Here is a 72,089-nt window from a genome sequence, read left to right as displayed (position 1 = left end):
ACATCTCTCTTTCTGTGGCCTTATTAATGTTTGAAGCATTACAAGCTCACAATATTGAGATGATGTTTAAACAGAGAGTGTGGGAAGTAATGTTTACCCGTGCACAGGGATGGTGAGGATAGTCTCGATGTTGCCCATCATGGTTTTGAAGTGCTCTGGATCCTTCTTAAAGCCCATCTCTGTCAGGACCAAGGACTTGGTGATGTCTACACAGAGAGTGGCATGAGTTATGACTACTCATTGAATCCTTACACAACAAACTAGCATAACGCTAACCAAGCTAATTCTCATACAATAAAATGAGATACAATTAATCTGTATATCTTCCTTGTATTATCATGAACAATTGATTCCTAATAGCTGTTATGACAGACCATTTTGAAGGCACAACGCTCAAATTAAGAGAAATTATGATGTAGGATCAGTTTAACTGACCTTTTAGATCATAATGACGAAGATTACATGGACGGGGGGACCAGACCCTAGATCAGCACTCCTACTCTAGAATGCTTTATGAATACCAGCCCTGATGTTTGGTACTTGGTGAATGACTCTACCTAGTTGATATTATCTCAATTGGCTCAGCCAGACAGACAAGGTTGTACACATACCTTCTTGCCCAGACACTTTGATGGGTTCTCCATTACAGAATGACCCTTTCCCCTTCCGTGCTGTGTACATCTTGCCCTCTTGGCAGCTGTAGACAATGCCAAACTCTATCTGAGTCAAAGACATAGCATAGAGAAGGTTGACTTAAAATGCAAAGTCAAAACCTGCTGAGTTCCTGCTACTCAGTTATTACTGTCTTATAAATCTCATGACATTGCCAAACACAGAAAACCTTTACCTCTTTCTTCACAGCAAAACCAATCGACATAGAGACAAAGGGGAATCTGAGGTAAAAGAAAAGAGAAAATGTGTTAAGGTATTAAATAAGTGAACTCCTAGAGGAACTAAGCACATAAAAATCAATTTATATTAAAATCCTTGAGGTCACTCCAGGAAAAATCTGGTTAAAAATAGCCATTTTAATATGAAGCTACCTATGCCAAAAAAAAAACATGATTGATGTAGGAGGCTATAGCTTCTTTGGTTATGAGGACATTAGATCATATGTTAGGCTATATAAGGGGGCATGTTTGCAATACAGAACTGTAACATTGTGCAGCACCTGTGGACAAAGTTGGTGGTCCCATCAATGGGGTCGATGATCCAGGTGGGATTATCAGTTAGGTTGCTGGTTGCTCCCGCCGCTACAGACTCTTCACCTATAAAACTGGTGAAAGAAGAATTCAAGAGAAGATGGTGGATAATGAATATCAGCGACAGAATCACAGTACCACACCTTTCAGGCACGTAGGAACCAGACCTGGATCAAATGCAAATAATTGAGGTGTGCTTGATTTATCTTGACCTGCATGCAAAGCTGGCAAAATGTGCACTTTTGGGACTAATGAATTGGGTTCCATTATACCACGCAAGCTAAATAAATTTCAAGCATTTTAGTTATGCATTTGACCCAAGTCTGCTGGGAACAATGTAAAGAAATAGACTCTCGAACGCAGCAAATGATGAGTGGTGGTTCAGGCTTTAAAGATCTGCAATGAGCTACTGTACCTGTGTGTGGGGAACTTCTCCTTGATGGAGGAGATGATGAGCTGCTCCACCTTCTGGTCGGTCTCAGTGACCAGGTCCACAGGAGAGCTCTTCTGCATGATGGAGATGTCCTTCTGCAACGCTTCTTGGATCATCTGACAGAGAGAGATGAGAAAGAGAGAGTGTCAGCCAGCTAGTCACATGAGGGATTAAATAGGGATGATAATAATAACAATAATTGTTTGAATCAAATTTTATTGGTTAGTAGATGTTATTGCGAGTGTAGTGAAATGCTTGTGCTTCTAGTTCTGACAGTGCAACAATTAATCTAACAATTCCACAACAACTACCTAATATGCACAAATCTAAGTAAAGGAATGGAATAAAAATATGTAAATATATGGATGAGTAATGACAGAGCGGCATAGGCAAGATGCAATAGATGTTGTAAAATACAGTATATACATACGAAATGAGTAATGCAAGATATGTAAACATTATTAAAGTGACTAGTGTTCCATTTATTAAAGTGGCCAATGATTTCAAATCTGTATGTAGGCAGCAGCCTCTCTGTCTTAATGATGGCTGTTTAACAGTCCGATGGCTTTGAGATAGAAGCCGTCTTTCTGTCCCAGGTTTGATGCACCTGTACGGACCTCGCCTTCTGGATGGTAGCGAGGTGAACAGGCAGTGGCTCGGGTGGTTGTTGTCCTTGATGATCTTTTTGGCCTAACTGTGACATCAGGTGCTGTAGGTGTCCTGGAGGGCAGGTAGTTTGCCCCCGGTGATGCGTTGTGCAGACCGCACCACCCTCTGGAGAGCCCTGCCATTGTGGGCGGTGCAGTTGCCGTACCAGGCGGTGATACAGCCCGACAGGATGCTCTCAATTGTGCACCTGCAAAGGTTTGTGATGGTTTTAGGTGACAAGCCACATTTCTTCAGCCTCCTGAGGTTGAAGAGGCGCTGTTGCGCCTTCTTCCTCACACTGTCTGTGTATGTGGACCATTTCATTTTGTCTGTGATGTGTACGCCGAGGATTTTTTTTTACTTTCCACCTTCTCCACTACTGTCCCTTTGTGGATAGGGGGGTGCTCTCTCTGCTGTTTCCTGAAGTCCACGATCATCTCCTTTGTTTTGTTGATGTTGAGTGAGATTGTTTTCCTGACAACACGTTTAAATGTCTTACGTCGGCCACGGCAGAGAGCGCATAGTCCTTGGGAGTGGGCCGTGTCGGTGGCACTGGATTATCCTTAAAGCGGGCAAAGAAGGTGTTTAGTTTGTCTGGAAGCAGGTGGTTGTTGTCCTTATTGTCCTTATGTGGATATCTTGACGCAACATCTCAAGACATCAGTCAGGAAGTTAACGCTTGGTCGCAAATGGGTCTTCCAAATAGACAAAGTGCAAGACATTGGTACAATGTCTTGCACGTTCATCTGCACAAACAATAGTACGCAAGTATAAACACAATGGGATCACGCAGCCATCATACTGCTCAAGAGGAGACACGTTCGTTCTGTCTCCTAGAGATGAATGTACTTTGGTACAACAACAAAAAAGTACAAATCAATCCCAGAACTTGTGAAGATGCTGGAGGAAACAGGTATAAAGGTATCTATATCCAAAGTAAAACGAGTCCTATATCGACAGGCCACTCAGCAAGGAAGGAAGAAGCCACTGCTCCAAAACTCTAAAAAGTCCAGACTACGGTTTGCAACTGCACATTTTTATTTTATTTTTTATTTTACCTTTATTTAACTAGGCAAGTCAGTTAAGAACAAATTCTTATTTTCAATGACGGCCTAGGAACGGTGGGTTAACTGCCTGTTCAGGGCAGAACGACAGATTTGTACCTTGTCAGCTCGGGGATTTGAACTTGCCTCAAACATAGTCCAACGCTCCCACCACTAAGGCTACCCTGCCGCCCCACATGGGGACAAAGATCGTACTTTTTGGAGAAAGGTCCTCTGGTCTGATGAAACAAAAATAGAACTGTTTGGCCATAATGAACATCGTTATGTTTGAAGGAAAAAGGGGGAGGCTTGCAAGCCGAAGAACACCATCCCAGCATGAAGCACGGGTGTGGCAGCATCATGTTGTGGGGGTGCTTTGCTGCAGGAGGGACTGGTGCACTTCACAAAATAGATGGCATCATGAGGCAGGAAAATGTATGTGGATATCTTGACGCAACATCTCAAGACATCAGTCAGGAAGTTAACGCTTGGGTCTTCCAAATGGACAATGACCCCAAGCATACTTCCAAAGTTGTGGCAAAATGGCTTAAAGACAACAAAGTCAAGGTATTGGAGTGGCCATCACAAAGCCCTGACCTCAATCCCATAGAAATTTGTGGGCAGAACTGAAAAAGCGTGTGCGAGCAAGGAGGCCTACAAACCTGACTGTTACACCAGCTCTGTCAGAAGGAATAGGCCAAAATTCACCCAACTTATTGTGGGAAGCTTGTGGAAGGCTCCCTGAAACATTTGACCCAAGTTTAACCATTTAAAGGCAATGCTACCAAATACTAATTGTGTATGTAAACGTCTGACCCACTGGGAATGCGATGAAAGAAATAAAAGCTGAAATAAGTCACTCTCTACTATTATTCTGACATTTCACCTTCTTAAAATAAAGTGGTGATCCTAACTGACCTAAGACAGGGAATTTTTTGTAAGATTAAATGTCAGGAATTGTGATAAACTGAATTTAAATGTATTTGGCTAAGGTGTATGTAAACTTCCGACTTCAACTATACATACAGTAGAGAAGGTGCTCAAAGCGCTTTACATAGTAAGGCGGGAAACTCACCTCTTCCACCACCAATTTGTAGCACCCACTTGGGCGATGACAGATCACTGTTTCATTACTGAAACATTTTCATTATAATGGTTTATATAAGCACAGCACCATGATGAGTGTAAGATAGCCCACTGTGATAGACTACAAGGCATTGATAGACCATAAGGCAGGTTTCCCACGGGCTGAATTTGGTCCGCGGGTGATTTTATTTGGCCCCCCCAAGTTTTCTAGGCCAAAAAATAAATAATGGAAATTCTTGTACAATTCTTGTAAAAACAAGCAAATCAGCTCCAAGTGATTTTAATTTAGGACATCTGTTCCAAAGTATTCCCATGCATAATAGAGTTAAAGTATTCACACCCCTTGACTTTTTCACATTTTGTTGTGTTACAGCCTGAATTTAAAATGGATTAAATATAGATTTTCTTTGGTCACTGGCCTTCACATAATACCCCATTAATGACATAGTGAAATTATATTTTTTGAAATATTTACAAATTAATTAAAAATTAAAAGCTGAAAAGTCGAGTCAATAATTTTTCAACCGCTTTATGGCAAGACTAAATGAGTTCAGGAGTTAAGATGTGTATGGAGTCACTGTGTGCAATAATAGTGTATAACATGATTTTTGAATGACTACCTCGTCTCTTTACCCGACACATACAATTATCTGCACGGTCCCTCAGTCGACAAGTGAATTTCAAACACAGATTCAACCACAAAGACCAGGGAGATTTTCCATTGCCTTGCAAAGTAGGGCACCTACTGGTAGAATACAGAATACAAATATTCCAAAACATGCATCGTGTTTGCGACAAGGCCCACAAGTAATACTGTACAAAGTGTTATGTTTGAGGCAAATCAAACAAAAACACATAACTAAAAAAACACATTAAAACTACTTGAAAATCTATGGGAAGACCTGCAAATGGTTGTGTAGCATTGATCAACAACCGATTTTACAGAGCTTGAAGAATTTTGAAAAAAACTAAATGGGTAAATATTGCACAATCCAGGTGTGGAAAACTTAGAGATTTACCCATAAAGACTCAGTTGTAATCACTGCCAAAGGTGCTTCTACAAAGTATTGACTCAGTGGTCTGAATACGTATGTAAATGAGTTATTTCTGTATTTCATATTCAATACATTTGCGAACATTTCTAAAAAAAAACATGTTTTCACTTTGTCATTATGGGGTATTGTGTGTAGATGGGTGATTAAAAATTTATATTTTGAATTCAGGCTGTAACACAACAACATGTGGAATAAATCAAGGGGTATGAATACTTTCTGAAAGCACTTTATGTGATCGTGGACAAATGTAAGCGAGGTTTGAAATTATTATTATTTAGTATAATATTCTATCTGTTTGGGCTTCTTGCGGTCGATTTGCAGTCTACAAATTATTTGTAATTATGTTATGGCCCCCTGACTATCCGGTCAAGAAAAAAATCGGAATCTAGTTGATGATCCCTGACATAACGTAATATTATTCACTGTAACCTAGCTAGTAGGGTATAATGCTGTTTTCTCACCTTCCCAGCCTCTTTGGTCACCTCAAGGCAGTGGTCCATGCACTCTTTCCAAGGGTCTGCCATGATGACGACAACCTAAACAAACAAGTAACAACACCCAATAGGAGAATTATATTCAAACCGGAGCTGGATTTCCCAAAAGCATTGTAGCACTAAAATCGTATTAATTCAATTGAAACTAAAATGGACAAAATATTATATTAGTACTACGATGCTTTTCAGGAAACCCAGCCCTGGAGAATAATTTGCAAGAGGTTAACAAATTATTCTAGCTAAATAGAAAAATACATAATCAACGTCGAAAATGTTACACATAACCAAGCTAACGTTAGCTAGCCAGCTGACAGGCTATTATGTCTTCCCGGGATTGATCACTAGCTAAATCATGCAAGGATACACAACAGCTAGCTAGTGACCAGATAACCGCCCTATAAATTGTAACAACAATCGATTTGCCAGCAAAAACCGTTTGAAAACCGAAACTTACTGTATTGTTTCCCTTTTCTAACCTCTGCACTACTATTCTGCCAGCAGCACAAATTATGACATAATTTTCCTATAGCAATGACAAAACCTTCAAAATAAAAGCCAGCACTTGAATACCGTTGTAATATCATTAGCTGATTAAAATGATATTGCAATTTAATTATTGGACATTTTTATTTTGGCATCAAGAAAGGCAATTAGGAATTTCTGAAAACGGATTTAAACATATGTTTTAAAAAAATACAATGTTGACACTGGTATGTTGAGAATATTGGGATGTAGAGAAAAAAACTTTACTACCTGTATCAGCTAAGTGGGATGGGAAATACTCAGTAGGGTCTCTACTAACCAAATAGGGGGCAGAGAAAAGCCAGCAGTAGGCAATGCAGCACGGTCCCCCTCAAAAACAAAACATATCTGGTTAGTAAAGACCCTACTGAGTATTTCCCAAACCCACTTAGCGGAGACAGTTAGAAAAAAAAGTATATCAACAACCCAATATGTATTACAGTGTATTGCATTGGGGGCTATGGAGGGCTGTAAAAAGTAGTAGGTTTCAGTCTTAGTCCTGTATTGACACTTTGGCCGTTTGATGGTTTGTCTGAGGGCATAGCAGGATTTCATATAAGTGTCCAGATTAGTGTCCTTATCCTTGAAAGCAGCAGCTCTAGCCTTTAGCTCAGTGCAGATGTTGCCTGTAATCCATGGCTTCTGGTTGGCATATGTACGTATGGTCACTGTGGGGACGACGTCCTCAATACACTTATTGATGAAGCCGGTGACTGAGGTGGTAAACTCCTCAATGCCATTGGATGAATCAAGGAACATATTCCAGTCTGTGCTAGAAAAACAGTCTTGTATAGCTTTCCATCCGCCACATCGGACCACTTCCATATTGAGCGAGTAACTGGTACTTCCTGCTTTAGATTTAGCTTGTAAGCAGGAATCAGGAGGATAATCAAATCAATCAAATCAAATCAAATTTTATTTGTCACATACACATGGTTAGCAGATGTTAATGCGAGTGTAGCGAAATGCTTGTGCTTCTAGTTCCGACAATGCAGTAATACCAAGTAATCTAACTAACAATTCCAAAACTACTGTCTTGTACACAGTGTAAGGGGATAAAGAATATGTACATAAGGATATATGAATGAGTGATGGTACAGAGCAGCATAGGCAAGATACAGTAGATGGTATCGGGTACAGTATGTACAAATGAGATGAGTATGTAAACAAAGTGGCATAGTATAGTATAAAGTGGCTAGTGATACATGTATTACATAAGGATACCGTCGATGATATAGAGTACAGTATATACGTATGCATATGAGATGAATAATGTAGGGTAAGTAACATTTATATAAGGTAGCATTGTTTAAAGTGGCTAGTGATATATTTACATCATTTCCCATCAATTCCCATTATTAAAGTGGCTGGAGTTGAGTCAGTGTCAGTGTGTTGGCAGCAGCCACTCAGTGTTAGTGGTGGCTGTTTAACAGTCTGATGGCCTTGAGATAGAAGCTGTTTTTCAGTCTCTCGGTCCCAGCTTTGATGCACCTGTACTGACCTCGCCTTCTGGATGATAGCGGGGTGAACAGGCAGTGGCTCGGGTGGTTGATGTCCTTGATGATCTTTATGGCCTTCCTGTGACATCGGGTGGTGTAGGTGTCCTGGAGGGCAGGTAGTTTGCCCCCGGTGATGCGTTGTGCAGACCTCACTACCCTCTGGAGAGCCTTACGGTTGAGGGCGGTGCAGTTGCCATACCAGGCGGTGATACAGCCCGCCAGGATGCTCTCGATTGTGCATCTGTAGAAGTTTGTGAGTGCTTTTGGTGACAAGCCGAATTTCTTCAGCCTCCTGAGGTTGAAGAGGCGCTGCTGCGCCTTCTTCACGATGCTGTCTGTGTGAGTGGACCAATTCAGTTTGTCTGTGATGTGTATGCCGAGGAACTTAAAACTTGCTACCCTCTCCACTACTGTTCCATCGATGTGGATAGGGGGGTGTTCCCTCTGCTGTTTCCTGAAGTCCACAATCATCTCCTTAGTTTTGTTGACGTTGAGTGTGAGGTTGTTTTCCTGACACCACACTCCGAGGGCCCTCACCTCCTCCCTGTAGGCCGTCTCATCGTTGTTGGTAATCAAGCCTACCACTGTTGTGTCGTCCGCAAACTTGATGATTGAGTTGGAGGCGTGCGTGGCCACGCAGTCGTGGGTGAACAGGGAGTACAGGAGAGGGCTCAGAACGCAACCTTGTGGGGCCCCAGTGTTGAGGATCAGCGGGGAGGAGATGTTGTTGCCTACCCTCACCACCTGGGGGCGGCCCGTCAGGAAGTCCAGTACCCAGTTGCACAGGGCGGGGTCGAGACCCAGGGTCTCGAGCTTGATGACGAGCTTGGAGGGTACTATGGTGTTGAATGCCGAGCTGTAGTCGATGAACAGCATTCTCACATAGGTATTCCTCTTGTCCAGATGGGTTAGGGCAGTGTGCAGTGTGGTTGAGATTGCATCGTCTGTGGACCTATTTGGGCGGTAAGCAAATTGGAGTGGGTCTAGGGTGTCAGGTAGGGTGGAGGTGATATGGTCCTTGACTAGTCTCTCAAAGCACTTCATGATGACGGATGTGAGTGCTACGGGGCGGTAGTCATTTAGCTCAGTTACCTTAGCTTTCTTGGGAACAGGAACAATGGTGGCCCTCTTGAAGCATGTGGGAACAGCAGACTGGTATAGGGATTGATTGAATATGTCCGTAAACACACCGGCCAGCTGGTCTGCGCATGCTCTGAGGGCGCGGCTGGGGATGCCATCTGGGCCTGCAGCCTTGCGAGGGTTAACACGTTTAAATGTCTTACTCACCTCGGCTGCAGTGAAGGAGAGACCGCATGTTTTCGTTGCAGGCCGTGTCAGTGGCACTGTATTGTCCTCAAAGCGGGCAAAAAAGTTATTTAGTCTGCCTGGGAGCAAGACATCCTGGTCCGTGACTGGGCTGGGTTTCTTCCTGTAGTCCGTGATTGACTGTAGACCCTGCCACATGCCTCTTGTGTCTGAGCCGTTGAATTGAGATTCTACTTTGTCTCTGTACTGGCGCTTAGCTTGTTTGATAGCCTTGCGGAGGGAATAGCTGCACTGTTTGTATTCGGTCATGTTACCAGACACCTTGCCCTGATTAAAAGCAGTGGTTCGCGCTTTCAGTTTCACACGAATGCTGCCATCAATCCACGGTTTCTGGTTAGGGAATGTTTTAATCGTTGCTATGGGAACGACATCTTCAACGCACGTTCTAATGAACTCGCACACCGAATCAGCGTATTCGTCAATGTTGTTATCTGACGCAATACGAAACATCTCCCAGTCCACGTGATGGAAGCAGTCTTGGAGTGTGGAGTCAGCTTGGTCGGACCAGCGTTGGACAGACCTCAGCGTGGGAGCCTCTTGTTTTAGTTTCTGTCTGTAGGCAGGGATCAACAAAATGGAGTCGTGGTCAGCTTTTCCGAAAGGGGGGCGGGGCAGGGCCTTATATGCGTCGCGGAAGTTAGAGTAACATTGGTCCAAGGTCTTTCCTCCCCTGGTTGCGCAATCGATATGCTGATAAAATTTGGGGAGTCTTGTTTTCAGATTAGCCTTGTTAAAATCCCCAGCTACAATGAATGCAGCCTCCGGATAAATTGTTTCCAGTTTGCAGAGAGTTAAATAAAGTTCGTTCAGAGCCATCGATGTGTCTGCTTGGGGGGGGATATATACGGCTGTGATTATAATCGAAGAGAATTCTCTTGGTAGATAATGCGGTCTATATTTGATTGTGAGGAATTCTAAATCAGGTGAACAGAAGGATTTGAGTTCCTGTATGTTTCTTTCATCGCACCATGTCACGTTAGTCATAAGGCATACGCCCCCGCCCCTCTTTTTACCAGAAAGATGTTTTTTCCTGTCTGCGCGATGCGTGGAGAAACCTGTTGGCTGCACCGCTTCGGATAGCGTCTCTCCAGTAAGCCACGTTTCCGTGAAGCAAAGAACGTTACAGTCTCTGATGTCCCTCTGGAATGCTACCCTTGCTCGGATTTCATCAACCTTGTTGTCAAGAGACTGGACATTGGCAAGAAGAATGCTAGGGAGTGGTGCGCGCTGTGCCCGTCTCCGGAGTCTGACCAGAAGACCGCCTCGTTTCCCTCTCTTTCGGAGTCGTTTTTTTGGGTCGCTGCATAGGATCCACTCCGTTGTCCTGTTTGTAAGGCAGAACACAGGATCCGCGTCGCGAAAAACATATTCTTGGTCGTACTGATGGTGAGTTGATGCTGATCTTATATTCAGTAGTTCTTCTCGACTGTATGTAATGAAACCTAAGATGACCTGGGGTACTAATGTAAGAAATAACACGTAAAAAAACAAAAAACTGCATAGTTTCCTAGGAACGCGAAGCGAGGCGGCCATCTCTGTCGGCGCCGGAAGTAGAAGGGATATGGTCAGATTTGCCAAATGGAGGGAGAGGGATAGCTTTGTATCCATCTCTGTGTGTGGAGTAAAGGTTGTCTAGAAAAAATGTTTTTTCTTGTTGCACATGTGACATGCTGGTAGAAACTAGGTGGAATAGATGAAGTTTGCCTGCATTAATAAATCCTCACGGTGATAGGCGTCCCGCTAGGGGGACAATTTTAGGTGAAACAGGAGGGCATGCAATTCAAATAAATAATCATACAAATTATGGATATTAAATATTTATGTACATACAAGTGTCTTATACCGGTTGAAAGCTTAAATTCTTGTTAGTCTAACTGCACTGTCCGATTTACAGTAGTTAATACAGCGAAAGCATGCTATGCGATTGTTTGAGGATGGCGATCAAATATTTTTCCACTGGCAGAGGTTTCATAAATTCACAAATAGCGACAAAATATTCACTTACTTGTTGAAAATCTTGCTCTGATTTGTCATCCAAAGGGTCCCAGCTATAGTAGTGTAGTGTCGTTTTGTTAGATAAAATCCTTCTTTATATCCCAAAAAGTCAGTTGAGATGGCACCATCAATTTGAGTAATCCACTCGTTCAACATGCAGAGAAAAAAAATCAGAAAATCTACCTCTAAACTTTGTTTACTTCCGGCGCCGACAGAGATGGCCGCCTCGCTTCACGTTCCTAGGAAACTATGCAGTTTTTTGTTTTTTTACGTGTTATTTCTTACATTAGTACCCCAGGTCATCTTAGGTTTCATTTTATACAGTCGAGAAGAACTACTGAATATAAGATCAGCGTCAACTCACCATCAGTACGACCAAGAATATGTTTTTCGCGACGCGGATCCTGTGTTCTGCCTTACAAACAGGACAACGGAGCGGATCCCATGCAGCGACCCAAAAAAACGACTCCGAAAAAGAGGGAAACGAGGCGGTCTTCTGGTCAGACTCCGGAGACGGGCACACCGTGCACCAATCCCTAGCATTCTTCTTGCCAATGTCCAGTCTCTTGACAACAAGGTTGATGAAATCCGAGCAAGGGTAGCATTCCAGAGGGACATCAGAGACTGTAACGTTCTTTGCTTCACGGAAACGTGGCTCACTGGAGAGACGCTATCCGAGGCGGTGCAGCCAACGGGTTTCTCCACGCATCGTGCAGACAGAAACAAACATCTTTCTGGTAAGAAGAGGGGCGGGGGCGTATGCCTTATGGCTAACGTGACATGGTGTGATGAAAGAAACATACAGGAACTCAAATCATTCTGTTCACCTGATTTAGAATTCCTCACAATCAAATGTAGACCGCATTATCTACCAAGATAATTATTTTCGATTATAATCACAGCCGTATATATCCCCCCCCCCAAGCAGACACATCGATGGCTCTGAATGAACTTTATTTGACTCTTTGCAAACTGGAAACCATTTATCCGGAGGCTGCATTCATTGTAGCTGGGGATTTTAACAAAGCTAATCTGAAAACAAGACTCCCTAAATTTTATCAGCATATCGATTGCGCAACCAGGGGTGGAAAGACCTTGGATCATTGTTACTCTAACTTCCGCGACGCATATAAGGCCCTGCCCCGCCCCCCTTTCGGAAAAGCTGACCACGACTCCATTTTGTTTTAGTTTCTGTCTGTAGGCAGGGATCAACAAGAGGCTCCCACGCTGAGGTCTGTCCAACGCTGGTCCGACCAAGCTGACTCCACACTCCAAGACTGCTTCCATCACGTGGACTGGGACATGTTTCGTATTGCGTCAGACAACAACATTGACGAATACGCTGATTCGGTGTGCGAGTTCATTAGAACGTGCGTTGAAGATGTCGTTCCCATAGCAACGATTAAAACATTCCCTAACCAGAAACCATGGATTAATGGCAGCATTCGCGTGAAACTGAAAGCGCGAACCACTGCTTTTAATCAGGGCAAGGTGTCTGGTAACATGACCGAATACAAACAGTGCAGCTATTCCCTCCGCAAGGCTATCAAACAAGCTATGTGTCAGTACAGAGACAAAGTAGAATCTCAATTCAACGGCTCAGACACAAGAGGCATGTGGCAGGGTCTACAGTCAATCACGGACTACAGGAAGAAATCCAGCCCAGTCACGGACCAGGATGTCCTGCTCCCAGGCAGACTAAATAACTTTTTTGCCCGCTTTGAGGACAATACAGTGCCACTGACACGGCCTGCAACGAAAACATGCGGTCTCTCCTTCACTGCAGCCGAGGTGAGTAAGACATTTAAAGGCTGCAGGCCCAGACGGCATCCCCAGCCGCGCCCTCAGAGCATGCGCAGACCAGCTGGCCGGTGTGTTTACAGACATATTCAATCAATCCCTATACCAGTCTGCTGTTCCCACATGCTTCAAGAGGGCCACCATTGTTCCTGTTCCCAAGAAAGCTAAGGTAACTGAGCTAAACAACTACCGCCCCGTAGCACTCACTTCCGTCATCATGAAGTGCTTTGAGAGACTAGTCAAGGACCATATCACCTCCACCCTACCTGACACCCTAGACCCACTCCAATTTGCTTACCGCCCAAATAGGTCCACAGACGATGCAATCTCAACCACACTGCACACTGCCCTAACCCATCTGGACAAGAGGAATACCTATGTGAGAATGCTGTTCATCGACTACAGCTCGGCATTCAACACCATAGTACCCTCCAAGCTCGTCATCAAGCTCGAGACCCTGGGTCACGACCCCGCCCTGTGCAACTGGGTACTGGACTTCCTGACGGGCCGCCCCCAGGTGGTGAGGGTAGGCAACAACATCTCCTCCCCGCTGATCCTCAACACTGGGGCCCCACAAGGGTGCATTCTGAGCCCTCTCCTGTACTCCCTGTTCACCTACGACTGCGTGGCCACGCACGCCTCCAACTCAATCATCAAGTTTGCGGACGACACAACAGTGGTAGGCTTGATTACCAACAACGACGAGACAGCCTACAGGGAGGAGGTGAGGGCCCTCAGAGTGTGGTGTCAGGAAAATAACCTCACACTCAACGTCAACAAAACTAAGGAGATGATTGTGGACTTCAGGAAACAGCAGAGGGAACACCCCCCTATCCACATCGATGGAACAGTAGTGGAGAGGGTAGCAAGTTTTAAGTTCCTCGGCATACACATCACAGACAAACTGAATTGGTCCACTCACACAGACAGCAGGAGGCTGAAGAAATTTGGCTTGTCACCAAAAGCACTCACAAACTTCTACAGATGCACAATCGAGAGCATCCTGTCGGGCTGTATCACCGCCTGGTACGGCAACTGCTCCGCCCTCAACCGTAAGGCTCTCCAGAGGGTAGTGAGGTCTGCACAACGCATCACCGGGGGCAAACTACCTGCCCTCCAGGACACCTACACCACCCGATGTCACAGGAAGGCCATAAAGATCATCAAGGACATCAACCACCCGAGCCACTGCCTGTTCACCCCGCTATCATCCAGAAGGCGAGGTCAGTACAGGTGCATCAAAGCTGGGACCGAGAGACTGAAAAACAGCTTCTATCTCAAGGCCATCAGACTGTTAAACAGCCACCACTAACATTGAGTGGCTGCTGCCAACACACTGACACTGACTCAACTCCAGCCACTTTAATAATGGGAATTGATGTGAAATTATGTAAATATATCACTAGCCACTTTAAACAATGCTACCTTATATAATGTTACTTACCCTACATTATTCATCTCATATGCTCATATACTGTACTCTATATCATCGACTGTATTCTTATGTAATACATGTATCACTAGCCACTTTAACTATGCCACTTTGTTTACATACTCATCTCATATGTATATACTGTACTCGATACCATCTACTGAATCTTGCCTATGCTGCTCTGTACCATCACTCATTCATATATCCTTATGTACATATTCTTTATCCCCGTACAAGACAGTAGTTTTGGAATTGTTAGTTAGATTACTTGTTATTACTGCATTGTCGGAACTAGAAGCACAAGCATTTCGCTACACTCGCATTAACATCTGCTAACCATGTCTATGTGACAAATAACATTTGATTAGATTTGATTTGATTTGTTTCAAAAAGTCCAAATGCATTTCCATTTACTACTCAGATACCCTAAAATGTAATCTATAATATTTCTTATGGAAAGAAGTATGTTCAATAGGAAACCGATTTTAGCAGGTGCATCTTGTCTTCATGGTGCACCCAAACACGAATTTCCAAGACTGTGTCCCTGTACTAAAACTAATATTTCTTATTCATTTTGGAAGTTACAAGCCTAAAACCTTGGAAATGGACTGCTGACACCCTGTGGACACCATAGGAATTGCATCATGGGAACTGGAATTCAGTATGCCCCTATACTTTCCATTGTAAGAGCATGGCTTCTCAACAACAACAAAACACTCAGGTTGGTTATTCTTTGGATTTTCTCCTACCATAGCTATTATGTTATAGTCTCCTACATTATTTTAACATTTCTACAAACTTCAAAGTGTTTTCTTTCCAATGGTACCAATAGGAAAAAGGCCTGAGGAACAGGCAGTTTACTTTGGGCACGTTAGTCAGGCGGAAATTGAGAAAAAAGGGCCTAGCCCTAAGTTAAAGTTCCCAGCTACTCGGAGCGCCGCTTCTGGATGAGCATTTTCTTGTTTGCTTATGGCCTTATAAAGCTTGTTGAGTGCGGTCTTAGTGCCAGCATCGATGTGTGGTGCTATATAGACGGCTATGAATAACATAGATGAGAACTATCTTGGTAGATAGCTTATGATATTAAAGGGAAATTCCTTAAATATACATAATTGGTTTAAAAATACCAGTATTTATGTAAACTTTAAAAAATAATGCTGGTATTAATAATAATTGTATCTGTATTTGTTTCCTATGTGGCTGCAATGCTGTGCAACAACAAAAATCGATATTCCCAGGCTAAGCGTTTTTGCAGGGTGACTCTTATTTTGAAGAAAATAAATCCGTGTTTGCACTGCCAGCATAATGATCTGCTGCCAGCAGAGTGGGTAATTCCAGACTAGAAAAGGCAAAACGAGAGGGTTTACCTCACGGAATCTGTCCATGAAAAGAATACCAAGAAGTCAATGAGAGTGTCAAATTTGGTCAATAAAAATGTAATTGCTAATTTGCTGTGTGAGGCTTATTTGATCGAATAGAAGTTGTGTAGTGGTTAGGTTGTAAGGAATGCACTGGTATAAGTGGACGCACGTGGCATTTCGGCAAAAATATTACAAACATGAATTCAGAGTGTCTGCCGTCTCATTGGCTAGAGAATGATCCCATCTGATCCCGCCTGCTTTCCATGTATTTCCATTGTTAAAAATACAATATGTTACCAACAGATTTTGTCCTTTGCCAAAGTTTTTTTTAAATGGTGTTTTTTGGAAGGGGTACACGAGCGAATTGAGTTATTGCACACGCAATAAGATCAGAGTAGGCGTTTCCTAATTGAAATATGATAATATATTCTAGAACGAGCCAATACGAGAGATCACCATGATGTCACAATAGCAAACAAATTTAGTTCCAGATGGAAAAAATTGTGTTCTGTGCATGGTTTTATTAGGGTTCTCTGCATGGTTGTGCTCTGTGTTTGCAAATCAGTAATCGCATAATGACATTACAGTAAGGAACTGGTGTAATAGACTTTCCAACTAACATGATCATTGCAAATGTCGTAGTGCTATTTCATGGTGTAATCTCGAAATTACCTCGCAGATGGCGGTTGTGAGCCAATAGAACCATTCATTACCTAGCTATGTGAGGTTAGTGAGCCACGTCCAAAACTGTTAGTTCGCAATCAACGAGCAATACGATAGACCGTGCTTGTTTATTCATAGATAAATTATATCAGTCAAGCAATAATGTCGTCTGTTAAACAGAGGTTAATTTTGTGTAAAACATTAACTTCCAATAATCAAGCTAGTTCAAATCTGGTAGCTAGATGAGGAAAACAATTCTCACATAAAAAGTGTAATTATTACATGTCGACTATGGCGCACTGTATGTATGCCAGACATACAGTACGCCATAGTCAACATGTAATAGTTGACTGACATCTGCATTCATCCATACCTGCTGACAAGATAGCCAATGCAATGGCTGAGGCAGGAATATCCACCTAGCTACCACGCAGGCTGGCACCTTGTGGTCATGTTGTTCAAACAAAATACAGTGGGGCAAAAAAACGTATTTAGTCATCCACCAATTGTGCAAGTTCTCCCCCTTAAAAAGATGAGAGAGGCCTCTCATTTTCATCATAGGTACACTTCAACTATGACAGACAAAATGAGAAAAAAAAATCCAGAAAATCACATTGTAGGATTTTAAATTTATTTATTTGCAAATGATGGTGGAAAATAAGTATTTGGTCACCTACAAACAAACAATATTTCTGGCTCTCACAGACCTGTAACTTCTTTAAGTGGATCCTCTGTCCTCCACTCGTTACCTGTATTAATGGCACCTGTTTGAACTTATTATCAGTATAAAAGACACCTGTCCACAACCTCAAACAGTCACACTCCAAACTCCACTATGGCCAAGACCAAAGAGCTGTCAAAGGACACCAGAAACAAAATTGTAGACCTGCACCAGGCTGGGAAGACTGAATCTGCAATAGATAAGCAGCTTGGTTTGAAGAAATCAACTGTGGAAGCAATTATTAGGAAATGGAAGACATACAAGACCACTGATAATCTCCCTCGATCTGGGGCTCCACGCAAGATCTCACCCCGTGGGGTCAAATGATCACAAGAACTGTGAGTAAAAATCCCAGAACCACAAGGGGGGACCTAGTGAATGACCTGCAGAGAGCTGGGTCCAAAGTAACAAAGCCTACCATCAGTAACACACTATGCCGCCAGGGACTCAAATCCTGCAGTGCCAGACGTGTCCCCCTGCTTAAGGCAGTACATGTCCAGGCCCATCTGAAGTTTGCTAGAGAGCATTTGGATGATCCAGAAGAAGATTGGGAGAATGTCATATGGTCAGATGAAACCAAAATATAACTTTTTGGTAAAAACTCAACTCGTCGTGTTTGGAGGACAAAGAATGCTGAGTTGCATCCAAACAACACCATACCTATTGTGAAGCATGGGGGTGGAAACATCATGCTTTGGGGCTGTTTTTCTGCAAAGGGACCAGGACGACTGATCCGTGTAAAGGAAAGAATGAATGGGGCCATGTATCGTGAGATTTTGAGTGAAAACCTCCTTCCATCAGCAAGGGCATTGAAGATGAAATGTGGCTGGGTCTTTCAGCATGACAATGATCCCAAACACACCGCCCGGGCAACGAAGGAGTGGCTTCGTAAGAAGCATTTCAAGGTCCTGGAGTGGCCTAGCTAGTCTCCAGATCTCAACCCCATAGAAAATCTTTGGAGGGAGTTGAAAGTCCGTGTTGCCCAGCAACAGCCCCAAAACATCACAGCTCTAGATGAGATCTGCATGGAGGAATGGACCAAAATACCAGCAACAGTGTGTGAAAACCTTGTGAAGACTTACAGAAAATGTTTGACCTCTGTCATTGCCAACAAAGGGTATATAACAAAGTATTGAGATAAACTTTTGTTATTGACCAAATACTTATTTTCCACCATAATTTGCAAATAAATTCATTAAAAATCCTACAATGTGATTTTCCTGATTTAAAAAAAATGTATTTTATTTATTTTTTCTCATTTTTTCTGTCATAGTTGAAGTGTACCTATGATAAATTACAGGCCTCTCATCTTTTTAAGTGGGAGAACTTGCACAATTGGTGGCTGACTAAATACTTTTTTGCCCCACTGTAGCTGAAAAATAACGAAACAATAATTGGGACAGATTAGCTATTTATCCAAAATATGTATTATTATTTTTTACACATACATGGCTCTGGTTAGCATTCAGGTTAGCTGCAAACAAGGAAATGTAGTCATTGTTTTCATGTATTTTTTTCAAGCAAAGTATAAGAGAGTTGTACTCTACCACCATCTAACACTACACTCACAAAATAATTCAAAAAATAAATTTTTACTTATCTATTTTTTACTTAACACTTATTTTTCTTAAAACTGCATCGTTAGTAAATAAGCATTTCACTGTAAGGTCTACACCTGCTGTATTCGGTGCATGTGACAAATACAATTTTATTTGATTAGAATTCTAAACAAATCACTGACAATGTCACCAGCAAAGCACCCCCACACCATCATACCTCCATGCTTCACGGTGGGAACCACACATGCAGAGATCTCACAAAGACACAGAGGTTGGAACCAAAAATCTCAAATTTGGACTCATCAGACCAAAGGACAGATTTCCACCGGTCTAATGTCCATTGCGCATGTTTTTTGGCCCAAGCAAGTCTCGTCTTATTATTGGTTTCCTTTAGTAGTGGTTTCTTTGCATAAATTGGACCATGAAGGCCTGTCTCCTCTGAAAAGTTGATGTTGAGATGTGTCTGTTACTTGAACTGTGTGAAGCATTTATTTGGGCTGCAATTTGAGGCTGGTAACTCTAACTTATCCTCTGCAGCAGAGGTAACTCTGGTTCTTCCTTTCCTTGCAACTACACTTGAAGAAACTTGAAAAGTTCTTGACATTTTCAGGATTGACTGACCTTCATGTCTTAAAGTAATGATGGACTGTTTCTCTTTCCTTATTTTTGGCTCCCAAGTGGCGCAGCGGTCTAAGATACTGCATCTCAGGGCAGGAGGCGTCGCTGCAGTCTCTGGTTTGAATCCAGGCTGCATCACATCCGGGTGTGATTGGGAGTCCCATTAGGGCGGTGCGCAATTGACAAAGCGCCGGCCGTGGTGGGCCATCATTGTAAATAAGAATTTGTTCTTAAATGACTTGCCTAGTTAAAAACAATTCAAAGCTGTTCTTGCCATAATATGGACTTGGTCTTTTACAAAATAGGGCTATCTTCTGTATACCACCCCTACCTTGTCACAACAACTGATTGACTCAAACACATTAAGAAGGAATTAAATTCCACAAACTAACTTTTAACAAGACAAAACACATTCCAGGTACCACCTACCTCTTGAAGCTGGTTGTGAGAATACCAAGGGCGTGCATAGCGGTCAAGGCAAAGAGTGGCTACTTTGAAGAATTTCTTTAACACTATTTTGGTTTCTACATGATTCTTCTATATGTGTTATTTCATAGTGTTGATGTCTTCACTATTATTCTACGATGTAAAACGAAAGAAAACCCCTTGAATGATTAGGTGTGTCCAAACTTTTGACTGGTAATAGTATGCGCTCTAGTGCGCCCAACGTCGTTTTCTAGTGCTTTGTCTCCCTTATTTCTTGATGTGCATCAGTTCCAGAGTATTAATATATTTTATGGAAATCTGGTTTGGAAATAGCTGTCACCATAATGACAATCTAAATAGCCTACCTACAAATGGTACAAAGTTGCCGCCACAACTTGCGCGTGTGCTGCTCTCTCCTCTTGATCACGTGCCTCACGTTACTTGTAAGTGCTCTCTCAACACACTCCGCCCTCACTCAACAACAGCCTGTATCACTGCTTGACAGTCAAGAGCAGGTCACATTGAAATGTATGTATTTTAAGATAAATGCCATGGCGGCCGCGGTGCAACTTAGAAATAGCCCTAAACCCTAAAACATCGTTTTCAAAGTAGCCCAATTTACAGAAAAACTACGTACATGGCAACACTGCAGCTCACCCCCCTCTTCCTGACATATGAAAGCCACTCCCCTCACGATTCCAGAGAATTGAAACCAACAGCTGAGCTGAGACAGTAAGTAGTAGATTACACCGAGTCTTGGTAGTAATAGCAAAGATCTAACACTCTGGTATGTATCGAATTCGCTGTAGTAGGGTGGCTGAAACTATAGATATTTTGAATAAAAAAAAGTTAAATTGTCTAATCTGTGTAGGTTTACTGGATCCGCTGAGTATTCCCTGTGGACAGAGTTACTGTAAAGTCTGTATTGGTAACTGGGTTCAGGATCACCAAAATGATCCCTACCACATCTGCCTTAAGTGCAGACAGACCTACACCCCAAGACCTGCGCTATATACAAACCCCAATCTTGATGAAGTGGTGGAAAAAATAGAAAAGACTGGACTGCAAGCTGATGACACTGGATCTGGAAACATAGTCATATACTCCAAGTCATATACTGAGGAAATACTGAGGAAACATACTGAGGAGATACTCTGCAAACATATGCTGAGAAATCAGCACCTGGTCAGCATGAACAAGGTATGGATAATAACTATTTCCTGTCTACAGTGACTCAACTACATAGAGGAGATGTAGAAAGAAATGTGACTTATTATGAAATAATAGCTGTAGCCTACTTTGTACAATGTACTTTGGAGGTCATGTGAAGATTACACAGACCCCATCCATCTACCAGAACAGGCAGAGACACTGTTCAAGAACAATCCAAGATTCAGGAAGAGTGTATATCACACAGAGAATAATGTTCTAATACCACAGTATTATTGCCTCAATACCACTGCGTGTTTGCCAACAGAAAAAGATGAGTGGGAGCAAGACACGCAAACAAGAAGCCCAGTCACCAGCTCCCTCTTCCAGCGGACAGGACTTGGTAAGCTCTGGCAAGTTAGTACAGTGGTTCCTCCTTTAAAAGTTGTGAGCTTACACCGCTGGACTAAGTGGTAATTTGTGGTTTAGTATGGTACCCTGCATCACCACTTCATTGCTCCAGACCAGAGCAAGGGGGAGCTAGAGCACTGATTGTGCTTTTGTGTCCTACTGTGTCTCTAACTGACAATGAATGGGTGACATAAACCTAAATAGAAACTGGTAATTGTACACGACTACATTATTACTTACTTAAACTGTTGTTACACTTAGCTTTTTATTACTTTTTTTTGTTAGGATCATTTTGCTCTTTGCTGTAGGCCACTCCCGAAAGGTCACGCCTGAATGGCGCAATGTTCTAAGACACAAGCTGTGTTGCTACAGATGCTGGTTCAATACCCATGCCGCTCTTGACTGGGAGACGCAAGAGATGACAGTAGGTTTTTCTCCCTCTTAAAAACAGAAATAAATCATTGTAAATAACAAACTGACTTTATTTACAAATTAGTAACAATGTCTCACCCCATGTTCAAGAATTTCCTTTTTCTCGCTCATTTTATGTTATTTGAGAACAAAATCATCTCCAAAATATTGTTATTTTTTAAACAAAGCAATTATTATTATTAATTTATAATTATATAAAAGCCTGTTGGATATTCTCACAGATATATTATTAACCCTGTTATTAGCAGGACAATATATATTGGTCATATTGATCATGGCACCCGAGTGGGTCACAATGGGACTGCCTTGCAGTTCTCCAGCTGCATCCACTGAAAGCGCGTAAGGTTTAAGGCACGAGGACAGGGGGCACGGCATGGGCAGCAGAGCTGCGCACAGAAGTAGCCCATAGGGAAGGGAAGGGAGGAGAGGGGGGGGGGGGCACCACACTGGCAACACTTTAAGGGGCATTGCACTAATAATGGCGCTGACTTGGGAAACGTTCCCACTGTTCTTTTCTTAGTGCCAGTCTGCACGTTCAAACTAAAACAATGTAACTAATAATGGTATCTTTATGCTTTCATTAATAAAATAATGATAAAAATACTCTTTCAAAATGCCAATGTTTATTTAGTTATGGATCCGAATTACTATGGGAATAAATATCACTGAATTACAGAAATATCCTCCAATTCTCTATATGCAATTATTGGCAGAGAGTCACGTCATATTTTTCGATATACTGTAGGCCTACCGTAGGCAACATGATTCTCACTAGTGTTGAGTAATGTGCTGTTAAAAGTGGTGTAGGTCTTGTTTATTTAAAGAGCATATTGAAGATAGAAGCAATAGAATTTGAAGCAATGGCCTTCAACTATTTTAGCACCGTTTTGCGCTGCTCTGAGACAAGCATGGGGACTGGTCTTGATAAATCAATAAGATCTTTATTTTCACTGAATCTCCGTTTGGGTATTAGTTAGACTAGAATTAGAAAATTAGGGTGTAGAAATGTTATGCTCTTAGTGTAACCTTTTTTTAAACTAGGCAAGTCAGTTATGAACAAAATCTTATTCACAAGGACAGCCAAGTCCTTCCTCCCCATCGGGGAATTGAACCCCAGTCTCCCGCGTGCCCGCAGGAGACTGGATTTTTAGCTAAATAGTCCAGTACTGTAATCCCAACCTAACATTAAAATAACATTGTACAGCGCCATGATTTCGGTTTCATCCTAATGGAAACCCAGAGGGTTTTTCGTTTTCCTTGGAATAGAAACACCATAATATTAAGCAAATTAATTAAGCAAGTTCCAGTCAAAAGTTTGGACACACAAACTAGCACTAACTTAGCATTAATGATACCAGTGGTGCACACTTAAATAACGTGCCATAGAATTCTGCAGCACCATGCAAGCTGCGCCTCAGTACGCTGCAAGTTTTAAAAGAGGAACCACTGCATGTACACAGTCTGTACATGTGTGTTCAGTAATACCCTCCTGATTTAATATTATTGGTGATATCATGCTGATAACTTGAATGTCTGAATGTGACTGGCTCACCTGCCCCCAACTTATAACTTTTAGGAGTTTCAGGATCCAGAGCCAGGGAAGACACAGGAACTGTATGCCCAAATGGATGACATCCTGGATAGGGTGACTCAAAACAACTTTCAGCAATCAATGAATGCAATAACTGAGTTCACCATTAACACAGAGGGCAAACTGAGGGCCATCACTGACCTCATATATGAGAGGGCCATATCACACCCTGCCAGCTCTGTGGTCTATGCCAACATGTGCCACTACCTCATGGGGGTAAGTCTGTATCTGTACAATTCTCCGTCTGTCTGTATTTTGTCTGTCTCTCACAGAGGTGATTGCTATTTTTTTTGTCAAATGCCAATGACCAGACATGGAGAACAGTTGGAAATCTTACAGGTTTTGCCTTTAATCAACTGTTACAGTGCAAAGGGTTTAACACTTTCTAGGGCAGTGTTCCCCAACTGGCGGGTCTTTTATTTATAATTACGGTCACTAATACTAATTAGGTTCCGGCCCCCGACCATCCTATAAAGAAAAAATCAACCGGCAGCTGAATCTAATTGCTGATTCCTGGTCTAAGGAGTCGGGCATAGGCAATGATTCAAAGGTAAATGCACAGGAGCCAGGTGTAAACAAAGATGCTTATAGTAAGAAAATGCAAATGAAATCCTGGCTCTTAGATGTTAAATTTAGAAAACAAAAGCATGAATAAAGGTCTCAGCCATTCTGCTCTACCCAGCGGTGAGAGTTGCACACCTTTAAGTCTTTATGTAGTCAATTAGAGTGTAGCCACACCCTTGTAAGGGAACAGTGCTCAGCTGGAGCTTGTTCCCCAAGCCAACATTCCTGGTGCTGGCTTGGCCCTGCTGCACCACACCCACCAATTTGTTTTTACCCCACCCCCCTTGCATATCTTGCCCCCTCAGCTCAAAGTACCCATGGCTGCCGTACCAGGAGGGACATTAAATTTCCGCAAGATACTTCTGAACCGAGTCAAGACAGACTTTGAGAACATGGGGAGGGACAGTCATGAAATCTTGCAGAAGAAGATGGACGCCATCACCAAGGTATCACATTCATCTCTTTAGACGCACTGCCCATTACATTATAGACCAACACTTTGAGAAATTCTGATCTAAATTATATTAATCCCTCAGCATTTCACTGATCCTCTAATGCATCATTGATTATGTGCCTTAACCTTGCATGGTGTTCTTCCCCTGAATTGATCATTGGAAAATCTAACTAGTCACAAATGGTATAGTTTAATTTGTTTACTGATTCCTTCCAGGAGGAGGATGGCCAGCAACTGAGGGAAGAGCTGGAGGAGGTCAAGGCCAAGGGTCGGAGGCAGTCTCTAGGCAATATCCAGTTCATGTGCGAGTTGTACAGGTTGAAGATGATTACGAAGGCCATCATGCACGACACCATCGTAAAGCTGTTGAAGAACCACGACGAGGATTCGCTGGAGTGTTTGTGCACCTTACTCTCCACCATCGGCAAGGAATTGGCCAGGGTACAACATTGTCTCTCTCTGTCCATTACTCCCATCTGTCTGTTTTTTATCTTTTTTATTCAGTTTAAATCCATGATAGCAAAATCAATGGCATTTAATTAGTACAGTGCATCATTTTTTATCACAGATGATCTGATAGATTCATCCAATAGATTCAAATCTATAAATCAGTCAAAAGCATTCACTTGGGCTGTCTACTTCCACAGCCCAGAATGGATGAGTACTGCAACCAGATTGAGAAGATTGTGAAGAATAGGACAACTTCCCCCAGAATCACAAGCATGCTGCAAAATGTGATGGATCTCCGAAAGGTAATTATTAACAAATTATTAACATCCTCTCTTGACCTGGTCTATTTGAATTGGTCCTTGTGTGCAACTTGGTGCATAATTTAGGGGAACAACATCACACTGCTACATATGCATCCATTTCAGGAATTACAGTTCTGTAAAGCTCTATAATTGATTCATTATTTCATTGTCTTTTATGTAATATTAATAATGTTGTGTGTGTGGTGGGGGGGTGTGTATGCATTTTCTCTCTAGACCGAAATAACCCAGCTTGCTGAAAAGATGGAGAAGATCAGACTGCAAGCTGACGATGATGCTGACGATCACACTGGACCTGCAGATACGGAACCTGTTTTGCGGCCTCATTATAAGTCATCACCCATGAAGCAACAGGAGCTGGTTAGCATATTTACACCACTACAGGAGAACGTATATCCTCATGATGATAAGCTGAAAGCTGAAGACCATGAGACAGACTCTGCAGGGCGGGCTACCAAGAAGGTATTCATGGGATACCGTAATAGGCTAAGGATAAGAGGTACATAGAAATGTTGCAGGCTTTACCCATCAGCTGGTGTAGATAGACATATTTCAACCTGAATAAAGACCATGCTGATGTATGTATCACAAAGGGATATGTTTTGGTCCATTGTGTGATGCCAATTACAACTGTCTGTATGTTTGTCCACAGAAAAAGGTTAGTGTGCCCTTTAAAACATGCCAGCAGATAATCCAGGAGAGAGAGGAGGAGCTACAGAAACTGAGACAGGAAGTGGAGTCTCTAAAGGTCAGACATCAGGGGTGTATTCATTAGTCGGATTCCATTGCAAAACGTTTTGTAACGAAAATAAGAATTTCTATTGCACAGAGTTAAGTGTTAAAAAGAGGTTCTGGTTTTTTTTGTTACCGATTTGCCTCATGATTTGTCAACTCTCGCACATTTTCTCTAACCTTCACATTGGAGTGCTGCTGCAGGCTCTTTGAATATCTTGACCAATCAGATTCACGGAAATCACAGGTATCGGGCACAACGCAACAAGCTCAAGTCGCGCTCTCCACTTTGCTCTGGTATTTATTTAACAAGCTGATAACACATCACTCCCAACAAAAACAAGCAAAAACTCTTACATACACGTGACAGCCTATACACCTATACATTTGCGATCTGACACGCTATATTGCATGGAAACAAGACAATTTTTCAGTTTAATCAACTAAGCTACTTACATCAGAAGCTGCGTAGTCTAACATATTATGCACCCCCCCCCCCAGTCCTGCTTTTAAAAGATCATTCATATGAACAAGTTCAAGGTTGCAGCAACTTGACAGGGTTTTCATCTTCCCCAAGGCCAGGAGTTTTTCCAGAAGGTTTTTTTAAACCATGTGACCTGATTAGAAAAACTCTGGTCCTGTCAGGTGAATCACGTCATTCTGTATAAGGTCCGGAGTTTCTTCTCCTTCAATGAGGAATCGAGCAAGTACAATTGATATTCATCCCATGGCTCTGTTATTCTCCACCGTTCTCCCAAAGTGTGCAGTTGCACACTCCCCGTAATGGATTTAACAATGATGGATTTAACTCCCTCCAATTCAATGCATTTCAATTATAATCAAGACAGGGAGTATGCAAGTCCATACTTTGGGGGAAGTATGGAGAGTCGGAACAAAGCAGATGCTTACCAAACTTTCTGAGACAAACACCTTGAAATGGACGATTCTTTCTCGCTCTCTGTCTTTTGACAGTGCTTATCTCAGGCTACACTGGAAGACGGTGAGAGGTTCTTCACCAAATTGATTGAGACAAGGTGCTCAGAGGTGAGAGAGTGGATCCAAGCCAAAGAGAAGGAGATGGTGAGTGAGGCTGAGGGACTCATACAGACACTCGAGAAGGAGCTCGATGAGCTGAAGATGACTGAAACAGAGGCTAGGCAGCTTCCACACATAGAGGACGTCCCCCATTTCTTCCAGGTAAGATCAGGAGCTCTCTAATAAAGTGTTACAGGATTTCAAAAGACAGATTGACCATTGATATTAAGAAGTTAACATTTTTCGATCAGTTTGAGCCAATAGCAATTACTTCTCTGTATTGGTAGTCATACATATCGTTCTTTACATAAGTGTTCACACCCTTGGATTATTTTGCGGTGGGTAATATTTCCATATACGGTACCAGTCAAAAGTTGGATACACCTACTCATTCATAGGTTTTACTTTTTTTTTTACTATTTTCCACATTGTAGAATAATAGTGAAGACATCAAAACTATGAAATAACACATGGAATCATGTAGTAACCAAAAGAGTGTTGAACAAATCCAAATATATTTTATATTTGACATTCTTCAAAATAGCCACCCTTTGCCTTAACAGCTTTGCATACTCTTGGCATTCTCTCAACCAGTTTCATGAGATGGTCACCTGGAATGCATTTCATTTAACAGGTGTGCCTTGTTAAAAGCTAATTTTAATGGAATTTCTTTCCTTCATAATGCATTTGTGCCAATCAGTTGTTGTGACAAGGTAGGGGTAGTTTACAGAAGATAGCCCTATTTGGTAAAAGACCAAGTCCATATTATGGCAAGAACAGCTCAAATAATAAGCAAAGAGAAATGACAGTCCATCATTACTTTAAGACATAAAGGTCAGTCAATCCAGAATATTTCACGAACTTTGAAAGATTTTAAAGTGCAGTCGCAAAAACCATCAAGCGCTATGATGCAACTGGCTCTCATGAGGACCGCCACAGGAACGGAAGATCCAGAGTTACCTCTGCTGCAGAGGATAAGTTCATTAGAGTTACCAGCCTCAGAAATTGTATCCCAAATAAATGCTTCACAGAGTTCAAGTAACAGACACATCTCAATATCAACTGTTCAGAGGAGACAGTGTGAATCAGACCTACATGGTCAAATTACTGCAAAGAAACCATTACTAAAGGACCAATAAGAAGAAGAGACTTGCTTGGGCCAAAAAACACAAGCAATGGACATTAGACCGGTGGAAATATGTCCAAATTTGAGATTTTTGGTTCCAACCACTGTGTCTTTGTGAGATGCAGAAGAGTAGGTGAACGGATGATCTCCATGTGTAGTTCCTACCGTGAAGCATGGATGAGGAGGTGTGGTGGTGCTTTGCTGGTGACACTGTGTGACTTATTTAGAATTCAAGGTACACTTAACCAGCATGGCTACCACAGCATTCTGCAGCGAAATGCCATGCCATCTGGTTTGCTCTTAGTGGGACTATCATTTGTTTTTCCACAGGACAATGACCCAACACACCACCAGGCTGTGTAAGGGCTATTTGACCAAAAACGAGAGTGATGGAGTGCTGCATCAGATGACCTGGCCTCTACAATCACCCGACTTCAACCCAATTGAGATGGTTTGGGATGAGTTAGACCGCGGAGTGAAGGAAAAGCAGCCAACAAATACTTAACATTTGTGGGAACTCCTTCAAGACTGTTAGTGAGGGTGGTTGAGGCAATGCCAAGAATTTGCAAAGCTGTCAAGGCAAAGGGTGGCTACTTTGAATAATCTAAAATATATTTTGATTTGTTTAACATAATTGTTTTGGTTACTACACGATTCCATATGTGTTATTTCATAGTTTTAATGTCTTCACTATTATTCTACAATGTAGAAATATACAAATTAGAAGAATGAGGGCTAAAGTATGTATATGGGTGCAAATTAGTCCCACCCCCAAAAAACGATAAACAACAAACAACTCTTCAAACATGGGACATTTATTTACATAATGATGTGTTCTAATGCAATTCAAGGCATTAAAAAACATATTGTTAAATTAATATTGTACAAAGTCATTGTTTATACACCTATTTATATTAAGGTGGCTGTCCCAAACTCTGACTCCTAAACTTCAAGTTTGAAAATAAAGCAATACATGATTTTTGTAATAAAAACATTTTAAAACACTTTCTCATCTTGGCGTCTGTGACGGCATGGGCAGTGCCATTGAGGTTATCTATATTTTAAAAGTTGCATGTCCCATGCTCTACCAACTGAGCTACAGAGGACCACCATGTGGACAAGTGCACACTTCAGGAGAATGTTTTTAAAGTATTGAGATTCATAGCCAGCAGGGGGGGGGCTTCAATCCTCCAAGATATCAAACTTTGACATCTAATTGGCCAAAACATAGATGTCTATAATATGCTGTACTGTATTCTACAGTACTATGCTATACTGTACTCTATTGTACTCAAGTTTAAAAGTTGACTTGAGTTTCTTACAATTGAAGAAGGGGCCCATGGACTCTTCATCTAGTGGTCTTGAGACCTGTCATAGAAATTTCCTCTATTTACCAAATAATGGGAGCAAACCACACACAAGTCAGAGTTAGTTATCAAAGTCCATCTTTAATTATATCAGCTCTATCACAATCCTGTGACTCTCAGGCAATTCAGTGTATAACCATGAATTCTCTGAGAGCCCCATCTGCATTGCAACTGCCATCCTTTAATAGCAAAGAACACACATTGTCAGACAGCATAGACATAATAAATCATTCAGCTTTGTCTCCTTACTCAAACCCCAGAACCATAAACCAATCCTCCATATCAACAGGCATATATCAAATTGTCATTTAGATACAACCAACTCTAAATACAACCAATCCTATCTTGACAAGATCACAGAGACACACTGACTGGCACACAGACATTGTGGAGCCAAGAGATACATGCTTGACCTCTCCCCTCTCTCTAGCCCAAACAACTTAGTATTGACATAGAACAGATACTGCAACCCTGCCACAGTATTATACAAAAATAACATTCTTGATGAGAAGTAATTTACAAACATATGATGAATATAAAACATCTCACATATGTTACCAACAAATTCTGATTATTCCACGACATTCCCCTCTCAAGGAACTCAGTCCCTTCTGAAGAATCAGAATATTAATTACATACTCAATATTTAAAAATTCAAATCCCCTCAATGTCAAATAGCTTATATGTAAGCTTTCTCCCTTCTGGAACTAAGTTTACAACCTTTATTCTACAAAACAAACTTGCACATGTTTAATAACACAGAATAATCCATTTGAGGAAAATAAAAACATAACATATTTATGCTCTTTAAGTTACATGAGAACCAGTGTCTAAACACAGGGCTCCTCACAACATATAGGACAGACATCCCTCTAAGTACTCATGCTCAGAAATATACTTAGGAATAGAGAATAGGTCATTGAAATAATTCATATTCCAAATCATAAGTAACAACCCAACTATTTATCAAACCAATATTTAGAATAGCACTCCTCAGTGATTCAAATTTGTCTTATCACTCAAAATAAAAACCTCAATTTAACACACATCAATATTAGCAGATTTACATACAGTATAATTATCCCATAATTCTACTATTAACTTTTTTAATCATGATTTTAATACAGATCAGTATCTCAATGCATTCATAATCTAAATTACTACAATTTACATGGTGTAGACCTCTTCAATCAACCTGATACCACAAAAGTATAAACAATTTTAATGGCACAGTTGATTAAACCCCCCTTACACAGGTACGGCATCTTCTGGCATCTTCGTTTTTCTTCAGATAGCTTTACAGTTCAAAGTGGACGGCCCATGATAATGTCCCAATTTCAATGTCTCATCTTTACCACTCGTGTCTTGTCCATTTGTCAACCAATATACCAGCATCATAAGAAAATGTTAGAACAGATCTTTCTCCATGATCACTCCAAGTGGACTCTCACAGTATGAGAGCTTAGATCTGATACTGTACACCAATTTCTGGCTTGGTTCTTTTCTCTCGGTAGAAGTGGTTTGGAAAGCCTCCTTCAATGCCTTTGTCACTCTTCTTCAGCCAGTTAGAGGGGGTTTTGAGGTACACACGCCATTCGGTCCAAATTATCTCTTCCATGCATTAAGATACCGTCTGATGCCACTTTTCATGATAACCTCGAAAGAACAGATCAGAACAACAGTTTAGTTCAGTTCATTAACTACATGATAAATGATTACTTTTACCAATTATTCTTAACACACATATCTAAACATATTTCACAGAGAATATCAAAACATTCTATTGAAACTATTCTTTCAAATTGGTTTATACTCCCCATCTCACTGTCAACTCCATCGTAGAGCCAAGGATCAAGAAATTAGACCTATACCCCTCGGGAATAGAACAAAACAAACACAACAATACAATACACTCAACAATACAATTACACTCAACAATACAATACACTCATTCACATATCACTTAAGTTGTATAACTTCAATTCAAACCCTCAAAAAACTGAATCCTCCCCCATGTTTTACACACATCTCTCCGTATGAGAGTAATGTAAAACAAAACTGAAAACAAATGTAAAACAACATAATCAAATTAAAATCACTAAACTGAAAAAAAACTCCACAAAGAAAAATTATTTAACCCCTATGGTCATAGGAAAATAGACTTAAAGCAGCATACCCTTAGTTAAAAGCAATGCCCTACTCCCTCTTCACACTGGTCCAAATTTACAAATATGGATAAGAAACATATTTACCAATTACACAAATTATATTGAAAGTAGTATTACAGATGACCCTAATTTCATCATCCAAATGGCTTTCCAATGCGGGGGATCAAGCCACAACGGAAAGTCATCAGAAGGTCATAGGTTATACAAAACCCTTCAGAGCAGTGTTTTTCACTATATAAAACAATTTGCAAACAATAATCAACTAGTTCCAAACATTTTCGTATTTCCATGTTCCCAGAACATTCCTTTATCAAAAGAATTTGCGTGTGTAATGAAAAGTCAGAAAATAAAAACTTATTAAAATCCCAATGTGGTGAGTGCCCCTTTCAATGTGGTAATTTGTGGCCTCAATTTCACTCACTCTCCCCAAGAGTATAGTCCCTGGAAACATTCCAGAGAGAGACAGTGAAATATCAATTTTCCCGGAGAAAACACAAAAACACTTAGTATTCATTACACTACATCGATTCAGAAACTCAAACGTGAAACTATAAACCAAACCTAATGATAATTCCACTGTACCTCAAATCATTAATCATAAGTTTTAATCAACATCAATGTATATGCATGATACAATGTTTAATTAAGTTAAATCAACTCCTAAAAAACATTTTAATCAGCAACCTAATAATTTCAATCTGTTGATATAAATTTAGTAAAAACCAATCCTGATTTTTTTTTTTTAACAAATCTAAAATCCTTCAAAAGTCGGTGCTGTCTCATCATCGTAAAAATAAAAATAAACACATTTTTTCCCCCACTGATATCCACAAAGGTCAATACTGTTCAGCACATCCATTAATGATCTTCCTTCAGTCTGTACAGGGTCTGAAATTCCAATGTATGCAGATGATACAGTGATAAATTCATGCAAATAACAAACTACACAAGAACTCACTACTATAATGATTCAGATGACAAAATTGCTCAGAGACTCATGTTTACATCTCAATAAAATAAAACACAGTCTGCATGTTCCTCAAAAAACAACTATCACTAAAAAGCTCCTGATGGTATCTGATTTTAAGTGCCAAGGCATCATACTTGATTCCAACCTTTCTTTTAGAAAGCAAATAATAAAGGAACTCAAATACAAAATTCAACCTAGCTAATTTCCCAAAACATATTAAATTGTTTTGACTATTGCGGTAACAACACTATAATTAAAATCTATGATACTCCCCCACTTAACATACTTAGTTTACTAGTTTGGCCCAAGCTTGCTTTTCAACATTCATACCCATTCAGTCTTCTGTCAACAGGTTCTCATACTATTCAATCCAGCAATCATCTTTAATGACCTGACATTGTTCCACATAATGGAAACATACTATAATGTTAGACTACATGAACTTTCCTGCTCAAATTAACTGGTGTTACTTAAACAATCAAACCAAGAATCAATAACCATCAGAATCTATTCTTACGATGTTTTATGATTCAGACATCCAGTCTCCCACAAATCTCATAGCCTAATACAGTAAATATAAACGCCACAAATCTATGATGCCCACCTAGCAAATCAGCTGCTAGAAATACAGAAAAAAATGTACCTGAACAACGGTCAAAACCATTAGAGTAAGGTTATTGTATATTCAAACTAATAGCGCAAATTTTCGTTATTCTGCAACAATCTACCTGCCTCCAGCAACTTTCCCTGACAAATAGTAGTCAACACAGTAACTAACTCTCTTCCATACTTTCAACTCAACTTTCCTATTTCTTTTTCTCATTGGGCAAAAATATAACCCCTCTCATTTCAACGTTTTTTCCTTACCTCTATCGTAAGATTAAAACCCCAACTTTATAACTTCCTCTTCTCTTTGCTCTCCACACTTATGAAATGTATCCTATTTCTTTAAAAATAACACGCAGCGCCAAGATTATAACATGTGTCAGTCAATCTATAAGAATGAAAAACATTTCGGTAACCACTTTCCTATGCCATTCTCTCCCCGCTATTATTCAGAATTTCTTTAACTTAGGTAACTGTCTTCTCTATTGATACAGTAATTTAAATACGACCCAATTCTCAATACATTATTCCAGCAGATAATTTAGTGAACAGACATCGTCTTGCATCAGAATTCGCTTCGTTATTAATTTAAATTGAATTAGTCTATCAATTTAACCTAAACAATCTATTGAAAACGTTCAATTTATCTCTTATACAAACACTAGCGACCATAACTTTCCAGGCAAAACATACAAATAGATGATTTACAATCAAAAACTCAGAATTCATCCAGCCTGGGAATGGAACCCGGGCCTCCCGTGTGGCAGGCGAGAATTCTACTACTGAACCACTAATGCTATTGCGAAAAACTAAGATTCTCCGCATATAAACCCCATTTACAAAGTCAAGTCAAAACACTTAACTATCGGTAATTCCCAGAAGAATAATAGCCCAATTTTAATAGTACAAACGTTACTCCAGCTATGATTCTCATACTCCAGCTATGATTCTCAAATTCCAAATGAATAAATTAGCAATCAAAGAATAAAATCGACAGTTAATGACTAGGAAACAGATATTGCGCCTTTTAATAAAAATAGATTATGTTTACTTATGCAACGTCAAAAATATTACTTTACTACATCACATTAATCACGCAATGATAATTAGTTTGATGGAAAACCTTAGGCTTTGTACGACATTATAAATTACATCGAGCATCCCTCGAATTCTCTTTAACTTTATGGAAAACAGTTTATTCAATAAATCCCGCAACTTCTCTCATACTGGGAAGAAAAATTATAACATGTTCAGACCTTAAGGGCAGTTTAATTTAAAATGTTACACCCAGACGGAGATAATCCAATATGCGTTCTATAGTTACATCGTTAGGGTAAGATAACCAAAAGTGGACACACTCTAATCAGTTTCTAGAGCTCAATTTCCCAGATTTTGTAGATTATTTTAATAGTGCTTAAAAACTTCATCCTTATCAAATTATCCATTTAAGATACCAACTCAAAACCTACGTACGTCTACGAATGGGTGGTTTAAATTGTATCTAATGATTCTCCGCATTACTTTATCAAATCTCTAGTAATTGATTATACACACATACAATTCATCATAATTTCAAATAATTCACAGAATCCATATAAAACTTAAGAAATCTTAGGTACTCACACAGAACTTTCAGGATCATCCACACAGGATTGGTCAGATGTTCACATAGAACTTCAGAAAAAAGGTTTGCCCACACAGAGTCAACCCTACCCCGCTCACACAGAACGGTCCGACAACTATTACCTAGTGATCCCATAACAAAATACTCACACAGAGTAACCCAGGGCATACCTGGCTAGCACATTTAAAATAATTGGAATTCACCACATCTGAGGGTCACTTAGACAAATCACACAGACGCACAGAATGAGGTCCTTCTTCCAATAGGGCTTCACCAAGTGCTGTGTTTCACCTAGAACACACAGACCCCCTGGCCCATCACCCCGACAGACTATCACCAAATCCCCACTGTGATCAATTCAGTGTCAGGAGGGCGTCTCGTTTTGAAAACGGCCTATGTAGCATCGATGTGAGCAGTACTGACTGGCTGAGTAGTAGTGCAGCTGGATTTATTTCAAATTTCAACAGACATGCATTGCTTTAGTAGCCTGGCATAACCATAATGGCTCTTTTCCAATTCAATTAATTTCTATAAACTCTGAATAGAATAGGAATGGAGTTATAGGCCTCCTCAGGCTGGTTCGGCAGGTTATTGGTTATTTTCAAATGTTCACATCATAAGGCTCTTTCACAGAAAAACATGGACAGTCAGGTGCATTGCAAGTTCAGAACGTAGACTGCTAGACAGTGACATATTAAACTAAAGCACTGATCATTGGGAACAAAATCAGAATGACTCCTTAGGGAAAGAAGGCTTAATCCATAAATCTAAATAACAAAGTAGGAAGCCTAGCCTACAAAACCCCAAAATTTGAAATGGTAAACTCTAAAGGCCTGACTGGATTATTATTTTATTTAACTAGGCAAGTCCGTTAAGAACAAATTCTTATTTACAATGACGGCCTACCAGAAGGCAAAAGGCCTCCTGCAAGGACGGGGGCTGGGATTAAAAATAAAATAAAACCATAGGACAAAACCTGGATGACGCTGGGCCAATTGTGCGTCCCCCTGTGGGATTCCTAATCACGGCCGGATGTGATACAGCCTGGATTCGAATCAGGGACTGTCTTAGACTCAGTAATGTACCGCCTTGTTCATAGATTTATCTAAAGCTTTTGACACTGTAGACCAGGGGTGTCAAAGTCAAATGGACGGAGGGCCAAATAAAAAAATCAGCTACAAGACGAGGGCCGGACTGTTCGAATGTTCATTGAAAAATTTTTAAATGACGCATATAGTCTAGTGAACCTAATTGAACCTACTGAAAACCTAACAAATATATTACAATATGATCAGATAAATAAAGCAATATTTTCTTATGGCTCTGTCAGTAATCTTTAATTTTCAACAGACACAAAAGACAAATTTCCTTTATATAAATATCCCCATAACATGAACATTAAATGAAAGAAACCGGTATTCAAGGCACCATCAGTAGACTATATTTTCTATTTTAGCAAAAGTGGGCTAAATTTACTTCAAAGAAAAAACAATAATAGCAATTTTCTATCATCCACTCAACTGAAATATTTTTAAAATATAATTGGATTGAAATACAAAAAAATAAAGTGCAAAAATCTATTAATCAAAAACAACACTTTGTTTAAGGAGAAGTAACATGCAGTGAAAACAAATATTAAATTTTAACTTTTAAACTTGAACTGAGTAAAAACTCTAAATATGTGATTGAACAGTAATGTTCACTTGTTTGAGGTTGAGGGTGATACTTGGTGGTGTCCCATCTTTTCCACAAGTTCATCAATGTTCGGGGTAAGGCTCTGAGCTGAAGAAATCCTCAGAATTGAGTGGAGGTATTCAGCAGTAAGTCGACTTCTGTGTGATGTTTTGTTCAGGTTCATCAAAGAAAACAGTTGTTCACACAGGTATGTGCTGCCAAACATAGACAACGTTTGAGCAGCCTGGATGCGCAGCTGGGGCATTGTGCCGGGGAGGAAACGGGCGAACTCCGCAGCACCCACTGCCGCATATTTTGCCCTCAGTGCATCATTGCATTGGAGGTCAATCAACTCCATTTGGAGGTTTGGTGGTGAGCTTTCCACGTCAACAGCAAATGGGTTACCGAGCAGTTCCAACCTGCTTTTTTGTGCTTCAAAGTCAGCAAATCGGCGTCGAAAGTCAGCGGCAAGCATACCTATTTTATCAGCCAACTGTGTGCTCGGGAACGCACTGGTAGAGAGCTTCTCTTTCATGGTCTGGCAGCTGGGAAAGTGGCTCAAATTTTCTTTCCGCATCTGCGTCTCCCACAGAGTCAGTTTGGTTTTAAATGCCTTCACTGTACTGTACATATCAGAGATGACACGATCCCGACCCTGCAGCTGCAAGTTTATTGCATTCAGATGACTCGTAATGTCACACAGAAAAGCCATTTCACACAGAAACATTTCGTCTCGGAGTTGTGTTGTGTCTTTCCCTTTGCTGTCCAAGAACAGACAAATCTCCTCACGAAGCTCGAAACATCTTTGAAGCACCTTTCCCTGGCTTAGCCATCGCACCTCTGTGTGATAAGGCAAATCACCATGCTCCGTTTCTAACTCCGTCAGAAATGCCTTGAACTGGCGGTGATTCAAACCTTTGGCTCTGATAAAGTTAACTGTGCGCGTGATGATGCTCATTACATGCTCCATTTTCAAGGCTTTACCGCACAACGCTTCCTGGTGTATGATACAATGATAAGCTGTCAGCTCACCTGTCGCGTTTTCCTCTTGCATCTTTTCCCGTATCTTCGCCACCAGTCCGCTCCTGTGTCCACACATCGCAGGTGCTCCGTCGGTTGTCAAACCCACGAGTTTTTCCCAAGGCAGCTCCATCTCATTTACACATCTTGACACCTCTTCATACAAATCATGCCCCGTAGTTGTGCCATGCATAGGACGTAAAGCCAAAAACTCCTCTGTCACGCTTAGGTTGGAGTCCACTCCGCGGATGAAAATTGACAACTGGGCAATGTCAGAAATGTCGGTGCTCTCATCCACAGCCAAGGAATATGCAATAAAATCTTTTCCCTTTTTCACAAGCTGCTCTTTTAGATTGATGGACAACTGGTCTACTCTCTCGGCAATGGTGTTTCTGCTCAGACTCACATTTAAAAAGAGTTGCCTTTTTTCTGGGCAAACTTCGTCACAAACTTTAATCATGCAGTTTTTGATGAAATCCCCCTCCGTAAATGGCCGGGCTGATTTAGCGATCTCTTCTGCCAAAATAAAACTGGCCTTTTGTAGCCTTTGTTCCATGTCCATATTCTTGTTTTTGTCCGCGTGTTTCGTTTCATAATGTCGTCTCAGATTATACTCTTTCAGTACCGCCACACTTTCTCCACACAGAAGACACACAGGTTTTCCAGCTACCTTCGTGAACATATACTCCGACTCCCACCTTGTTTGAAACCCCCGGTTCTCAGTATCCACCTTCCGTTTTGCCATTTTTGATGGGTATCTGAAAGTTAATTTTACTGTGATGCTGACGACTGCTGTGCCAATAAATATTGAAATGAAGCAGCCTACTGCTCGGTGCGTCACCTTTGCATTGTGGGAAATGTAGTATTGGTGCGTGTAAAAGATCTGCGGGCTGCCGGCTTGCTGCGGGCCGGTTCTAATAATAAATCAAGATCATCCCAGGGGCCGTAAAAAACCTTCTTGCGGGCCGGATGTGGCCCGCGGGCCTTGACTCTGACATATGTGCTGTAGACCATGCGATACTTTTGGGTAAGCTGTCGTCAATAGGACTGGGACTGGATGCCTGTCGTTTTTCATGACTATCTAAAGGATAGAAGTCAGGCTGTTAGAGTCGACGACATCCAGTCAGAGCCATTGGAGTTGGTTAAAGGGGTCCCACAAAGTTCTATACTTGGTCCATTACAGTCCACTCTTTACATAAACAATATCGGTGATGAGATAAGAAAGTGTCAAATTCATTTATATGCTGATGACACTGTCATGTACTCTATCGCTTCAACGGCTGACCAAGCATTATCACTATTGGAGACAGATTTTAAGATATTACAAGGGTCTTTTATACAGCTGAAACTGGTTTTAAATGCTAAGAAAACACATTTTATGATTTTTAATAGGTTCAAAAAGTTGGTTGAAAATACACTTGCACTTACGAGCTTAGATGGTTCTCGAATTAATCAGGTCTCTGCATATAAATACTTAGGGACATGTTTGGATGATAAACTGTCTTTTAAAATGCATATTGATGAACTTTGTAAACAGCTAAAAATCAAGCTAGGCTTCCTCTATAGAAACAGGACATGCTTGTCCTCTACAAATAGAAGACAAATTGTGCAAGCTACTTTTATGTCTGTTATAGATTATGGGGATATTATTTACATGCATGCTACGGCATCAACACTTAAATCGCTGGATGCTACTTATCATTGCGCACTTAGGTTTATTACGGGTGCTAGCTACAGAACTCACCACTGTGTTTTATATCGTCATGTGGGTTGGACTTCGTAGTCGTGAGACGAGAACAACATGCTCTCGTGTTTGTCTATAAAGCACTTCTGAGTAAGCTACCTTCTTATATATCATCACTCATCAATATTAGAATTAGAATTCCTAAAACCAGGTCTCCAAGCATGGATTACACTTGAGGCCCATGCGATTTCCACAGAGTTGGGTATGGCTGCCTTTTCCTGTTACGCTCCTTGCCTATGGAATAGCCTGCAGACTAAACTTAAACTTGAGACTCTTGTCCCCCTTGCTCATTTTAAATATTTATTGGAGCATTTTTATTTTTGTATGGCTTTCAGGTAATGCAAGTTATTGTGCTGTTAGTAGAATAACCAATGTGTAAATGAAATCTGTTGCTGTACTTATTTTTTATTTTTTTGGTGTTATCTGTGATCGTTTTGTTTGTCTTTAGTTTTTCTAATCATTGTGCCTAAACTGTATGTGTAAACATGTATACGCAGGGCCCAGCTGTAAAAGAGACATCAGTCTCAGTCTGTGTTCCTTGTTGAAATAAAGGTATAGTAATAGACCGCTGCGCCACTAGGGAGCCCTGAGTGGCGCATGCATGAGTACAGTGTATTCAGACCCCTTCACTTTTTCCACATTTTGTTACGTTAAAGCCTTGTTCTAAAATGTATTAAATTGTTTTTTCCCCTAATCAATTTACACACAATACCCCATAATGACAAAGCAAAATGTATAAAATGTTTTTTATGCAAATGTAAAAAAAGAAACGGAACTATCACATTTACATAAGTATTCAGACTCTTTACTCAGTACTTTGTTGAAGCACCTTTGGCAGCGATTACAGCCTTGAGTCTCCTCAAGGCTTCTCAAACCTTGGCACACTGTTACGCTCGTTGATGGAAAGATCGGACCAAGGTTCAGCGTGGTCGGCGTACATTTTAATTTATTAAATGAACACTGAATAAACAACAAATACAAAATGAAACGTAACGTCTAGTAGGGATAAACAGCACAGTACCAAAAACAAGATCCCACCAACTACAGGTGGAAAAAGGCTGCCTAAGCATGATCCCCAATCAGAGACAACGATAGACAGCTGCCTCTGATTGGGAACCATACCCGACCAACAAAGAAATAGAAAACATATTGCCCACCCTAGTCACACCCTGACCTAACCAAATAGAGAATTAAAAGGATCTCTAAGGTCAAGGCGTGACACACACCTGTACTGGAGTTTCTCCCATTCTTCTCTGCAGATCCTCTGAAGCTCTGTCAGGTTGGGGAGCGTCGCTGCACAGCTATTTTCAGGTCTCCAGAGATGTTCGATTGGGTTCAAGTCCGGGCTCTGGCTGGCCCACTCAAGGACATTCAGAAAATTTGGCCTTTTGGAAAACTCCAAGCGGGCAGTCATATTTTTTTTACTGGGGAGTGGCTTTCATCTAGCCACTACCATAAAGGCCTGATTGGTGGAGTGCTGCAGAGATGGTTGTCCTTCTGGAAGATTCCTCCACAGGGGAACTCTGGAGCTCTTTCAGAGTGACCATCGGGTTCTTGGTCACCTCCCTGACAAATGATCTTCTCTCCCGATTGTTCAGTTTGGCCCGGTGGCCAGCTCTAAGAAGATTCTTGGTGGTTCCAAACTTCTTTCATTTAAGAATGATGGAGGCCACTGTGTTATTGGGGACCTTCAATGGTGCAGAAATGTTTTGGTATCCTGCTCCAGATCCGTGCCTTGACACAATCCTGTTTCGGAGCTCTACGGACAATTCCTTCGACCTCATGGCTTGGTTTTTGCTCTGACATGCACTGTCAATTTTGGGACCTTATATATATTCAGGTGTGTGTCTTTCCAAATCATGTCCAATCAATTGAATTTACCACAAGTGGACTCCAATTAAGTTATTGAAACAGCAAGAACGATCAATGGAAACATGATGCACCTGAGCTCAATTTCGAGTCTCATAGCAAAGGGTCTGAATACTTATGTTTTCGCTTTGTCATTATGGGGTATTGTGTGTAGATTGATGAGGATTTTTTTTAAATAACATTTTAGTAAAAGTCTGTAACGTAACAAAATATGAAAAATGGGGAGATTTTTATACATTTTTATGTTTAGAATTGATCTTTCACTTGGTATTTTTTACAGAGTGAAGATTTAATCAATTTTAACCCCACTTTGTAACACACAGGGTGAATACAATCAGAGACAATGATGATGGGCTCTTAGGTTTCACTGTAACTATTTATATGGACACCTTGTGTTTTACCATTTCATCAGTGTATTTACTTGTGGACACCTTGTGTTTTACCATTTCATCAGTGTATTTACTTGTGAACACCTTGTGTTTTACCATTTCATCAGTGTATTTACTTGTGGACACCTTGTGTTTTACCATTTCATCAGTGTATTTACTTGTGAACACCTTGTGTTTTACCATTTCATCAGTGTATTTACTTGTGGACACCTTGTGTTTTACCATTTCATCAGTGTATTTACTTGTGGACACCTTGTGTTTTACCATTTCATCAGTGTATTTACTGTCTTTCTGAATTGGATTTGTACGGTTTCTGATTTACTGAATGTTTATTTGTCTGTCTGTAGAAATTGCCCAGCATCACTGAGGCTTTTGGAAAAGTGAAGAGGATATATGCCACTAAAATCCAAAAGCTATTTGAAAATACCTCCAAGAGACAATTTAAGATGTTTTATGAAATAGGTACTCATTAAGGATTATAGCTGTACTATTTGTTTTAGCATAAACCAGATTCCTTCAGACATAACATTCTTTTTCTTTTTTTTCAACAGTTGAAGAAATGCTGGAACCATACAGTAAGCATGACCATTACAGCACAATTGGCCCAAAGACCTCTAGTTTATCGGGGGCAATCAGGGGCAACAACTGGTCAACCCACCACTTTTTGGGATAAACAGCTGAGGGACGGAGCTGGAGAAATGTAACTTCTCTCAACCTCTTAGCCAGTGTTATGGAGGACGAGGACTGACCATCCATGAGATCAAAATTATCGTGTTTTATTTTTTGAAGCTATGTGTTGATTTTCAAACAAGTTTTTATATAAGCTCATATTTTGGTTTGTGGTAGAATGAGAAAGTTGAACTAAGCTCACATGGCATTTCTAACTCATGTTCCTGAAGAATCAATGGCTATATTTATAATTTAATTAAAATTGATGTACCAATCCCAGATTCTCTCTCTCTCTCTCTCTCTCTCTCTCTCTCTCTCTCTCTCTCTCTCTCTCTCTCTCTCTCTCGCCCTCTCTCACAGCCATCACTTCTATTGACAGACAGGAGGTGGAAGAAAAGGACCTGGTAAGATCTGTCCAGAAAATGTGTGTTTAGTAATAATATCCTGGTTCTATATTGTTTGTTTACTCCCCTCCCTGCCTCCTGATTTATGACTTGAAGGAGGACTTTGTGGACCTAGATACAGTGAAGACAGAGGAAATATATGCACAAATGGATGACATCCTGGACAGGCTGACTCCTAAGAACTTCCATCAGTCGATGAAGGTAGTGAGTGCATTTACCATTGACACAGAGGACAAACTCAAGGGCTTTATTGACCGCATATATAAGAATGCCATTGAATACCCGACCTACGCTGATGTCTACGCCAAGGTGTGCCACCATCACCAACTCATGGGGGTAAATCTACATGTTAAAGTTTTCTGTCTATTTCTCACCGTCTTAATCCCAGAGGTGATCACAAAAAATGACTTGTTTTTGTCTTTTTCCTTCTCTCTGTCCATCTTGCTCTCTCACTTGCTCTCTCTGACACAATAACAACCCATCAACCTTCAATGAGTTTTACCTCCCACATATCCTGCCTTTTCAGCTGAAAGTACCCGGAGTGACAGTACCTTTCCGCAAGCTGCTGCTGAACCGATGCCAGAAGGGCTTTGAGAAAGACAATAGTAAGATCTTAAAGGAAATGCAGAGAGAACTGGACGCGATCACTGAGGTAGACCAACATTTTGATGTCAAAATTACTTGCACTTGATCTATACTGAACAAGAAAAGAAAACGCAACATGCAACAATTTCAAAGATTTTACTGAGTTACAGTTCATATCAGTCAATTTAAATAAATTAATTAACTTCTTTGGGGTAGGGGGCAGTATTTTCACATCCGGATGAAAAGCATGCCCAGAGTAAACGGCCTGCTACAAAGCCATAAAAGCTATAATATGCATATTATTAGTAGATTTGGATAAAAAACACTCTGAAGTTTCTAAAACTGTTTGAATGATGTCTGTGAGTATAACAGAACTCATATGGCAGGCAAAAACCTGAGAAAAAATCCAACCAGGAAGTGGGAAATCTGAGGTTAGTCGATTTTTCAATTGCTCCTATTGAAGATACAGTGGGATATTGGTAATGTTGCACTTCCTAAGGCTTCCACTAGATGTCAACAGTCTTTAGAACCTTGTCTGATGCTTCTACTGTGAAGTGGGGCCGAAGGAGAAGGGAATAAGCAAAGTCTGCCCCAGAGCTGACCATGCGCGTTCACATGAGAGGGAGCTCTGTTCCATCGCACTTCTGAAGACAATCGAATTCTCCAGTTGGAACATTATTGAAGATTGATGTTAAAAACATCCTAAAGATTGATTCAATACATCATTTGACATGTTTCTACTGACTGTTATACGGAACTTTTTGACATTTCGTCTGCTTTTAGTGAATGCGCTTCGTGACTTTGGATTTGTTTACCAAACGCGCTAACAAAAGTAACTATTTGGACATAAATGATGGACATTACCGAACAAAACAAACATTTCTTGTGGGAGTCCTGGGAGTGCATTCCGACGAAGATCAGCAAAGGTAAGTGAAGATTTATAATGCTATTTATGACTTTTGTTGACTGCATAATATGGCGGATATATTTGTGTCTTGATTGGGCTCTGAGCGCCGACTCAGATTATTGCATGGTTTGCTTTTTCCGTAAAGCTTTTTTGAAATCTGACACAGCGGTTGCATTAAGGAGAAGTGCATCTAAAATTCCATGTGATGGCAGCGGATGAATGGCACGACAATGAGCCTCAGGATGTCGTCACAGTTGTATCTTTTAGCAATGTTTATTATGAGTATTCCTGTAAATTGATGTGGCTCTCTGAAAACTCAAAGTATGTTTTGGAACTTCTAAACGTAAGGCGCCAATGTAAACTCAGATTTTTGGATATAAATATGAACTTTACCGAACAAAACATACATGTATTGTGTAACATGAAGTCCTATGAGTGTCATCTGATGAAGATCATCAAAGGTTAGTGATTAATTTTATCTATATTTCTGCCTTTTGTGAATCCTCTCTTTGGCTGGAAAAACGGCTGTGTTATTCTGTGAATAGTCACTCACCTAACATAATAGTTTGGTTTGCTTTCGTCGTAAAGCCTTTTTGAAATCAAACACTGTGGCTAGATTTACAACAAGTGTATCTTTTAAAATGGTGTAAAATACATGTATGTTTGAGGAACTTTAATTATGGGATTTCAGTTGTTTTGAATTTGACGCCCTGCAGTTTCACTGGCTGTTGAAGAGGTGGGATGCTACCGTCTCACGTACCCTAGAGAGGTTAAGCTCTAATCTATGGATTCCACATGACTGGGAATATTATACCTTACATGACTTGTCACAGATACTTAAAAAAAAAAAAAAAATGTAAGGTAAGTGCATGGATCAGAAAACCAGTCAGTATCTGGTGTGACCACCATTTGCCTCATGCAGCGCGACACATCTCCTTCACAAAGAGTTGATCAGGCTTTTGATTGTGGCCTGTGGAATGTTGTCCTCTTCAATGGCTGTACAATGTTTGCTGGATATTTGCGGGAACTGCAACAGGCTGACGTACACATCGATCCAGAGCATCCCAGACATACTCAATGGGTGATGTCTGAGTATGCAGACAATGGAAGAACTGGGACATTTTCAGCTTCCATGAATTGTGTACAGATCCTTGCAACATGGCGCCATGTATTATCATGCTGAAACATGAGGTGATGGCGGCGGATGAATGGCACGACAATGAGCCTCAGGATGTCGTCACAGTGTCTCTGCATTCAAATTGTCATTGATAAAATGCAATTGTGTTTGTTGTCCTCAGCTTGCCTATACCATAACCCCACCGCCATCATAGGGCACTCATTTCACAACGTTGACATCAGCAAACTGCTCGCCCATGTGGTCTGCAGTTGTGAGGCCGGTTGCCCATACCACCAAATTCTCTAAAACAACGGCTTGTGGTGGGGAAATTTAACTTTAAATTCTCTGCAACAGCTCTGGTGGACATTCCTTCAGTCAGCATGCCAATTACACCCTGCTTCAACTTGAGACATCTGTGGCATTGTGTTGTGGCCTGCACATTTGTAAAGTGGCCTTTTTATTTTCCCCATTACAAGGTGCACCTGTGTAATGATCATGCTGTTTAAAAACTTCTTAGGACTGCAATCACGTTAACGGGATGATATGATGTGAAATGACAACAGCCAGTGAAAGTGCAGGGCGCCAAATTCAAAACAACAGAAATCTCATAATTAAAATTCCTCAAACATACATCTTATACCTTTTTAATGGTAATATTGTTGTTAATCCCACCACAGTGTCTAATTTCAAATATACTTTACAGCGAAAGCACCATAGACGATTATGTTAGGTCACCACCAAGCCACAAAATAAACACAGCCATTTTTCCAGCCAAAGATAGGAGTCACAAAAAGCACAAATAGAGATAAAATTAATCACTAACCTTTGATGATCTTCATCAGATGACACTCTTCATGCTACACAATGCATGTATGTTTTGTTTGATAAAGTTTATATTTATATAAAAAAAACTGAGTTTACATTGGCGTGTTACGTTCAGAAGTTCCAAAAACATCCAGTGATTTTGCATAACCACATCGATTCAACAGAAATACATATCATAAATGTAGATGATAATTCAAGTTAAAGATATACCTCTCCTTAATGCAACCGCTGTGTCAGATTTCAAAAATACTTTACAGATTAAGCAAACCATGCAATAATCTGAGACGGCGCTCAGAAAAATAATCAAATTAGCCGCCATGTTGGAGTCAACAGAAACCAGAAATTACATGATAAATATTCCCTTACCTTTGATGATCGTCATCAGAATGTACTCACAGGAATCCTAGTTCCACAATAAATGCTTGATTTGTTCGATAATGTCCGTTATTTATGTCCAAGTATCTTCTTCTGTTAGCGCGTTAGGTATACAAATCCAAACGCTCGTGCATTACTTCAGACAAAAACTTCAAAAAGTTATATTACAGGTCGAAGAAACATTTCAAACTAAGTATAGAATCAATCATTATGATGTTATTATCATAAATCTTCACTAATGTTCCAACCGGAGAATTATTTTGTGTCGAGAGGAGCAAGTCGATATCATGTGGAATGCGCGTGACCAGGAAATGGCTCTCTGCCAGTAACCTGACTCATTCAGCTCTTATTCAGTCCCACAACACAGTAGAAGCCCCATTCAAGTTTCTAAAGATGGTTGACATCTAGTGGAATCCATAGGAAGTGCAACTTCATTCACATCCCAATGTGAATTCAATAGGGCCTGGGTTGAAAATATACCAACCTCAGATTTCTCACATCCTGTTTGGATTTCTTCTCAGGATTTTGCCTGCCATATGAGTTCTGTTATACTCACAGACATCATTCAAACAGTTTTAGAAACATCAGAGTGTTTTTTATCCAATAATACTAATAATATGCATATATTAGCAACTGGGACTGAGGAGCTGGCCGTTTACTCTGGGCACCTTTCATCCAAGCTACTCTACTGCCCCTGCAGCCATAAGTAGTTAATCAGCTTCTTGATATTCCACACCAGTCAGCTGGATGGGGATGTAAACATATTTCTGCACAACATATGAAATAAGCTTTTTGTACATATGGAACATTCCTGGGATCTTTGATTTCAGCTCATGAAACATTGTACCAACACTTTACATGTTGTGTTTTATATTTTTGTTGAGTATACATTACATGAACATAATTTCTACTCAAATGCCTTATGCTTTCTTAACAATTGTATTTGATTTAAAGGGATACTTTGAGATTTTGCAAATGGAGCCCTGCTTTCCCAGAGTCAGATGAACTCGTGGATACCATTTGTATGCCTCAGTGTTCCGTTTGAAGGAAGTTGCAAAGTAGCATTAGAGCAAGAACTGGAAGTCTATTAGACTTTGTCATTGCGCTAAAGCTACCTAGCAACTTCCTTCAAACTGAAAACCAAAACATACAAATGGTATCCATGAGTTCATCTGACTCTGGGGAAGTACAGTCGTGGCCAAAAGTTTTGAGAATGAGACAAATATTAATTTTCACAAAGTCTGCTGCCTCAGTGTCTTTAGATATTTTTGTCAGATGTTACTATGGAATACTGAAGCATAATTACAAGCATTTCATAAGTTGTTTTTTTATTGACAATTACATGAAGTTGATGCAACGAGTCAATATTTGCAGTGTTGACCCTTCTTTTTCAAGACCTCTGCAATCCGCCCTAGCATGCTGTCAATTAACTTCTGGGCCACATCCTGACTGATGGCAGCCCATTCTTGTATAATCAATGCTTGGAGTTTGTCAGAATTTGTTTTTTTTTGTTTGTCCACCCGCCTCTTGTGGATTGACTACAAGTTCTCAATGGGATTAAGGTCTGGGGAGTTTCCTGGCCATGGACCCAAAATATCAATGTTTTGTTCCCCGAGCCACTTAGTTATCACTTTTGCCTTATGGCAAGGTGCTCCATCATGCTGGAAAAGGCATTGTTCGTCATCAAACTGTTCCTGGATGGTTGGGAGAAGTTGCTCTCGGAGGATGTGTTGGTACCATTCTTTATTCATGGCTATGAATGGTCTCAGGATGCTTTACTGTTGGCATGACACAGGACTGATGGTAGCGCTCACCTGGTCTTCTCCGGACAAGCTTTTTTCCGGATGCCCCAAACAATCGGAAAGGGGATTCATCAGAGAAAATTATTTTATCCCCACCCTCAGCAGGCCAATCCCTGTGCAGATGTGCAGATGCACTCACACCTGCCTGCTGCCATTCCTGAGCAAGCTTTGTACTGGTGGTGCCCCGATCCCGCAGTTGAATCAACTTTAGGAGATGGTCCTGGCGCTTGCTGGACTTTCTTGGGCACCCTGAAGCCTTCTTCACAACAATTGAACCGCTCTCCTTGAAGTTCTTGATGATCCGATAAATGGTTGATTTAGGTGCAATCTTACTGGCAGCAATATCCTTGCCAGTGAAGCCCTTTTTGTGCAAAGCAATGATCCTTGCAGATCCTTGCAGGTAACCATGGTTGACAGAGGAAGAACAATGATTACAAGCACCACCCTCCTTTTGAAGCTTCCAGTCTGTTATTCAAACTCAATCAGCATGACAGAGTGATCTCCAGCCTTGTCCTCGCCAACACTCACACCTGTGTTAATGAGAGAATCACTGACATGATGTCAGCTGATCCTTTTGTGGCAGGGCTACAGTGGAAATGTTTTGGGGGGATTCAGTTAATTTGCATGGCAAAGAGGGACTTTGCAATTAATTGTAATTCATCTGATCACTCTTCATAACATTCTGGAGTATATGCAAATTGCCATCACACAAACTGAGGCAGCAGACTTTGTGAAAATTAATATTTGTGTCATTCTCAACACTTTTGGCCACGACTGTAGATCGTCCAGGATTTTGGTCATGAAGCCCCCTATCACTTTTGGTCTCCTAGCCGTTAACCTTACATTGAAGAATTTATTCCCTTCAACTGATCATTGTAACGCGTGTAACAACTCACTAACTTGTACCTTGTTTAGTCCAATGCAATTTTCATTAGTTCAAGGCAGGCTCACCAAATCTCCCTGATTCCTTCCAGAAGGAGGACCGACAGCGACTGAGGGATGGGCTGGAGGAAACGAAGGCAGAGGGGCAACGGGAGTTGCTTTGCAACATCAAGTTCATGTGCGAGTTGTTCAAGCTAAAGATGATTATGGAGACCGTCATGCACAACTGCATTGTAAAGCTACTAAAGAATGGTGATGATGGTTCACTGGAGGTCCTGTGCACATTACTCTTCACCATCGGCAAGGACTTAGAGGAGGATTCTCAGGAGGCTGAGGTACAACTACATATCGTCTGTCTCTTGTCTGTTTGTCTTTCTGATTTATAAATGTGATCACTAATAGCCAGTCTATACTTCCACAGCCCAGAATGGATCAGCACTACAAGCAGATTGTGGTGATCATTAAGAAAAAGAGGACGTCCCCCAGAATCCGCTACATGCTGTGTGATGCGATGGACCTCAGAGAGGTATGACACGTATTAATGTCAATTGACCTTAAACTGCTGTTTGTCTTTGGTTGTCTGTGTCTGTATGTCTCGCATATCCTTTAATCTTATATGTCTGATTGTCATTTTTGTTAAAGTCTGATGTTTTACACTCCGTTCTCTTTCTCTAGCTCAATTTGGAGAAAAATAAAGACAATTGAAGCCAAGAACCAGATGTTTTCTATGAGGTCTAATGATGTCCCGTGTAGCTCAGTTGGTAGAGCATGGCGCTTGCAACACCAAGGTTGTGGGTTCAATTCCCAAGGGGGACCAGTATGAGAATGTATGGAATCAATACTGTACGATGCCCTGGATAGGAGCGTCTGCTTAATGACTTAAATTTAAATGTTAAAACACACACCGATCACATTGGAAAATTAAATTGAAATATTGATGGTTCATAATAATTGAATCATAAGATGTACACTATGTCCTACAATAAATAATTTTTTTCCCCCTGCAAATGTCTGTCTACTTTATTTGTTTAATGACATGTAGATATAGTGAGACTGGAGTTATGTTGATGTGATTGAAGGAGTGGCGTGGGAAACGCCACCGTAACTCAAGTCAATATCGACTGGTGATATCATCCACTGGCACAAAGTGACACGACACCCACACACTACCTGGTTTGCAATCCACCCATTTTTCAGCCTTTATAGTGAGAAATTCACTACCATTCAAAAGTTTGGGGTCACTTAGAAATGTCCTTGTTTTTGAAAGAAATCACATTTTTTTGTCCATTTAAAATAACATCAAATGAATCAGAAATTCAGTGTAGACATTGTTAATGTTGTAAATTACTATTATAGCTGGAAACGGCTTATTTAAATAAAAAAAATGGAATAGCTATCCTCAGCAAAAAAATAAATGTAATCTCACTGTCAACTGCGTTTATTAACAAACTTAACGTGTAAATATGTGTATGAACATAAGATTCAACAACAGACATAAACTGAAAAAGTTCCACAGACATGTGACTAACAGAGATGGAATAATGTGCCCCTGAACAAAGGGGGTCAAAATCAAAAGTAACAGTCAGTATCTGGTGTGGCCACCAGATGCATTAAGTACTGCAGTGCATCTCCTCCTCATAGACTGCACCAGATTTTCCAGTTCTTGCTGTGAGATGTTACCCCACTCTTCCACCAAGGCACCTGCAAGTTCCCAGAGATTTCTGGGGGGAATGGCCTTAGCCCTCACCCCCCGATCCAACAGGTACCAGATGTGCTCAATGGGATTAAGATCCGGGCTCTTCGCTGAGCATGGCAGAACACTGACATTCCTGTTTTGCAGGAAATCACACACAGAACGAGCAGTATGACTGGTGGCATTGTCATGCTGGAGAGTAATGTCAGGATGAGCCTGCAGGAAGGGTACCACATGAGGGAGGAGGATGTCTTCCCTGTAACGCACAGTGTTGAGATTGCCTGCAATGACAAAAAGCTCAGTCCGATGATGCTGTGACACACCGCCCCAGACCATGACGGACCCTCCATGTTAAAATCAATCCCGCTCCAGAGTACAAGCTCATTCCTCCAACGATAAAGACAAAACCGCGACTCGTCAGTGAAGAGCACTTTTTGCCAGTCCTGTCAGGTCCAGCGACGGTGGGTTTGTGCCCATAGGCGACGTTGTTGCCAGTGATGTCTGGTGAGGACCTGCCTTACAACAGGCCTACAAGCCCTCAGTCCAGCCTCTCTCAGACTATTGTGGACAGTCTGAGCACTGATGGAGGGATTGTGCGTTCCTGGTGTAACTCGAGCATTTGTTGTTGCCATCCTGTACCTGTCTCGCAGGTGTGATGTTCGGATGTACCAGTCCTGTGCAGTTGTTGTTACACGTGGTCTGCCACTGCGAGGACAATCAGCTGTCCATCCTGTCTCCCTGAGGCACTGTCTTAGGCATCTCACAGTACAGACATTGCAATTTATTGCCCTGGCCACATCTGCAGTCCTCATGCCTCCTTGCAGCATGCCTAATGCACATTCATGCAGGGACCCTGGCAATCTTTCTTTTGGTGTTTTTCAGAGTCAGTAAAAAGGCCTCTTTAGTGTCCTTAGTTTTCATAACTGTGACCTTAATTGCCTACCGTCTGTAAGCTGTTAGTGTCTTAATGGCCGTTCCACAGGTGCATGTTCATTAATTGTTTATGGTTCATTGAACAAGCAAGGGAAACTGTGTTTAAACCCTTTAAAATGAAGATATGTGAAGATATTTTAATTTTTACGAATTATCTTTAAATGACAGGATCCTGAAAAAGGGATTTTTTTTTTGTTGCTGAGTTTACATAGGCTTACAGGGGCCCATTATCAGCAACCATCACTCCTGTTTTCCAATGGCACGTTGTGTTAGCTAATCCAAGTTTATAATTTTAAAAGGGTTTTCATTAGAAAACCCTTTTGCAATTATGTTAGCACAGCTAAAAACTGTTGTCCTGATTAAAGAAGCAATAAAACTGTCCTTCTTTCAACTAGTTGAGTATATGGAGCATCAGCATTTGTGGTTTTGATTACAGGCTCAAAATGGCCAGAAACAAAGACCTTCCTTCTGAAACTCGTCAGTCTATTCTTGTTCTGAGAAATGAAGGCTATTCCATGCGAGAAATTGCCAAGAAACTGAAGATCTCGTACAGAGCTGTGTACTACTCCCTTCACAGAACTGTGCAAACTGGCTCTAACCAGAATAGAAAGAGGAGTGGGAGTCCCCGGTTCACAACTGAGCAAGAGGACAAGTACATTAGAGTGTCTAGTTTGAGAAACAGATGCCACACAAGTCCTCAACTGGCAGCTTCATTAAATAGTTCCCGCAAAACACCAGTCTCAATGTCAAAATCACACTAACCTGATCTTTCTTATATCTCTCATCTGTTGTTCCGTGTAGTGAATCTGTTATTCAATGCATTTGTATTGGTTATTAGCAGTAAGGACAACAATTCTTTTTTTTAAATCAAAAACATTTTAGATATTTTTTTTATACTTTAAGGGGTCTTAAAATTCTAAATTAAATAGCAAAATTATCCTTGTTATGACCTTCTGAAAATAATTCCATATAGCTTAATATACTGTTATGGGTTTTAATGCAGGGCTGACAGACTACCACTTCCACTTGCCTCCTCCATTTTTGTGGTAATTCTGCAATCACTTGGTTGTAATTTTGGATAGAGCAGACATTTCCATATATTTTTGTTAACTGCATGTATGACATACAGTTGAAGTCGGAAGTTTACATACACCTCAGCCAAATATATTTCAACTCAGTTTTTCACAATTGCTGACATTTAATCCAAGTAAAAATTTGCTGTCTTTCAGTTAGGATCACCAATTTATTTTAAGAATGTGAAATGTCAGAATAATAGTGTCAAGAATGATTTATTTCAGCTTTCGTTTCTTTCTTTCAATTTTGGATGTATGCTTGGGGTCGTTGTCCAATTGGAGGACCCATTTGTGACCAAGCTTTAACTTCCTGACTGATGTCTTGAGATGTTGCTTCAATATATCCACATCATTTTCCTTCATGATGCCATCTGTTTTGACCATCGTGAAGTGCACCAGTCCCTCCTGCAGCAAAGCACCCCCACAACATAATGCCGCCACCCCCGTGCTTCACGGTTGGGATGGTTCTTCGGCTTGCAAGCTTCCCTCTTTTTCCTCCTAACATAACGATGGTCATTATGGCCAAACAGTTCTATTTTTGTTTCATCAGTCATTTCTCCAAAAAGTACGATCTTTGTCCCCATCTGCAGTTGCAAACCGTAGTCTGGCTTTTTTATGGCTGTTTTGCAGCTGTGGCTTCTTCCTTGCTGAGCGGCCTTTCAGGTTTTTGTTGATATAGGACTTGTTTTACTGTAGATATAGTTACATTCGTACCTGTTTCCTCAAGCATTTTCACAAGGTCCTTTGCTGTTGTTCTGGGATTGATTTGCACTTTTCACACCAAAGTACATTACTCTCTAAGAGACAGAACGCATCTCCTTCCTGAGCGGTATGACGGCTGTGTGATCCCATGGTGTTTATACTTGCGTACTATTGTTTGTACAGATGAACGTGGTACCTTCAGGCGTTTGGAAATTGCTCCCAAGGATGAACCAGACTTGTTGAGGTCTACAATTGTTTTTCTGAGGTCTTGGCTGATTTCTTTTGATTTTTCCATGATGTCAAGCAAAGAGGCACTGAGTTTGAAGGTAGGGCTTGAAATACATCCACAGGTACAACTCCAATTGACTCAAATGATGTAAATTAGCCTATCAGAAGCTTCTAAAGCCATTATATCATTTTCTGGAATTTTCCAAGCTGTTTAAAGGCACTGTCACCTTAGTGTATGTAAACTTCATACTCACTGGAATTGTGATACAGTGAAGGATAAGTGAAATAATCTGTCTGTAAACAATTATTGGAGAAATTACTTGTGTCATGCACAAAGTAGATGCCCTAACCGACTTTCCAAAACTATAGTTTGTTTCCAAAAAATGTGTGGAGTGGTTGAAAAACGGGTTTTAGGCCTCCCGGGTGGCGCAGTGGTTAAGGGCGCTGTACTGCAGCGCCAGCTGTGCCACCAGAGACTCTGGGTTTGCGCCCAGGCTCTGTCGTAACCGGCCGCGACCGGGAGGTCCGTGGGGCGACGCACAATTGTCCTAGCATCGTTCGGGTTAGGGAGGGTTTGGCCGGTAGGGAAATCCTTGTCTCTTCGCGCACCAGCGACTCCTGTGGCGGGCCGGGCGCAGTGCGCACTAACCAAGGTCCGACACATTGGTGTGGCTGGCTTCCAGGTTGGCTGGCACTGTGTTAAGAAGCAGTGCGGCTTGGTTGGGTTGTGTATCGGAGGACGCATGACTTTCAACCTTCGTCTCTCCCCAGCCCGTATGGGAGTTATAGCGATGAGACAAGATTGTAGCTACAAAAACAATTGGATACCACGAAAAGGGGGTCAAATTTTTATTGACTCCAAACTAAAGTTTTAATGACTCCAACCTAAGTGTATGTAAACTTCCGACTTCAACTGTAACTCCACCAATCCTATTTTATAATACGCTACATGACCAAAAGTATGTGGATACCCACTCATCGAACATCTCATTCCAAAATCATGGGCATTAATATGGAGTTGGTCCCCTCTTTGCTGCTGTAACAGCCTCCACTTTCCTTGGAAGGCATTCACTAGATGTTGGAACATTGCTGTGGGGACTGGGGACTAATGTTGGGCGATTAGGCCTGGCTCGCAGTCGGCATTCCAATTCATCCCAGGGGTGTTTGATGGGGTTGAGGTCAGAGCTGTGCAGGCCAGTCAAGTTCTTCCACACGGATCTAGACAAACCTTTTCTGTGTGCACGAGGGCAATGTCATGCTGAAACAGGAATGGTCCTTCCACCAAACTGTTGCGCAAAGTTGGAAGGACAGAATCGTCTAGAACAGAGGTTCTTAAACTTTTTCAGCCTGGGTCGCAAATGAGAAATTCTGTGTTTTCCTGGGACCCTAGCTTAGGGAAATATGCAACTATATGTAAATAGCAGTACATTTCATTGCCCTTATGCCTAAAACAAATGCAATATAGACAACAACAAAAAATAACAATGAAATTAAATATTCATATGAATATCTATTCATGTTTATTTCTCCCCATTAAAAACACTCTTACATATCTGTCTAGGTTGGAGCTGTTGCTGTTAAAATATAATAAATAATTTTCATTCTGAACTGGAATAAACTGATTGATCACATAGATGAGTAACAGAACTCACACACAAGTAACAGTACTGATGAAAAATTATCAGGGCTACTGTAGAAATTATTGTTAACAGTTCCAACCTTTAAAAAACAATGCATATTTTTTATTCTGAACTAGAATAAACTGATTGATCACATCACACAGATGTAGTCCAGAAAACACACACACACACACACACACACACACACACACACACACACACACACACACACACACACACACACACACACACACACCTAATGAGAGGTGTGTGGCTGGTTGAAGTTTTCAACAAGCATGTCTATTTTGGGCTCAGTATTTGACAGGGCAGCACTGAGGTCATGCTCAGCATTGAGACTGTTTCTGTACTTGTTTTTTCAGTATGTCAGAGTTGAGAATCCTGACTCGCATAGGTATATGATGCCAAACTGGATCAGAACTCCTACTGCTTTCTCAGTCAGGCAGGAGACAGCTTCCTACTGTAGATGAGCAACCCAGAACTGTGTGTGTGTTTGCCTCAAAAAGCATATTGCTTCAATCAGTTTATTCCAGTTCAGAATACAAATGATTACTTGTATTTTAACGTTTTAACATCAACAATAATTTTTCATCTTCATCTATACTGTTACTAGAGTAGCTATCAGTAGCTCAGCTACTATCAGTAGCTAGCTAGCTTGTGTTGGCTAATGTTAGCTATTACCTGTGTTCAAGGCCAGAGGATTGTTTGAAAGAGAAACTCACATCTACTACTATGAGAGTTAGTACTCCCTTATTTCTGCTTATCATTGCCTGTTATAAAATGACAACAATGCCTTGCTAGCTGACTTACTTTTCCAATGTCAAAGCACTGTTTCCTGAAGCATTCTGCCCTGTTCTAAAATAACTCCCTGGGTTTACCATCATACTGTGGATGTTTGGTCAGGATGTGCCGTTTTATTAATTTGTTCATTTTGAGACATTACTTAGCACATTACTTAGCACTATGATCATTTTAAAAAATTATCGGAGTAAGTATTCTACAAATAGAAACCTTTCCACGGTAGCAAGATCTTGTCTATTTTTTCTAACTTTATATTGAAATGTATTGTAGTGTGTTCATTTATTTCCTAAGGGATATGAATACCAAATTTGTCCACTTCACCATCAGACCATTTTATTGGTAAACTACATCTATCTCTTAACACCATCCATATTGGATTTCTATTTGCCATGTATGCAGTACCTTTAGTAATAATAATAAACCTCTACTTTAGTAAAGAAAACAATTATCAATCAAATGTATTTATAAAGCCCTTCTTACATCAGCCGATGTCCCAAAATGCTTTACAGAAACCCAGCCTAAAACCTCAAACAACAAGCAATGCAGGTGTAGAAGCACGGTGGCTAGGAAAAACTCCCTAGAAAGGCCAGAACCTAGGAAGAAATCTAGAGAGGAACCAGGCTATGAGGGGTGGCCAGTCCACTTCTGGCTGTGCCGGGTGGAGATTATAACAGAACATGGCCAAGATGTTTTATGACAGGTGTGTTGTAATAAAAACGAGTGGTGTCCACTGATTAAATGCAGTCTTTATGAGGGAAAACCCAGATATTCACGAAGTCTGTGATGAAGGACAGGTTGTTTCTTCATGCAAAATAGATGTATGGTTTAAAATTCAATTAAGCTGCTTTATTTGAGGGATTTAGTGAAGGTGGGTCATTTTTTACCATTAGGACAAAGGGAGTATACAGAATGTTAAGACTAGGGTTAACCCTAGGCTAGCTAGCGTTAGCCAGCTAGCTAACATTACTGTTAGCCAGCTAGCTAACATTAGCAACAAGAAATTTCAATTGGTAATATATCATACGTTTTGCTAATTCAAAACATATTGTACAAATTGCAATTCTTAACATATCATATGAATTGTAATTTGTAACCTATCATACAAAATGGATGATGGACATCCAAAAATGAATACATACAATACGAAATGTAACAACATACTAAATGGAGTGTCTCGGATTTATGTACAGAATAATACAAAATGCTCTGAGACCAGTTTGACTTACCACTTGGGTCCTGTTTCAGTAAAAGAAAATCAGACTTTCTTGCTGAGCCTTGATACTTTACCATTTTAATATGAGTGGTTATAGTGAGGTGGTTATAGTTATAGCTAATAGTGAGATCCAGATTTCATATACAGTACCAGTAAAAAGTTTGGACACACCTACTAATTCAAGGGTTTTTCTTTATTTTATACTATTTTATACATTGTAGAATAATAATTCATATGGAATCATGTAGTAACCATCATCTTTGAAATGTAAGAGAAATTACATGTTGTATTATTCCAGCCCAGGTGCAATTTGGAATTTGTCCACTAGATGGCAGCAGTGTATGTGCAATGTTTTAGACTGATCCAATTAACCATTGCATTTCTGTTCAAAATGTTGTATCAAGACTGTCCAAATGTGCCTAATTTGTTTATTAATAACTTTTCATGTTCAAAATGGTGTACTCTCCTCAAAGAATAGTATGGTATTCTATCAATGTAATAGCTACTGTAAATTGGACAGTGCAGTTAGAAAATAATTTAAGCTGTATGCCAATATCAGATATGTCTATGTCCTGGGAAATGTTCTTGTTACTTACAACCTCATGCTAATTGCATTAGCCTACGTTAGCTCAACCGTCCCGAGGGCAACCAACCAATCCTGTAGAGGATATATAGTAGCTAAACTGACAGAGGGAGAGACTGAGAGAGAGCGAGAGATTGTAAATTGAGTTGTTAACCAAAGATCATTGTTCTGTGTGTGTCTGCGCATGTGTGACAGCACTTGACAGCACGCTTCCTGTTTATTCATTCTATTGGTGAGATTCCGAACCCTGTTACCTCACATGGCATTGACTCTGTGTCACAGCAACTTTGACCATGCCGCTGTGGTGTTGTGTTCCTGTTATAAGACCCTGACAAAAGAGAGCAGAATATAATTTGAGGACATTGCAGTCGGAAAGTATTCAGACCCTTTGACTTTTTCCACATTTTATTACGTTACAGCCTTATTCTAAAATGGATTAAATAGTTTTTTCCCTCATCAAACTACACACAATACCCCATAATCAGAGAAAAAAACAGGTTCATAGAAATGTTTGCAAATTTATTAAATATAAAAAAATTACATAAGTATTCAGACTCTTTACTCAGTACTTTGTTGAAGAACCTTTGGCATCGATTACAGCCTTGCGTCTTCTTGGGTATGACGCTACAAGCTTGGTACACCTGTATTTGGGGAGTTTCTCCCATTGTTCTCTGCAGATCCTCTCAAGCTCTGTCAGGTTGGATGGGGAGCGCAGCTGCACAGCTATTTTCAGGTGTCTCCAGAGATGTTAAATCGGGTTCAAGTCCGGGCTCTGGCTGGGCGACTAAGGTTATTCAGAGACTTGTCCCAAAGCAACTCCTGCATTGTCTTGCCTGTGTGCTTGGGGTTGTTGTCCTGTTGGAAGGTGAACCTTCGCCCTGAGTCTGTGGTTCTGAGCTCTCTGGAGCAGGTTTATAGCAAGTAAACTCTCTTTACTTTTCTCAGTTTATCTTTCCCGTGATCCTGACCAGTCTCCCAGTCCCTGCCGCTGAAAAATCCCCACAGCATGATGCTGCCACCACCATGCTTCACCGTAGGGATGGTGCCAGGTTTCTTCCAGACGTGACACTTGGTATTCAGGCCAAAGAGTCCAATCTTGGTTTTATCAGACCAGAGAATCTTCTTTCTCATGGTCTTAGAGTCCTTTTGGGGCCTTTTGGCAAACTCCAACCGGGCTGTCATGTTCCTTTTACTGAGGAGTGGCTTCCGTCTGGCCACTCTACCATAAAGGCCTGATTGGTGTAGGCTGCAGAGATGCTTGTCCTTCTGGAAGGTTCTCCCATCTCTACATGGTTCCAAACTCCACTCCTTTAAGAATGATGGAGGCCAATGTGTTCTTGGGGACCTACAGTGTTGCAGAAATGTTTTGGTACCCTTCCCCAGATCTGTGCCTCGACACAATCCTGTCTCGGGGCCCTACGAACAATTCCTTTGACCTCATGGTTTGGTTTTTGCTCTGACATGGAACTGTCAACCGTGGGACCTTATATAGACAGGTGTGTGCCTTTCTAAATCATGTTCAATCAATTGAATTGACCACAGGGGGACTCCAAACAAGTTGTAGAAACATCTCAAGGATGATCAATGGAAACAGGATACACCTGAGCTCAATTTCGAGTCTCATAGCAAAGGGTTTGAATACTTTCTGTTTTTTCAACAACAAAAAACTGTTTTCGCTTAGTCATTATGGACTATTGTGTGTAGAATGATGAGGATTTTATTCTATTTTAATCATTTTTAGAAGAAGGCTGTAACGTATCAAAATGTGGAAACATTTAATTAAATGTAATACTTCCCGAATGCACTGTATGTACCTGGATTAAGGTGAGTTATACAGCTGTAATGTGTGTATTTATGACTGATTGAAGGCCTATGTAATGTACTGTATGTGTTTTAATCAGTCTGAATTTTCTTTCTCTCTGAAATACCAGCCATGATGACACAGGTTCTGCTGAGTATTTGTCTGGCCATTGGCCTCTTCCGCACTTAGCTAAAACAGGTACGTTCGTATTGCATTACTGATTTAGTCATTTTACAGTAGCGACTTCTAGCCCTTTGTAAGCCTGAAGAGTGGCAGTGTTAGTGGGCAGTACAGGACAGTGAAGAACACAGAGAAGGTAGGGGAGGAGGATTCCCTTTGCCTATCCCCCCAAGCTCCCTGTGTCTGATTGCCCCCCTGCCTGCTGAGCCTTGGGAGGGAGTGAGATATGTCACCAACCTACCCCTTATGTGAGTCTGTCTACCCCCCCCCACCCCACTATCATACAAGGGAAGTAACCATCACTGGGATAATTTGGGCATTTCTCTGTATGCATTACAGATGACTCCAGGATTGAGGTCCTATGGAGGCTCTGTGGAAATCCTTTCCCATGGCGCATGCTATATCAGACGTTTCAGAGGACTGCCTTTACCTGAATGTGTGCACTCCTTTTGACAAAATGTGACAAACAAGGTAATCTGTCAGACCCTGATCTGTTTAACCTGTCTTTGTTATTGTCTCCACCCCACTCCAGGTGTCGCCCATCTTCCCTATTATCCCCTGTGTATTTATACCTGTGTTCTCTGTTTGTCTGTTGAGAGTTTGTCTTGTTTGTCAAGTCAACCAGCATTTTGTTTCAGCTCCTACCTTTCCCCAGTCTCTCCTTTTTTCTCACCCTGCTGGTTTTGACCCTTGCCTGTCCTGACTCCGAGGCCGCCTGCCTGACCACTCAGCCTGCCCCTGAGCCTGCCTGCCGACCTGTACCTTTGCCCCCCTATGGATTACCGACCTCTGCCTTACCCTGACCCTGAGCCTGCCTGCCGCCCGGTATAGTTGCCCCACCTACGGTTCACTGACCCCTGCTTGCCTTGACCTGTATATTGCCTGCCCCTGTTGGAATATTAAACTATTGTTTATTCGACGTGGTCTGCATCTGGGTCTTACCTTCATACCTGATAGTACGAACTGGACATGACTGACCCAGCAAACCCAGACCAGCTGAGCAACACCGTCTCCCCCCAAGGAGCCTCCATTGGTAGGCATGACGAATTTCTTCGTGGGCTGACGGAGGGGGTCCAAATGTTGGCTGTGCACCATTGGACATGCTGCTGGACCAATTCCGTGGGTCGTCTGGGGGGCAGCCTGCCACGGTAGTGACCCAACCGCGCCTCAGCAACTCGGCGGTTTGCAACGCCGCCCCACAGGCCATTCCACCTTCAGCCCCAGTTACCTCCTCTGGAATACTGTAATGGAGAGCCGAGCACCTGTTGGCCGTTTTTTGCTCAGTGTGCCCTCTTTTTCGAGCTTCAGCCCTCCTCCTTACCCTCGGATCGTTCCAAAATAGCCTACCTCATCCCGCTGATGTCTGGAAGGGCTTTCACCTGGGCTACCGCTCTATGGGAAGAGCACCTGGCCATATGTGCATGCCTGGAGGGGTTCGTGGGAGAGTTGAGGAAGGTCTTTGATGCCCCGTTCTCTGGGAGAGAAGCTGCCCGGAAGCTAATCCAGCTCTGGCAGGATGCCTGCACTATGGCTGACTATGCAGTCGGATTTCCATACATTGGCAGCGGAGAGTGCGTGGAACCCGGAAACACTGTTCGACATATTCCTGCACGCCGTCTCGGAAGAGGTTAAGGACGAGCTGCGGCTCGGGAGTTACCCACAGATTTTGACCCCCTCATCGCTTTGACCATCCACATCGATGGGTGATTGCGGGAACGACGGATGGAGAGGAAATTCGATTTCACTCGCATGTCCAGTTATTCCATCTCGCCTCCGAGTCATCCCGGAAGTCCCCGACAGTCCCGGGGCCGAGAGCACCCGACATTTCCCGACCTTCCTCAAGAGTCACCGAAGAGGGCCGAGGCATTGTTTCCCAAGCCCATGCAACTAGGCAAGGCTGGGATGTCACCAGTGGAACAGCAAAACACCGGATCAGCACAAGGAGCTGTCTGTGGGAATTTTGGTCATTTTGTGTCCTCATGCCCGGTGAAAGACCAGGCTCACTGATAGGAGCGAGTATTCTGGTGGGCCATATGGGGAACTTTCTGCTTCCCTTACTCGCATGCCTTTTCATTTCATTCTGCTGTGGGGAAACCAGTCCAAATCTCTCTGGGTCCTCATTGACTCTGGGGCAACTGAGAGCTTTTTGGACGCCACACTGGCTTCCGAGCTGAACATCCACACCCAGCCCCTCTCCATTCCCGTGGATGTTAGAGCGTTGGACAGGCACTCTATAGGTCGGGTCACCCATAACACCACTCCCATCAACCTACGGGTGTCAGGGAATCACAGCGAGACCATTCAGTTCCTGCTCATCAAGTCCCCCCAGATCCCTGTGGTTTTAGGATTCTCCTGGCTCCAGCAACACAACCCACTCGTCAATTGGTCTAGGGGTGCCATCATGGGCGGGAGTCCTTTCTGCCACGCCCATTGTCTGAAGTCAGCCCATCCTTCCCCGGGACATCTTACTTCACATGGAGTACCAGGACTTCTGGAAGGTGTTCAGCAAGTCCAAGGCCACTTCCCTTCTGCCGCACCTCCCCTATGATTGCGGGATTGACCTTCTCCCTAGCACCAGGAACGTCTGTACTCACTATCGGGACCTGAAACCAAAGCTATGGAGGACTACATTGGGGACACCCTGCTACTGGATTTATCCATCCCTTTTCCTTTCCCGCTGGCATAGGGTTCTTCTTTATGGAGAAGGAGAAGGGACAAGACCCTGCGCCCGTGAATTGACTACTGGTGACTCAATAATATCTACCACTCATTTCCTCAGCCTTCGAGCCACTCCAGGGAGGCACTGTGTTCTCCAAGCTGGATCTACGTAACGCCTACCACCTGGTGCGGATACGAGAACTGTTTCAACACTGCCAGTGGCCACTACGAATATCTGGTCATGCCCTTTGGCCTCACCAATGCCCCTGCCGTGTTCCAGACCCTGGTGAATGACTCTCGCGACATGCTGAACCGGTTCGTCTTCGTCTACATTGATGACATCCTCGTCTTCTCCTGCTCCCTCCAAGAATACATGCTCCATGTGGGGCAGGTTCCCCAGCATCTTCTAGAGAAGCAGTTGTTCGTTAAGGAGGAAAAGTGCGAATCCCATTACTCCACCATTCCCTTTCTGGGCTACATCATCTCTGCTGGGAGTGTCAAGTTGGATCCTAAGAAGGTGAAAGCGGTGGTGGATTGTCCTCAGCCTATGTCCAGGGTGTAGCTGCAATGCTTTCAGGGGTCTGCCAACTTTTCTCGACGCTTTATCCAGCGATACTGCACCCTGGCCTCTCCCCTGTCTGCCCTCACCTCTACCAAGGTTCCGTTCACGTGGTCCATGGCCACGGACCGGGCGTTCCGGGACCTTAAACATTGCTTCACCTTGGCTCCGATCCTGGTTCATCTGGACCCTTCCCGTCAGTTCGTGGTGGAGGCCGATGCTTCGGCTGTCGGAGTGGGGACTGTTCTGTCCTAACGTTCTGCCCTGGACCTTCAGCTGCATCCCTGCACCTTCTTCTCCCACCGCCTCACCCCCACGGAGAGGAATTACGATGTTTGGAATGGGGAGCTTCTCGCGGTGAAGATGGCATTGGAGGAATGGAGGCACTTTCTCGAAGGGGCGGAACATCCATTCATTGTGTGGACCAACCACAAAAACCTGGAGTATCTCCGCAACCGCCAAGCGCCTCAACTCCAGGCAGACAAGATGGGCCCTGCTGTTTACCCGGTTCAACTTTTCCCTCTCCCCGACTATGACCTTCAGTTCTCGTCCCGGTTCTGGAAGGCGTTCTGCACCCTCATTGGGTTGTCGGCCAGCCTGTCCTCCTGGTTCCACCCCCAGTCTAACTGCCAGTCTGAGCGAGCAAACCAGGACCGCCAACCCCACCACCTTGAGCCAGCAGTTGCCCACAACACCCTTCCCTGCCACAGGCCTATCACCGTTTGAGTGTTCCCTGGGGTATCAGCCCCTGCTCTTCCCTCTTCAGGACCACCTCCAGGTATTGACGACAAGCGGATCGCCATCGGAACGGGCAGAAGGTATGGCTATCCACCTGGGATCTGCCCCTCCGGGTGGAATCCCTCAAACTCCCCCCGTTTATCGGCCCGTTCCCTATCTCCAAGGTCATTAGCCCCTCTGCTGTTCATCTTCTGTTGCCCTGTACCCTTCGTATACATCCCACCTTTCATGTGTCCAGAGTCAAACCCATGTCTCACAGCCCTTTATCTCCCGTTTCCATGCCCACTCCCGTCTCATCGACGGCCAAACGGCATTTGTTAAAGGGGCAGAGGGTTATGCGTATTTTCAGCACCAACACCCCAGGCAACCAGGTAGGACGCCAGGTGGCACCTCTAGAGGGGGTAGGTTAAGTCAGTTAAGAACAAATTCTTATTTTCAATGACGGCCTAGGAACAGTGGGATAACTGCCTTGTTCAAGGGCAGAATGACAGATTTTTACCTTGTCAGCTCGGGGAATTGATCTTGCAGCCTTCCGGTTACTACCCCAACGCTCTAACCACTAGGCTACCTGCCACCCCTTATGACAGATAGGCCCCTCTTGGATAGGTTACTTTCTACATTGAACAAACATATAAATGCAACACATACAGTTCAGCTCATGATTCATGAGCTGAAATAAAAGATCCCAGAAATGTTGGGTGTGCACAAAAAGCTTTTTTCTCTAAAATGTTTGTTTGTTTATTAAATTTGTTTACATCCCCATTAGTGAGTATTTCCACCTTACAGGTGTGGCATATCAAAAAGCTGATTAAACGGCATGATCATTACACAGGTGCACCTTGTGCTGGGAAAATAAAAGGCCACTCTAAAATGTGAAAATGTCCAACCGGCCTCACAACCGCAGACCACGTGTAACCACAGCAGCCCAGAATCTCCACATCCGGCTTCTTCACCTGCAGGATTGTCTGAGAGCAGCCACTCAGACAGCTGATGAAACTGTGGTTTTTGCACAACCAAATAATTTCTGCACAAACTGTCAGAAACCGTCTCAGGGAAGCTCATCTGTGTGCTCGTCGTCCTCACCAGGGTCTTGATCTGACTGCAATTCAGCGTTGTAACCGCCTTCGATGGCTACTGGCACGCTGGAGAAGTGTGCTCTTTACAGATGAATTTCAACTCTAACGGGCAGGTGACAGAGAGCGTGTTTGGTATCTTGTGAGTCAGCGATTTGTTAATGTCAATGTTGTGAATAGAGTGGCCCATGGTTGCGGTGAGGTTATGTTATGGGCAGGCATAAGGTATCGATATCAAACACAATTGCATTTTTTCAATGGCAATTCAAATGTACAGAGATACCCTGACAAGATCATGAGGCCCATTGTCGTGTCATTCATCCGTCGCCATCACCTCATCTTTCAGCATGATAATGCATGGCCCCATGTTGCAAGGATATGTACATAATTCCTGGAGTCTGAAAATGTCCCAGTTCACAAGATGCCATACACGTGGGCCGGCTGGTCGTACTGCCAAATTCTCTAAAACTACATCGGAGGTGGCTTATGGTAGAGATATTAACATTCAATTCTCAGGCAACAACTCTGGTGGACATTCCTGCTTGTCAGCATGCCACTCAAGTCTAGTATAGCAAAAAAAGCTTGGCACAACGTGACACCCCCCCCCCCCCCCCCCGTAGGGACTGCATGGGAGAGCACTAGTAAGCCAGTGACTCAGCCCACATAATACAGTCAGAGGCAGAGAATCCCAGTAGAGAGAGGTGAGCCAGCCAGGCAGAGACAGCAAAGGCAGTTCAACACTCCAGTGCCTTGCCGTTTACCTTCGCACCCCTGGGCCAGACCTCACTCAAAGGAACTACTGAAGAGATGTGAGATCAGGGTCCAGAGTAACGCCGAGGTTCTTCACAGTTTTATTAGAGACGACTGTACAACCATCAACATTAATTGTCAGAACTAGCATATCTGTTTAAAAGTGATAAAAAATCCTGCCATCCACTTCCTTATGTCTGAAACACAGGCTTCCAGGGCAGGCAATTTTGGAGCTTCACCATGTTTCATTGAAATGTACAACTGTGTGTCATTGACATAGCAATGAAAGTTGGCATTGTGCTTTAGAATGACATCACTAAGAGGTAGAATATATAGTGAAAACAATAAGTGGACCTAAAACGAAACTTTGAGGAACACTAAAACTTACCATTGAATTGTCAGAGGCCAAACCATCCACAGAGACAAACTGATATCTTTCTGACAGATAAGATCTAAACCAGGCAATAAATTGTCAGTGTAGACCAATTAGGGTTTCCAATATCTCCAAAATAATGTGCCGATCGATGGTGTCAAAAGCGGCACTAAGGTCTAGGAGCACGAGGACAGATTCAGAGTCTGGTCTGATGTCATTAAAAGGTAATATACCAACTTCATGAGTGCAGTCTCAGTACGATGATGGGGTCTTAAACCAGACTGGAGTGTTTCGTATACATTATTTGTCTTCAGGAAGGCAGTGCGTTTCTGCGCAACACCTTTTTTTTTTAATGTTCAGAGGAATGGCATTTTCAATTTAAGCCAATGATTTTTTAAATGATTCTGGGTCAAGGTTTGGCTTTTTCTGGAGAGGCTTTATTTCTGCCACTTTTAGTATGTTTGGTACACATCCGGAGGATATGGAACCATTTAATATGTTCATAGTTAAGTTGGAATTGGGTCCAGTAGGCAGTTGAAGTTTTAGAGGCCATGACTATTTTCATGAATATGTCAAGAGATACAGTATTAAACAACCTGAATGTCCCCATTGATCCTAGGTCCTGGCAGTTTTGTGCAGACGCAGGACAACTGAGTTTTGGAGAAATACGCATATTCAAACAGGAGTCCGTAATTTGCTTTCTAATGATCATGATCTTTTTTCAAAGAAGTTCATGAATTCATCACTACTGAAGTGAAGGACATCCTCACTTGGGAAATGCTGCTTTTTAGTTAGCTTTGCAAAAGTATAAAAAAAATAGAGATTTTTATACTCTTTATTCATTTTTGTATTCATTCTCCTCAATCAGTTTGGAAAAGTAGGCTGATGAAGCAGCAGTGAGCTAGTCGGAAGACTTCCAGTATGGTGGAACACCATTTTCGGGTATTTTCTGCTTACCAGGGAGCTCATTTATTGTGACACATTTTGTTTTTATAGGTGCGACTGCATCTATGGTATTATGCAAGGTTAAGTTTAGATCCTCGGTTAGGTGGTTAACAAAGTTTTGTACTCGAACGTCCTCGGGTAGGTAGAGGGAGTCTGGAAGGGAATCTAGGAATCTATCGATTGTCCGAGAATTTATAGGGCGGTTTTTGATAATCCTTGGTCTCGGTCTGAGCAGATTATTTGTTTGCGATTGCAAACGTAAATAGATGGTGGTCTGATAGTCCAAGATTTTAAGGAAAAACATTTAGATCCACAATATTTATTCCATGGGACAAAACTATATCTAGGTTATAACCTGCTGAGTCGTTGATGGCAACAAAAGGAATATTGAAGTCACCAGAAATGTGATTATTATCTGCCATGGCTACGAGGTCTGAAAGGAATTCAGGGAACTCAGTGAGAAATGTTGTATACGGCCTAGGAAGTCTGTAAACAGTAGCTATAAAAAGTGATTGAGTAGGCTGCATAGATTTTATGACAGGAAAACACAGCCTTTTTTTGTGAATTGAAATTTGCTGTTGTAAATGTTAGCAACAACTCTACATTTGCGGGATGTTCACTAGTTTAAACGAGGCCTCATTTAAAGCAATAAAGTCATCAGGCTTGAGCCATGTTTCAGTCAGGCCAATCACATGAAGTGTATGATCAGTGATTAGTAAATTGACTATGCCTGCCTTGGAAGTAAGGGATCGAACATTAATTAGTCCTATTTTGAGATGTGAGATATTATCACAATCTCTTTCAATAATGACAGGAATGGAGGAGGCCTTCATTCCAATGAGATTGCTAGTGAGCACTGCCATCTTTTGCCCGACTTAGCTCTGAAACTTTATATACATGTTCTAGAGCTGAAGTCGATTGTGCACGGTGAGTTATGTGGCTCTAAAAGGTTCTCAGGCCGAGAAACAGCTTCGTACATTTGCAATGACTTCAAATCATTTTGACCATCCTGAAAATGATGACATTTAGAAAAGTCCCAGAGTCACAAGACTAGGTGCATTGAAACCGCCTCGGCCCATAGAGACGGACCCTAAAGTTTCTGTCCAATAGCTCATTTGTGGACCCCGTAGCAAAAAAAGTGCATTTTCAGAACTAAATAAGGTCGTTGCTCGGGCACCTGTCACCTGTCAAATGACCTATCAAATGACCTATCGAGCTAGGCCTACACACCAATGTCGTAACTGGACCCGCAGCTGGAATGTAACTGCGTGTTTTAAGTTGTAATTATTGTTAAAACAGAAGGCACTGTGAATATTGGGCCTGCTCTGAAAATCTGATAGTTGGCTTCTAAACGAGTTATACAAAGTGGGTTGGTGTCAGTTTGTATCAGTTTGGTGTAAGAATGATATCTTATTGACTGATGGAATCTGACCTGCTGGCTGACATTTGTACATTTGCAATAAGTTTAACAGTGATGAACCATAGTGATGAACCACCAAAATGACAGACTGAAATCAACACTAAAAGTGTTGGCGAATGGCATCACGGATGTCTCTAGGCCGTGCCGAGTTCAACAAGACGCCCCACTTGACCGTAGCTCACTTGGTCTGACCGCAACGACCGTATATAAAAAGTAGGCCCAAAAGGAAGCCTGGCCTAAATTTCAGGTTCTTTTGGGTGACAGCGGCAGAACCGTTAGGGTTAGAAGCACAATTCAATCACAGGAACGTTCCAAAGGTCCTCCCGATCTGTGCAGGATGAACCTTGACTGTGTAGCATTAACCCTTAACAGTGAAAACAGGGTGTTTTAATCTAACAGTTTGCAATGACATCGCTCCCCATAGGAATACATTGCCTGCTCCCCCAACTTCAACCTATGTGGGTTATGAATGCCATATCAAACTGTCTTCGAAGAAAATCCATCAGGCCACTATGAGGACTACCTGTGTTGATTCTAAGCGTCCTGGAGCAACCGGAAGTGGTTAAAATCACCCTAAAATGGTTTTGATACACCCAACCTGCAGTTTGTGAAAAACACTGCATTCAACCCTCTGTAAATCAGTCAGTTCATAACATAAATACTTTTTACTCATGATTCTGTAAAAGCCTACCCCAAGGAGGAAATGTTTTCACTTTCAGCTTCCTGTACCAACTGGACGTGCCTTAAATTGGGGTCATATTGGCTGTTTTGAAGGGTTAAAAAGGTTAGGCAACCCTCATGAACTGTAAATCAGTAATTTCTCACAACAGATGTCCAAGAAAAAACTCTCTCTCACACACACACACACACACAGCCAGGATGGAGTGACACGGTGTGGGGCTTAAAGATACACAGAGCCTGCAATGGCATCACCATAATCTCTAGGCCGCGCTGAGTTCAATGAGATGCCCCACTTGACCGTAGCTCACTTGGTCTGACCATGCGAAAAAGTAGGCCCAAAGTGAAGCCTGGCCTACATTTCAAGTGCTTTTGGATGACAGCAGCAGAACCGTTAGGGTTAGAAGCACAATTCAACCACGGGAATGTTCATAAGGTCCTCCCGATCTGTTCCTAAGGTCCTCCCGAAAATAACATTTTATTTGTCACATACACATGGTTAGCAGATGTCAATGTGAGTATAGCGAAATGCTTGTACTTCTGGTTCTGACAGTGCAGTAATATCTAACAAGTAATCTAACAATTCCCCAAGAACTACCTAATACTCGCAAATCTAAAAAGGGGTGAATGAGAATATGTACATATAAATATATGGATGAGGGATGGCTGAGCGGCATAGGCAAGGTACAATAGATGCTATAAAATACAGTATATGCATAAGATATGAGTAATGTAAGATATGAACATTTAATAATTATTAAAGTGCCATTATTTAAAGTGGCGTTGTTTAAAGTGAACAGTGATCTATTTGTTAAAGTGGCCAGTGATTTGGTCTCCATGTAGGCAGCAACCTCTCTGAGTTAGTGATTGCTATTTAGCAGTCTGATGGCCTTGAGATAGAAGCTGTTCTTCAGTCTCTCGGCCCCAGCTTTGATGCACTTGTACTGACCTCGCCTTCTGGATGGTAGCCATGTGAACATGCAGTGACTCGGTGGTTGTTGTCTTTGATTATCTTTTTTTGCCTTCCTGTGACATCGGGTGCTAGAGGTTGTTTTCCTGACAACACACTCCTTGTGCCCTCACCTCCTCCCTGTAGGCTGTCTCATTGTTGCCCACTACTGTTGTGTCATCTGCAAACTTGATGATTGAGATGGAGGCGTGCATGGCCACACAGTCGTGGGTGAACAGGGAGTACAAGAGGGGGCTGAGCACACACCCTTGTGGGGCCCCCAGTGTTGAGGGCCAGTGAGATGGAGATGTTCTTTCCTACCTTCACCACCTGGGGGGGCTGCCCGTCAGAAATTCCCAGACCCAATTGCACAGGGCGGGGTTGGGGCCAACTTGATTATGAGCTTGGAGGGTACTATGGTGTTGAATGCTGAGCTGTAGTCAATGAACAGCATTCTTACATAGTTATTCCTCTTGTCCAGATGGGATAGGGCAGTGTGCAGTGGGATGGCGATTGCATTGTCTGTGGACCTGTTAAGGCGCTACGCAAACTAAAGTGGGTCTAGGATGGCCGGTAAGATGGAGGTGATGTGATCCTTGACTGGTCTCTCAAAACACTTAATGACGACAGAAGTGAGTGCTATGGGGCGGTAGTCATTTAGTTCAGTAAATCTTTATCTTCTTGGGTACAGGAAAATGGTAGCCATCTTGAAGCATGTGGGGACAGCAGACTGGGATAGGGAGTGATTGCATATGTCTGTAAATACACCAGTCAGCTGATCTGCGCATGTTCTGAGGACGCGGCTAGGAATGCCGTCTGGGCCAGCAGCCCTGCGAGGGTTAACACGTTTAAATGTCTTACTCAGGCCGGCCACGGAGAAGAAGAGAGGGGGGGGGGCGCAGTTCTTGTTAGAGGGCCGTTATGGTGGCACTGTATTATCCTCAAAGTGACAAAAAATGTGTTTAGTTTGTACGGAAGTGTGATGTGGCTGGTTTTCTTTTTGCTACATACATCTCGCGTCTGAGCCGTTGAATTGTGACTCCACTTTGTCCCTGTACTGGCATTTCACTTTTTTGATTGCCTAGCGGAGGGAATATCTACACTGTTTATATTCAGCCATATTCCCAGATCTCTTTCCATGGTTAAATGCGGTGATTTGCGATTTCAGTTCTACACAAATGCTGCCATCCATCCACGGTTTCTGGTTAGGGTAGGTTTTAATAGGCACAGTGGGTAAAACATCTCCAATGCACTTCCTTATAAATGAAATCACTGTGTCAGCGTATAGGTCAATGTTATTTTCTGAGGCTGACCGGAACATATCCCAGTCCGCGTGATCAAAACAATCTTGAAGCATGGATTCCGATTGGTCAGCGTTGAATGGTTCTAGTCACTGGTAGATCCTGTTTGAGTTTCTGCCAATAAGACGGTAGGAGCAAGATGGCGTCATGGTCGGATTTGCCGAAGGGAGGGTGGGGGAGGGCTTTGTATGCATCGCAGAAGTTAGAGTAGCAGTGGTAAAGTGTATTACCCCCGCGCGTAGTGCCATTTACATCATGATAGAATTGAGGTAGGTTGCTTTGTTCAAATCCCCAGCTACAATAAATGCAGCTTCAGGGTATATTGTTTCCAGTTTACATAGAGTCCAGTGAAGTTCCTTGAGGGCCTTCTTGGTGTCTGCTTGAGGTGGAATGTACATAGCTGTTACGATAACTGACGAGAATTCACTTGGAAGGTAATATGGCCGGCATTTGATTGTGAGGAATTATAGGTCGGGTGAGCAGAAGGACTTGAGTTATTTCAGTTACTTGTTGTTAGGATTACACCATGAGTTGTTAATCATGAAGCATACCTTTCTCTTCCCAAAGAGGTGTTTATCTCTGTCGGCGCGATGCATGGAGAAGCCCAGTGGCTGAAACGATTCCGACAACATATCCCAAGAGAGCCATGTTTCCATG

The 72,089-nt window shown here is 41.9% G+C and overlaps 2 protein-coding genes across 25 annotated transcripts in view; one reads left to right on the top strand and one right to left on the bottom strand.

The window, feature by feature from the left end:
• LOC110535669 (inositol monophosphatase 1) overlaps positions 1-6,515 on the bottom strand; it is a 10,759-nt gene extending 4,244 nt beyond the window's left edge. The window contains exons 1-7 of one of the 2 annotated variants that reach the window (XM_021620816.3): positions 6,416-6,515; positions 5,929-6,003; positions 1,618-1,751; positions 1,172-1,276; positions 848-893; positions 612-720; positions 98-206 (exon numbers count right to left, since the gene is read on the bottom strand). In XM_021620816.3, coding sequence (XP_021476491.1) covers positions 98-206; positions 612-720; positions 848-893; positions 1,172-1,276; positions 1,618-1,751; positions 5,929-5,991 — 566 coding nt within the window. In that variant the 5' untranslated portion in view covers positions 5,992-6,003; positions 6,416-6,515. Of the gene's footprint in view, positions 1-97; positions 207-611; positions 721-847; positions 894-1,171; positions 1,277-1,617; positions 1,752-5,928; positions 6,004-6,255 lie in introns of both variants that reach the window. The other variant, XM_021620817.3, reaches the window with a different exon arrangement.
• Positions 6,516-20,332: 13,817 nt separating this feature from the next.
• On the top strand, positions 20,333-50,152 carry LOC110535668 (eukaryotic translation initiation factor 4 gamma 3). Of its 23 annotated transcripts, none has more exons than XM_090190084.1 (19): positions 20,344-20,615; positions 20,755-21,083; positions 21,361-21,435; positions 21,752-21,867; positions 23,452-23,682; positions 24,336-24,476; positions 24,701-24,925; positions 25,132-25,236; positions 25,471-25,716; positions 25,907-26,002; positions 26,959-27,183; positions 41,926-42,040; positions 42,130-42,153; positions 42,608-42,651; positions 42,748-42,987; positions 43,178-43,303; positions 49,237-49,479; positions 49,566-49,670; positions 49,820-50,152. In XM_090190084.1, exons 4-19 carry the CDS (start codon positions 21,862-21,864, stop codon positions 49,847-49,849), a joined length of 2,202 nt encoding a protein of 733 aa, XP_090046210.1. In that variant the 5' UTR covers positions 20,344-20,615; positions 20,755-21,083; positions 21,361-21,435; positions 21,752-21,861; the 3' UTR covers positions 49,850-50,152. The 23 variants fall into 23 exon arrangements, 22 of the variants coding, with proteins under 22 accessions (XP_090046207.1, XP_036791321.1, XP_036791320.1 ...); XM_090190082.1 differs by having other exon boundaries at positions 20,351-20,615; positions 21,729-21,867; XM_090190083.1 differs by having other exon boundaries at positions 20,587-20,670; positions 21,729-21,867.
• Positions 50,153-72,089: the final 21,937 nt, after the last annotated feature.

This window comes from Oncorhynchus mykiss, chromosome 11 (assembly GCF_057628025.1).
Source record: "Oncorhynchus mykiss isolate SJ-2025 chromosome 11, ASM5762802v1, whole genome shotgun sequence".
In the NCBI taxonomy this organism is placed as follows: Eukaryota; Metazoa; Chordata; class Actinopteri; order Salmoniformes; family Salmonidae; genus Oncorhynchus; species Oncorhynchus mykiss.
This window is presented reverse-complemented; position numbering and strand designations above follow the sequence as displayed.

Coding starts and splice junctions, on each gene's coding strand:
- LOC110535668 (XM_036935423.2), top strand. CDS start 20,673: ATGTATCGAATTCGCTGTAGTAGGGTGGCTGAAACTATAGATATTTTG. Junction 42,041..42,129: donor TAAGATGTTTTATGAAATAG/GTACTCATTAAG, acceptor TTTTTTCAACAG/TTGAAGAAATGCTGGAACCA. Junction 42,652..42,747: donor AGGTGGAAGAAAAGGACCTG/GTAAGATCTGTC, acceptor TATGACTTGAAG/GAGGACTTTGTGGACCTAGA.